Genomic DNA, 60,948 nt, shown 5'->3' on the forward strand with positions numbered 1-60,948 from the left:
CTCTGAAGTAAAAACACTTCAATTAAATGAGTACACAGGCTCTGATACCAATTGAAAGTGCTAGTATTAACACCTAGAAGGGGGGTGAATAGGTATAAAAAAAAAATCTGCAAAATGCAATGAAAACCTTTACTTTTAACCAGAGTCTAAAAAGCAGCAGACTTTGAATGAGATTAAACTTTAGTAGTTAAATAGAACTACGAACATAATAAAAGAGTTCAGGGAAGAGAATAAGAACACAAGGTTTATAGTGGTTCGGCTTAGACCAAGCCTACGTCCATTCTCTTGCGCTGACAGCCCACCGGCTGGATTTCACTATGAATCAAAAGAGTTGTTACAGTCTCACGTCATTGATTCCATAGTGTAGAGACTTTGCTACACTTTCACAAGGCCTCACAAATATCTAAACTCTCTTTTGAGTACAAATTTACGCTCAACAATTGAATCGGCAAAGAACAAGGAGCTTCAGACTTTGGAATTTATCTATCGCGTACACACTCGAATAACTAGAGCGTCTTCCTTATATACTCCTCCATGCCTTCATAACCGTTGGCACCTTCCAAAGGAGTTCTTCCAATCTACCCGTTGGACATAATCAATTAGGGAGATCTCGAGTTACTTAAGGAATGTGATGATAGCCCACCAATCCTGCTCGCCCATACAATCAGGATCTAGGTTTCCATAAGTAGAACCTTCCAAGTATACTTCGCCAATCAACGGATCCAAATTACTCGAATTAATTTCAAAACGAATAATAGATCTTGAGATGCTATCTCCAGCCGTGAGAACTTCTTTAGCCGCTCGAATCAAAACCTCAAAGAAATACTTGCATCTGGATAAGTCTTCTTCGTCGGTCTAGAAACTGTCAATGAGGGCAGACTTTAAATCTTGAGTCTGGCGGTCTTCAGACTTTGATGATAGAGTTTGTAAGTCTTCGACTAGACTGATGGATGGAAACGTTTTGTTAGCTTCAAAACAAATAAGAAGTTTTCTCCAACATTTCAAGAAAGAAATTATCGGAAGAAAATTTGAAGCCCGAAAAGAAATAGAAAAGGAAAGAGAAAAGAAAAGAAAATTAAGGCTATTGTTTTATTTATTTTCTCTCTCTCCCTCTCTTTTCCTTTCTTTTCTTTCTTTTTCTTTCTTTTCTCTCTCTTCTCTTTCCTCTCCCCTCCCCATCGTGCGGACAGCTTTCTTTTCCCCACCGACCGCCTACCCCTTGCCAAATTCAATTTGGCTTCTTCTTCTCTCCCCATTTGACCAGTCAAACTTTCATCTTCTCTCTCTCTCATCTCTCTCTTTCGCACCTTCTCTCCCTCGGCTCTTTTTGCTGTGCGAACAGAACCGAACCAGAAGCGGACAAAAGCGGAGGAGCTCGCGGAAGCCGTCGCCGCCCGCACCGCCGCCCGGACGCCCAGCGATCGCCGCCGTTCCGCCGTCCGCGCGCCCCGCATCCGCCGTGCGCCTCAGCCCATTTCCTCGCGCCAGGCGTTTCCCCGAGCGAATCCGCCTCTGCCAGCCCCCGTTCCGCCCTCGTCCAGCCGCCTCTAGCCGCCGCTCGCCGCCGTCCCGACTCCCCGGCATCCCTCTCGCCCTCCGCCGGCCTCCCCTCGCCGTTTTGGCCGCCGGATCTGCTCCGACCAGCCAAGGGCAGAAACCCACGAAATGGGTTTCCAGCTGCTTCGGGCCCGCTTTTGGAGCGTTTCCCGGCCCCGAACCCGAGCCGTGCTTTGGGAACAATCGTTCCTCGCGCCGCCGCCGTCGGATTGATCCGATTTGCGCGCGATTTGGTGAGTAATCTCACTAATCTTGGATTAGTTGGCTAATTATGCTTTAGGTTGGTTTAGTTTTAATTAATTATGTTTAGGTTGTTAGATTAGAATAAATTAGCGATTATTAGTCAATTGTGATGCGATTTAGATAAATTGATTGCGTAATTAGCAAGTAGACGTGGTCTACTAATTATTGGAAGTGCCTCGGGTTTTTCCCGACCCTTAGTGGGCTCCAATTAGGCTTTTCGGGCCTAAGTGGAATTTTTAGTATTTAAATATTAATTTTCGGAATTAAATTAAATAATTATTTATTTTCGGAAATTCAACTGAGATGGCTTTAACCGGAAAATTATGTTGATGACCGTGGTGAAGTCCGTTTATTTAATTGGGCTTTATTTTGTGCTAAATTGGATTTTTAATAATTATTAATTAATTTTCGAAAATAATTAATTATTTATTTATTTTTCGAAAATTAAGATTTTGATGGCCGGCGACCGAAATCTCGTGCTGATTGTCGTGGCGCAGTCCGTTTATTTATTTGAGCTCTACGTTGTATGAAATTAAATAAATTGTGATATTTTAGGGATTTACCCTAAATTGATTGAATTTGAGTGAAATTGAATTATTGATTGGTAGATGGCCGAGTATGGCTAGTTAGCTATTGTAATGCCTTGTTGAGCTGTAAGTGGAGAGAGCGATGAGAGCTAACTGAGAAATCTATTGGCTGAGATCGATCAAGTACGAAGTATAGACAGGCGTGGTTCGGTGATGGGGAATATCACTGTGCGAAAACGGCGCCTTAAAGAACGCACGTAGACTACCTATGAATCGTGACAGGCGTGGTTCGGTGATGAAGGACATCACTGTGCGAAAACGGCGCCTTAAAGAACGCACGTAGACCGTCTGTTACTTATGTCACCTTGGCGTAAACGACGCCCGAGAGCATTCATCCGACTCTGTGACTAAGTGTACTACTGGAGATTATCGTGGTCGGTAATTGGTACGTCACCTTGGCGAGAAAGACGCCCGAGAGCATTCATCCGGCTCTGTGACTGAGTACCCGAATGCAGATTATAAAGTATGGTGTTGATGTGACCGAGAGGTGGTTCGAATGACATGTAATCGACTAGGTCGATTGATCATTCTTTTGATCTGATGTTGTGAATTGATTGATTGAATGGGAATGACCGTGAGTGGTCTTGTTGGCGTGTAATCGACTAGGTCGATTCGATCGATGCTTTGATCGGTGATATGATTGCTTGGGTGCCTATTATGAATTGTGCGACTTGCGGGTGGGATCGATGCCCGGTACGTCTTATGCCCTGTGCGTGTATAGGCAGCCTATAGTATAGTGGTTTACTAATCGGGCTTAGTGGGGTAGAACTCGCTGAGACGTAGTCTCATCCCAGTTTGGGGAAAAACATTTCAGGACCCCGATGAGGAGCTGATGAGGAGGAGTCTGAGAAGGAGAACTCGGAGGTGAAACTTGAGGAGAAGGATTTTGGAAGAAGAAGATAATCCCGAGAGGGGCCTTGAGTACGACCCGGAGGATTGAGACTCTACCTTCTTTTGAGATCTCCATTTTGATGTGAATAGTTATGAAGTGAATTGTGTTTTGTATAAAAGTTTGGTTATAAATTTCAATATGAAAAATATGGCCCTGCTTTTCTATCCCATCGTTTTATTGTCTGGGGATTTTAACTGTTTCCGCATGTGCTCAATAAATGAAAGGGTCGGCGATACATTGTCCTGGGATATCGCATTATAAAAATCGACCAAGCCAGAAGGATGTGTGCGTGCCCGAGGATCGGGGCGTGACATCCCCTTTTTGTGGTATCAGAGCGAGGTTGAAGATTGGAGTGATAAGGAGCGTTGACCATGGGATAGTTAGTAGGAAAGGCCTTTAAATTCATGCTGGTGCATGTCTGTGTTAGCTGAATGCTAAAATTGTTTGTTGTGTGTGGATCGCTCATCTTCTAATCCAGTGTGGATTTGGAAGACGGGTTGCAGTGTAAGACTGAACCATGAGCGAGTAGGAGTTGAGAACTCCTGGTGAGAGGACAATGCCCTTTGTGACTCGGGATGATGCACTGACAAAGGTCAGTACACGAGGTGGTTGTGGCAGAGTGTTGGCTCTGGCTAGCTCGAGTGTAAGAGTACCACCGCAAGTTGGTACTAGTGTAGCAGCGTCGAATGATCCTAAGTTCGATAGGATCGTTCTGATGCTAGTGTTCATTGGGAACTGGATGAATCAGCAAGCTCAGGATCAAGCCGTCGTTGTCGCCTCACCTGCTGAGATCCAGAGTGGAGATGTGATCCAGGAGCGAGTCATTGCATCCGAGTCGAGGTATAGATCCAGTTCAGGCAAAAATGGAAATCGGGTCAAGGAAAAGACCGAGGTTGAGAGAAAAGCATTCTATTCCACTCATGAGGAAGGATGGAGTAGTCAAGTCGGCACCGAGTCAAATAGATCAGGTTGTTTTCGGAAGTGATGATGGAGATCGGCATTATGTCCTTCCTAGGACGCGAATTTGTTTGGAGTATATCCAACAGGGATATCTGGTCAGGAGTGGTCCTAGCAGAATGATGGGGCAACCAGAAAGAGTGCATGCTTTCGCCTAATAGAAGATAGAAGATGCACTAGATAGGTGTCAGAATTGTAGAAGGAAGTATGGATAAATCCAGTGTCTAAGTATGACTAGAACATGTTGTGATGATGACTAGCATGGCCATCAGGTGAAGGATTGTCAGTGGAAGTCCAAGGTAGTATAGGCATCGCTACTGCGGCAGAACGCCACTAGGATGGCGAAAGGAATGGGAGTAGAATTGATCTTGCACCGATTAGAGAAAGAATGTATTGGAGGTGATTTTATCAGAGTAACGTAGCAGAGTTTTGTACTGAGTTGGTAGAACTTAAATTGTTGAAGTAAAAGTGAAAGAGAAGGGAATCACTAGCAATAGTTGTGCTTGACTAGTTGCTGAGGTGTGAGTTTGACGCCACATAAATAGTGTGGGCTCAAGGAGCATCTAGTGATAATGAATCACGACTTGGAGTAATCCAGTTTAGTCCATTAGCATGTGAAAATGTCGAGGTTATTGGGAGTCGAAAAGAATTTTGATTTCATTAATCTCGTTGGCTAAAGACAATCCGTTTGTTAGACGGAGGTTGCCAAGATTGATTTGACAACTGTAGTGGATGTGTCAGTTGAGAAATAGAATGAGAAGAAGGTGGCCGTGATACAGAAAATTTCTAAGATGGTTCCAAATGAATCGCTTGGGTTACCGCCAGAAAGAAAGATTGAAATTGCAATTGAGATAGCACCAGGATAGAGCCACTCTCGAAGGCTTCTTACCAGTTGTTGTTGTCTGAATTGGTAGAATTGAAGATGTAGATGTGAAGATTAATGAATGAGGAATTTGTGCATATCAGTGCATCACTTTGGGGAAACATTAGTTTTGTTTGTGAGAAGAAGAAAGATGGTTTGTTGTGAGTGTGCACCGACCATCGTCAACTCAATTAGGTGAAGATCAAGGACAAGTGTTCTTTGCCAAAGATCAATGAATGGTGTGACTAGTTATAAAGAGTATCGATGTTTTAAAGGTCGACTTGAGATTATGAAGTCATTAGTTACGAACCAGGAAGGAGGTTGTACGAAAGACAGTTGTTTGTACTTGATATGGTCTTTATGAGAGTATTGTAAGATCGTTTGGCTTGGTGAACACTCCAGTTGCCGTCATGGATTTGACAAACAGAATGTTCAAGGAATATCTGGATCAGTTTGTGATTGTGTTCATTGATGATATCTTAGTCTATTCGAGAAGTAACGAAGAGCATGAGAATCATCTGAGATTAGTGCTTCAGACCTTAAGAACTCATCAGCTGTATGCTAAGTTTAGCAAATGCGAGTTTTGGTTGACTCGTGTTGCGTTCTTAGGTCATGTGATTTTCGGAGAAGGAATCTCCGTCGACCCGAGCAAGATAGAAGCCGTGATCAAGTGGCCGAGATCATCGATAGTGACAGAGATCGAAGTTTTCTGGGGTTAGCAGGTTATTACAGATGGTTTGTGGAAGGGTTCTCATCGATAGCGTCGCCTCTGACAAAGCTCCTGAAGAAAGAAGAGAAATTTGTATGGTCAGACAAGTGCGAGCGTAGTTTCCAAGAGCTAAAGGAAAAGCTGACTACCGCACCTGTGCTGACGATTCCATCTGGTCTTGGAGGATTCGAGATCTATAGTGATGCGTTATTCAAGGAATTGGGTTGCGTGCTGATGCAACATGGCAGAGTTGTTGCATACGCTTCTCGGCAGTTGAAACCTCATGAATTGAATTATCCGATGTATGACTTAGAACTCGTAGCCATCATATTTGCGTTGAAGATTTGGAGGCACTACTTGTGCGGAGAAAAGCTTCAGATCTTTACGGACCACCAGAGTCTCAAGTATTTATTCTCTCAAAAAGAGTTGAACATGAGACAACGACGATGGATGGAATTGCTTACAGACTACGACTGTGATATTCTATATCACCCGAGAAAGGCGAACAAGGTCGCCGATGCATTGAGTCGGAAGTCTTCAATAGCACAAATCTTGGTTAAATAGTGGAACTTGATTGAGAGAGCTCGGGATTCGGAATTCAAATTCGAGGTAGGCCACCTCTCGAGTCTTATGGCCACCCTCAGAATTGAACCGGATGTTCAGGTCAGAATCAAAGAACTTCAACTGACAGATCCAGACGTACAGAAAATTCTTCAAGAGGATACTGACAAAAGAAAAGCTGATTTTCAAGTTTCTGATGATGGGGTGCGAGGCTCCGTGGACGTTTGGTTGTACCTGACGATGTAGAGCTTAGAGAAGAAATTTTATCTGAAGCACATCGTAGCAATTACAATGTTCATCCTGGAAGCACTAAGATGTATCAGAATTTGCGTCAACACTACTAGTGGTCAGGTATGAAGGCGGACATCGCCAAGCATGTGGCCAAGTGTTTGACTTGTTAGCAAGTAAAAGCCCATCATTGCAAGCCGGGAGGATTTCTGCAACCTCTCGCGATCCCAGGGTGGAAATGGGAGCATATCACGATGGACTTCGTGACTGGACTACCCAGGAGTCAGAAGGGGAATGATTCGATTTGGGTAGTAGTCGACGGGCTGACAAAGTCGGCTCACTTCATTGCGGTTCGAAAGGACTGAGTCTAGATAGACACGCGGGACTGTATGTACGTCGGGTGGTTCGTATGCATGGAGTGCCGGTTACGATAACATCGATAGAGACCCGAGATTTACTGCTGCTTTTTGGAAGAGCTTGTAGAGTGCTTTAGGTACAAAGCTTGAGTAGTACATCGTACCATCCTCGGACGGATGGCCGGTCGAAAGGGCAATTCGAGACTCTTGAAGACATGCGAGAGCGTGTGTAATAGACTTCAAAGGAAGTTGGGAAGATCGGTTTCATCGGTGGAATTCGCTTACAACAACGGTTATCAGCGAGTATCAAGATGGCTCCATTTGAAGCGTTGTATGGCGGGCGTGCGAACTCCGGTGTGTTGGGATGAAGTCGGAGAAAGGAAGATAACGGGCCCGAGTTGGTTCAGCAATCAGTAGATGCCGTGGCAGTGATCAGAGATAGATTGAAGACAGCGCAGAGCAGGCAGAAAAGTTATGCAGATAAGCGTCGAAGGTCTTTGGAATTCCAAGTTGGTGATCACGTTTTTCTAAAAGTGTCACCAATGAGGGGAACTTCGCGCTTTGGTAAGAAAGGCAAGCTGAGTCCGAGGTACGTAGGTCCGTTTGAGATTCTTGAAAGAATCGGAAACCTAACGTATCGTCTTGCGTTGCAGCCAAGATTGGCGCAAGTGCATGACGTCTTTCACGTGTCGAGGTTAAGGAAGTACGAGCCTGACCCGACCCACGTGCTCAATTTTGAGGAATTAGACGTGGATGACCGTGTGTCATACGTGGAAAGCCCGGTTCAAATTGTCGATCGTAAAGAGCAAGTTCTGCGTACAAAGACCATCCCGTTGGTCAAAGTGGTCTGGCAACACCACGGTACGGAAGGAGTGACTTGGGAGACGGAAGAATCGATGAGATAGTTGTACCCCCGCCTTTTTGATCAAAGTGTGTAATGGTTTAAATTTCGAGGACGGAATTTTTATAAGAGGAAGAGTTGTGACATCCTGAAATTCGACCCCGTTTCGATAAAGTGAAATGGGCATTTCGTCAATGTGTTTACGGCCCTTTTTCTCTGAGTTGATCACTCACGAGTTAACTAACCTATTGGGTGAAGCCGTTAAGGGATGTATCGGCCGTAAAATCCCTAAAAGCTACCTAATTGGTTAGATTGAGCTAAAATCACGTCTGATCGATTTTTAACCACGAAATTGAACTCGATTTCGGGAATCGAATTTTAAGCTCGTCACAATTCTTATTTTTAGGATTTTGTCTCATCGCTCGTCAATTTATTGACGAGTCCGAAATTTCAAGAAAGAAATTATCGGAAGAAAATTTGAAGCCCGAAAAGAAATAGAAAAGGAAAGAAAAAGAAAAGAAAATTAAGGCTATTGTTTTATTTCTTTTCTCTCTCTCCCTCTCTTTTCCTTTCTTTTCTTTCTTTTTCTTTCTTTTCTCTCTCTTCTCTTTCCTCTCCCCTCCCCATCGTGCGGACAGCTTTCTTTTTCCCCACCGACCGCCTACCCCTTGCCAAATTCAATTTGGCTTCTTCTTCTCTCCCCATTTGACCAGTCAAACTTTCATCTTCTCTCTCTCTCATCTCTCTCTTTCGCACCTTCTCTCCCTCGGCTCTTTTTCTGTGCGAACAGAACCGAACCAGAAGCGGACAAAAGCGGAGGAGCTCGCGGAAGCCGTCGCCGCCCGCACCGCCGCCCGGACGCCCAGCGATCGCCGCCGTTCCGCCGTCCGCGCGCCCCCGCATCCGCCGTGCGCCGCCAGCCCATTTCCTCGCGCCAGGCGTTTCCCCCGCGCGAATCCGCCTCTGCCAGCCCCCGTTCCGCCCCCGTTCAGCCGCCTCAAGCCGCCGCTCGCCGCCGTCCCGACTCTCCGGCATCCCTCTCGCCCTTCGCCGGCCTCCCCTCGCCGTTTTGGCCGCCGGATCTGCTCCGACCAGCCAAGGGCAGAAACCCACGAAATGGGTTTCCAGCTGCTTCGGAGCCCGCTTTTGGAGCGTTTCCCGGCCCCGAACCCGAGCCGTGCTTTGGGAACAATCGTTCCTCGCGCCGCCGCCGTCGGATTGATCCGATTTGCGCGCGATTTGGTGAGTAATCTCACTAATCTTGGATTAGTTGGCTAATTATGCTTTAGGTTGGTTTAGTTTTAATTAATTATGTTTAGGTTGTTAGATTAGAATAAATTAGCGATTATTAGTCAATTGTGATGCGATTTAGATAAATTGATTGCGTAATTAGCAAGTAGACGTGGTCTACTAATTATTGGAAGTGCCTCGGGATTTTCCCGACCCTTAGTGGGCTCAATTAGGCTTTTCGGGCCTAAGTGGAATTTTTAGTATTTAAATATTAATTTTCGGAATTAAATTAAATAATTATTTATTTTTCGGAAATTCAACTGAGATGGCCCGGAACCGGAAAATTATGTTGATGACCGTGGTGAAGTCCGTTTATTTAATTGGGCTTTATTTTGTGCTAAATTGGATTTTTAATAATTATTAATTAATTTTCGAAATTAATTAATTATTTATTTATTTTTCGGAAATTAAGATTTTGATGGCCGACGACCGAAATCTCGTGCTGATTGTCGTGGCGCAGTCCGTTTATTTATTTGAGCTCTACGTTGTATGAAATTAAATAAATTGTGATATTTTAGGGATTTACCCTAAATTGATTGAATTTGAGTGAAATTGAATTATTGATTGGTAGATGGCCGAGTATGGCAAGTTAGCTATTGTAATGCCTTGTTGAGCTGTAAGTGGAGAGAGCGATGAGAGCTAACGAGAAATCTATTGGCTGAGATCGATCAAGTACGAGTATAGACGGGCGTGGTTCGGTGATGGGGAATATCACTTGTGCGAAACGGCGCCTTAAAAACGCACGTAGACTACCTATGAATCGTGACAGGCGTGGTTCGGTGATGAAGGACATCACTGTGCAGCAAAACGGCGCCTTAAAGAACGCACGTAGACTGTCGATCGTGATTTGTGACCTATGACGGGCGTGGTTCGGTGATGGGGAATATCACTTTGTGCGAAAACGGCGCCTTAAAGAACGCACGTAGACCGTACATTACTTATGTCACCTTGGCGAAAACGACGCCCGAGAGCATTCATCCGGCTCGTGACTAAGTGTACTAATGAGATTATCGTGGTCGGTAGTGGTCGTCACCTTGGCGAAAAGACGCCCGAGAGCATTCATCCGGCTCGTGGCTGAGTACCCGAATGCAGATTATAAAGTATGGTGTTGATGTGACCGAGAGGTGGTTCGAATGACATGTAATCGACTAGGTCGATTGATCATTCTTTGATCTGATGTTGTGAATTGATTGATTGAATGGGAATGACCGTGAGTGGTCTTGTTGGCGTGTAATCGACTAGGTCGATTCGATCGATGCTTTGATCGGTGATATGATTGCTTGGGTGCCTATTATGAATTGTACTGACTTGCAGGTGGGATCTGATGCCAAGGTACGTCTTCTGCCCTGTGCGTGTATAGGCAGCTTATAGTATAATGGTTTACTAATCGGACTTAATGGGGTAGAACTCGTTGAGACGTAGTCTCATCCCGGTTTGGGGAAAAACATTTTAGGACCCCGATGAGGAGCTGATGAGGAGGAGTCTGAGAAGGAGAACTCGGAGGTGAAACTTGAGGAGAATGATTTTTGGAAGAAGAAGATAATCCCGAGAGGGGCCTTGAGTACGGCCCAGAGGGATTGAGACTCTACCTTCTTTTGAGATCTCCATTTTGATGTGAATAGTTATGAAGTGAATTGTGTTTTGTATAAAAGTTTGGTTATAAATTTCAATATGAAAAATATGGCCCTGCTTTTCTATCCCATCGTTTTATTGTCTGGGGATTTTAACGCTCGCATGTGGTCAATAAATGAAAGGGTCGGCGATACATTGTCCTGGGATATCGCATTATAAAAATCGACCAAGCCAGGGAAGGATGTGTGTGCGTGCCCGAGGATCGGGGCGTGACATTAATTGCAAACAAAATAAATCTGATGATCTCTTGCCCAAAGAGATTATTCAAAGTAATTCGCAATACGAAATTAGAGCGCAAAACTCTAATATTTCATTTCAACTAAAACATTACCTCAAATCAACTCCCATGAAATCTCACAGCTCCACTACACCATAATCCATAATTTACATTAAATTCACAACTGAACAACTCTGAAATTAGACTTTGCGGTCTAAATTTCCCACAATTTTGAATTTGAAGCTATTCTGATTTCAAGAACGAAGAGCTTGAATCCTTCCTTGACATGGTGAGATGGTATTAATCCGACTTAGGGTATGTACGCACAAAAAGAAATGATTGGGTGATAATTTTTAATTTACTGTAAGGATAAATAATAAATAATTATAAATTATTGTTGAGCCACTTTTTCAAAAATTTATAGCTTACAACAAGTTAAGTGGCTTAAAGACCGTTGTTCTAGCAAAACCCAAGCACAAAAGCCTCACACTTTTTCCTTTCTCTTTCCCTTCCTTTTTCTTTTTCTTTCCCATTCTTTCTTCTCTTCTTCTTTCCCCCTATTTGCGATCACTCTCTTTTTCTTCTTCCCCTTTTCTCTCTGTCACATGTCTTCGCTTTAAATAAAGTGGTCTTCTTTTTCTTTCTTTTTAGTCACTTCATTTGACCAAGTCAACAAACCCAAATATTACAGAATGCCTCTAACGCACGTGACAGGGAGAGGTTATGGATTAATAGTGTGACATAAAATAAGGACCTTTGTGTTGTGTCGTGTATGAACACTCCAACTTTTCACATTTTACCTCCTTAAATTTTGGCTACATTTTTCTTTTCCATTTGCCATTTATTACACTACATTAAAAGAAAAAACCATTGTTATACGGCATTAAAAGTTGAAGACTTTCGTCCCAAGAACGAAATTAAATTGCTTCGTTTGAGATCCCTTGGAGAATGTAAAACACTTAAAAGAGTAGAGCTTGGGCTTGGGCTCGAAAAAAATACAAGACCCAACACACATTTAAATAAAGAACGCAATCTAGCAGCCCGCCACGCTAGTGGACAGGCGTAGGTGGCCCTATTGTTTGGAAACAATACCTACCTTGATGACGTTGTCATGTAACCAGCCGTCGAGATCCAAGGCAAGCCCACTGAAAAACCATTCTTACACAGTATTAAAAGTTGAGAAGACTTGTTAGTCAAAAAGGGAAGAGGCTGGAAAATTGCTCCATGACCCTTCCCATACGGTAAGTTAGAAATTTTAGAGCCAAACATCACCAATAAAAGTCCATAAAGACTATGACTTCCCATGAACCATTGTAACACGTACTGATCCAAAATCACCACACATGAAACCCCAAGAGACCTTGACTTCTTGAGGAGGCACATGTCTATTCTATTTCCCGAAGACCTTGACTTCTTGAGGGACATGTATGAGATCGATCCACACATGCATGCTAGTTTAAATTCTTTTTATTTCTTTTGGGCCTGTATGCTTATATTCTAATTGTATCATAAAACAGCGAAATTTAGAGATTTGCGTTAACAGAATATTCTTCTTGATGGATTGGTAATAAGGTTTCAAAGGTGCTCACTGCAGGGGACCATGCGCCGAGGGTGAGAAAAGGGGCACAGCCCTATTGTCAACTTACACTGCAGTGTAAAAGAAAGATTCAAAATGTTAAAATGGTTTTTCTTTTAATTTTCCCCGTAAGTTAACACGAAACTTTTGCCTTTCTTAAATGGCTAACTTTCTTTTTGAACATTTTCATAGATCTCTAGCCATTGCTCTATCCTTTTTGAGGAATGACGATGTTGCTTTGTAGCTATTAGTTGAATATAATTCCTCATTTTAATAATTTTGTCACCCTTTTTTAACTGTGTAATTGCTAGCTAGAAATACCCTTTTAGAAAATAGTAGGAGAAAATGTACCTCTATGAACCTTCAATTGTATTTTATTCAACGAAGAAACAAATTTTAGCATCCATTTCAGAGTTCGAATGCTACTGGTTATTTTTTTTCAAGTATTGACGACTATTACAAAAGGGCAATGTTTTATATATACAGTCTCATATATTTGGAAGCAAATGGTTGACTTGACTCAACCTTACTAAACTGAGTTTTTTTCCAATGACAGCATTGTTTTTGCTTGCTAAATTACTGATATTCCACAATAGGATCATAGACATTAATTAGTGAAGAAAGTAGCGTTATCTCTTCTTTTCGACTTTGAGATTGTATCACCGATACTTTGACCAAGAACATAGGTTTCTTCATGACCTGGGAATTCCTCCCATCCTCCTTGATGAATTTCTTAACACCATTATGAAGCTACTTTAGATGTTGTAAGTGGCGCAATGCTTCGTTTCTAGAGCCAAGCCTAACAAAAGACCTTCCTAGCATTTGATAGCAGAGGTCGAACAGTTCAATGCCTTCTATGCATGTGTGTGAACACCTTTTAGCTTTTTACACCTATCTTCTCCAGGACGTGCTTAAAAGATTGGGATAGGATGCATTAGTATTCACAGGCTATTCTAGAGAGCTGAGCAAGCAATTATGAAATTAATGATTTTCCTAATGTGATTAGTATAGTTTAAATCCTGTTGGTCAGACACATTGATGATAATTTACCAACAATGTTAGTAACTTATGGACGTCCAATTTAATAGTAGATTATCAACTTTTCCGTATATTCACCATTCAAAAAAAAAAAAAGTGGTGAACATAGTATTTTACCAATAACTTACCAACAGAGCTCTACTTTCATGGTAGTATGTGATCACCGAGAGAAAGGAATTTTCCAACTTCAAGTGGCATGTAAGTTACTCACGTAGAATTTTACTACTCATAACAAAATTTTAGCGTTGAAATTAGTCACTTACCGTTGTAGGTTGTAAATCCGTGGCCATTTTTTCTCTTTTGATCTGGATGTTGATTTTTCTCAAGCCCCAAAAGACGCATAAAACTTTCCCTCTAACTCATTTCCTGTGTTTCTCCTATTTGACAATGGAAATGCATCATCAAGCATTAACTCGCGGAACACATGTCTGCAGATGCTAGCTGGCATAATGAAAAAGTTGATTTGTAGCCACCAGATGGTTCTTTCTTTGACGTTGCATATTGCCTGTTGTCTTTCTTCCAAGACATGCAGCACATTCAATTGGGATTGAATTAACCCAACAACATGATAAGCTGGCATGTCGTCGACAGAGAAACATCATTTATCAGACATCTTCTACAAATAGATCCAGTGAACGGCTTGAAGCTTTTACATCACTTCTAGGATCAGTGGCTGTCCGTGAAAATTGAACATTATGGAAAATGATTGAACGAAATCATTTCCATACTGAGTTGGGGATCAGCAGATACACAAGCAGCCGCTAGCGGTTGAGAGTGATAGTATGATCACCCTGAGGGGGGTGAATAGGTGTTTAAACTAAACCTTGGCAAATATATGCGGAATAAAATAAACTTCGAGTAAAACAAAGGAGTTAAGGAAGAGAATAAGAACACAAGGTTTATAGTGGTTCGGCTTAATCCAAGCCTACATCCACTCTCCCACGCTAACAGCCTTCTTGGCTGGATTCCACTATGCAATCAACAAGAGATTACAACTTCGAGTGCAAACACTTAGTAGATCATACTATCTCACTAAGTCACTCTTTTGGTATTTCTCTCACGATCACAAACGTTTAAGCTCTCCAAAGACAAGTGTATGATTGAAGGTCGCTCAGACTTTGGAATTATAAATTCTACGCTCTATCTCTTACTTGCTCATCGGTCATTCATCTCCTTAAATACTCCTCCACTTCCAAACTACCCGTTGGACAGTATCTTGAGGATCGTCTTCCAATATACCTATTGGACAGCTCTGTATCTAGAAGATTTGGTAGCCGTTGAGTGACAAAGGTAGAATCCCAAATTGATTCCGATCGCCCATACAAACGAAATCTTGGTTTCCATAAGTAAAGCTTCTTCGTATAGAAAGATCCTTTCTTCAAGATCCAATCGTCAATCAAATAGATTGAGTCAATCAAATCAATCTTGATGTGGAATCCAAACCAGATCACTAGCCGTTGTATGATTGGGCTTGAGTTACGTTCTGTCGAGTCCTGGATGTAAAGTCTGAGGGTCTTTAGACTTTACAATCTGAGTCTGAGTGCGATAGACTTTACAATCTGAGTCTGAACATATTCTGCTTCTGAACAGATTTAGCTTTAAGGTCTGAACACCGTCTGAATAAGTTCAGCTCCAACATAGAGTCTGTCTTCTGGTTCAGCTTCAGCATAGAGTCTGTCTTCTGGTTCATCATTCACGTTCAGTCTGGAATTTGTCAGAATGAGCGGAGACTTACGATGTAGAATAGACTTTGACACTAAAGTCGGCGGTCTTCAGACTTTGACACGAAGTCTGCGGTCTTCGAGACTTTGACAATATCATTTACATGTTCTATCATCTGCATGATCTATTACTTAACCATTAAACATGTTAGTAGCCTTTGATTTATTTTGTCATCTTCAAAACATCATAAGGGATTTCCCTAACAATCTCCCCCTTTTTTATGATGACAAAACAATATCTGAATATGCAGATTTGTAAACATACTTTTAAAGATATTAATTTAAATCAAAGGATATCAGAAGATAGCAAATAAATTGAGCATAACAATATATAGAAAAATAATCTCAGCTCAATATTATGACATAGATAATATCAACCAATTAACACATATGCATATTCATATCTTCTCCCCCTTTTTGTCATAATCAAAAAGCGATAATAATGGAAAAAGTATCACGTAGAGAATGATAACAATTATCTTGCATGAATCACAATTTCCAAAAATCAGCTTTTATCGAATATTAAAGATATGCAATATAGCTCACTTCGATCATATATATCAGCAAATATCCAATAAAAATCACGGATGCATCATAAAATGCACGTACCTTTTTTGTCATAATAATATCAATAAGAGATTTGTTAATGACAAAAGGTAATAAAAAATGCACTAACCGGATTTTTTAGAACAAATTCTGATACATTTACCTTTCCTTCTATTCATAATAAGATCACGATCAATCCAAAAAGATTTTTCCATAATTGGTCAACACTCCCCCTCAATTTGTTGCCTTTTTGAGATGATCACGATTCTTTTCCTTTTCTTTTGGATTTGCTTTCTCCCCCTGTGATCATGACAACATTTGCGAATAGAAACAATTGTTGCTTGTGCACGTTGAACGGAATATATTTCCAGTATTTCCTTTGTAGCAACAACATCTGCAACGATCACTTGCATTTTGAAATTCGAGGCAAAAATTTATTTTCTTCAATCAAGCTCTTCTCGAATTCAACCTGCATAAACTTAACAAACTTTTTGCACAAATAAGCTGTAATAATATCCACGTAATATATAATGCCATTTTTTCAAATAAATAATTGAATAGCATATATGAAATTATCAAATATTAAAATTCAGAACTATTCAACCTTTTGTATGACGCATAAGGGATTTCCTCAATAAGCAAAAATTTTGCACAAGGAATAGAATTTTTGAACTTCCAAAAGATAGTATAGAATCTTCATAAAATTTCTGATCAACCTTTCCAAAATTCATATGGAAGATTCTATTGTCACCTGCAAAATCTTGTATAACAGATAATAATCTTTGCAAAAATGTCACGTAATATCTTCCTTTGATTTGCGAATCAAACTTGCTAGATATAATATATCTTCTAAGAATATAACAAGAATATCTATGAATATGCAGTAATATCTTTCGAGATCAAAGAGATTTCCTTGAGCATAAATTTCAGATATGCATTTTGCAAAAGGAAAATAGATATTTCTGTCACGTGCCAAAATTGCAATATCTTATATTTATGACAAAAGATATTCGCAATATAACAAACAATCATCCAAAATCATGATAAATACACGTAGAAATTTTCAAGGCGGGATGATAAAAATATTCTCTTACCCATTTGTAAATGTTTGAAATATACCGTTAAAAGAAATCATTACCAATCTTCGAAGGAGATATTTTTCTGATTGCACCAAAATTTGCATAAATTCGCAATCATTCTTGCCTTATTGAATTTCCTGCAATCAACTCATTTCCCTTTTTGGTATCCATTTAATTTGGATCCTTCCATTTCGTTAGAGTAAAATAGAAAATCTCCATAATCAAATATTCTTTCTTAATTCATCATAACAAAGTATTCAAAGAAAGAATATTATGCACAATGATATTTTGAAAAATAAATTCTCACTTAGTCAAAGAACAATAAAATCAGAGAGAATAAAATCAAACCAAATAAATTCATTTGTCTTTAAGCATGATATCAAAAATGATCACACGTATTAAATCTCGAATCACAAAAACATATCATGCGATTCTTTCTTCAATAAAACAAATCAAGGAATATGATCATTATAAAATCTCAATCGAATATCAAGCCTAATGAGAAATTTTAAATTGTGTACTCAAATCAAATTGAGAATATATACATTCCTTACCAAACTCTCATTTTCTTTCTTCTTTATATCTTGCAAAAACAACTCATCTTTTCTTTGGAACCCATTTTTTCTTGGGTCCATGAGAGTTAGTAGAGTATGCTGTTTTTATCCAATTTTTCTTGATAGGTCTCCAGACTTTAGGACAATCTTTTTCAAAGTGTTCAGAATCTCCACAATTTGAACACTTGAGGGCATTTCGACCAACAGGTTTTACAAACACTTTTTGAAAATGATTTTTGTAAAATGTCTTTGGAGGTCTTTGATTAAGTCTCTCATTGACTTTAGGAAAATCAATTAGAGAATTATTTTCCTTATTGAAACCAAGTCCCGACTTATTATAGTAAGGAACTTGTATAGAAAGGATATGCTCTAATGTTTTTGATCCATTTGAAAATCTTGTCGAAATATTTGAAAATTCTTTCTTCAAAGAATCATTTTCCTTGACAAGTAAATCTCGACTTTCTTTTGTTTGTAGAAAATATTTTTGCAAAATTTCAAACTTTTCTTTTTGAGAAATATCCTGTTGCCTAAGCCCAACATTTTCCTTTTTAAGTTCGAAGATTCTTTTAAGAGAAGATTTGAGATTTGAACAAAGCTCATTTATATATTTTGAAACTTTGAAAGGAATTGCTGAATGACTTACCTTGACTTCCTCATTGGATTCTGAGTCTGTTCGAATCGACTTTGATTACGAGTCGTAATGCAGTCGGACTACGATTCTGAGTTTGTGTACGAGTCGGACTCAGGATTACGAATGTGCCGTCAAGCATATATTTCCTTGCTCATCACCTTCTTTCATTATTCTTTTCTGGCCATTCTGCTTGTATTGTCTTCTTTCACTAAACTTCCTTCCTTTTCTACTCAGCTTTTTGAATTTCTCGATCATAAAAGCAAATTCTTCGTTGTCCATGTCATTTTCTGAGTCTGTTTCATCAAAAACAGCGTTAGATACTAAAGCGATGGACTTCTTACCTTCAGGATCTTCATCGTTGAGTTGTTCCACTTCATAGGATTGAAGAGTGCCAATCAATTCATCAACGGAGAGTGGCATAATCCTCTGAGTTTCCCGGATTGAGGTTTTGACATGGTTCCAATCTTTTGAGAGACCTCGCAAGAGTTTGTTGACCTTCATTGGAGAAGAAATAGGCTGACCTTGATATGCTAAACCATTTACAATTTCTGTAAAACGGCTAAACATATCTCCAATTGACTCTCCTTGCTTCATCTTGAAGGATTCATATTTGCCGAGCAGAAAGTTTACTTTTGTCTCTTTTACACGATCGGTCCCTTCATATGTAACATGAAGTCTATCCCAAACTTCTTTTGCTATTTCACATGAAGAGATTCTGTTATATTCAGCAGGAGACAATGCGCAATATAAAGAATAAATGGCTTTTGCATTAAGCGCTTCTCTTTTGGACATCTCCATCCAAGACATAGGAGCGGGGGGTTTGGTTTATTTGTCTTTGCCATTCTTATTTGATGTGGACGCAGCAATGGGATTGATTCCTCTTTCCACAACATCCCATTGCAAGGGATCTCTGGATCTTAGGAATGCTTTCATTTTGTTCTTCCATACGTCGTATTCCTTTCCATCAAAATATGGTGGCCTTGTGTTGCTTTGCCCTTCCATAAGTCCTGGTGCCAAGATACTAGCCATAAAAGATCTTTAGCTCAAAAGTAAAAACACTTTTATAAACCGAGCACTTGGCTCTGATACCAATTGAGAGTGATAGTATGAACACCTAGAGGGGGGTGAATAGGTGTTTAAACTAAACCTTGGCAAATATATGCGGAATAAAATAAACTTCGAGTAAAACAAAGGAGTTAAGGAAGAGAATAAGAACACAAGGTTTATAGTGGTTCGGCTTAATCCAAGCCTACATCCACTCTCCCACGCTAACAGACCTTCTTGGCTGGATTCCACTATGCAATCAACAAGAGATTACAACTTCGAGTGCAAACACTTAGTAGATCACACTATCTCACTAAGTCACTCTTTTTTGGTATTTCTCTCACGATCACAAACGTTTAAGCTCTCCAAAGACAAGTGTATGATTGAAGGTCGCTCAGACTTTGGAATTACAAATTCTACGCTCTATCTCTTACTTGCTCATCGGTCATTCATCTCCTTAAATACTCCTCCACTTCCAAACTACCCGTTGGACAGTATCTTGAGGATCGTCTTCCAATATACCTAGTGGACAGCTCTGTATCTAGAAGATTTGGTAGCCGTTGAGTGACAAAGGTAGAATCCCAAATTAATTCCGATCGCCCATACAAACGAAATCTTGGTTTCCATAAGTAAAGCTTCTTCGTATAGAAAGATATTGTCTTCAAGATCCAATCGTCAATCAAATAGATTGAGTCAATCAAATCAATCTTGATGTGGAATCCAAACCAGATCACTAGCCGTTATATGATTGGGCTTGAGTTACGTTACGTCGAGTTACGGATGTAAAGTCGAGAGCAATAGACTTTACAATCTGAGTCTGAGTGTGATAGACTTTACAATCTGAGTCTGAACATATTACGCTTCGAACAGATTTAGCTTTAAGGTCGAACACCACCTGAATAAGTTCAGCTCCAACATAGAGTCTCGTCTTCTCGGTTCAGCTTCAGCATAGAGTCTGTCTTACGGTTCATCATTCACGTTCGGTCTAGAATTTGTCGGAATGAACAGGACTTCGATGTAGAATAGACTTTGACACTAAAGTTCGCGTCTTCGGACTTTGACACGGAAGTCGCAGTCTTGACTTTGACAATATCCTTTACATGTTCTATCATCTGCATGGTCTATTACTTAACCATTAAACATGTTAGTAGCCTTTGATTTATTTTGTCATCTTCAAAACATCATAAGGGATTTCCCTAACAGCGGTCAGAAGTTCATCCCCGATGCCAGTGATGTTATTTCCAGCAATTCTTAGATCACTAAAACGCATGCAACTTCCCCAGTTTATTGAGATATCTCCATAGAACTTGTTGAGACTCATGTCCATAAAGTCCAAAGTGCGCTAGACAAGAAAGATCCCAGATACGTTTCCAGTGAATCGATTTAAATGCTGGTGTGATAAGCTGAATGTAAAGCCAAGAAATGGAACCCATTTTCAAGGAATTGTCAAGACCCAGAAAAGTCGCCGAAAGAGGGGATGCCAAATTGGAACACCCATCGCCGTGAGAATATAAAAACCATACTAAAGTCAGAAGCATGATTTCGTGAAGAATAAAAAACCATATGGCACTCATAGCGGACCACCTTTGGAGATGGCTAGTGGATTATGACCAAAAAATGGCGAAGGAAAGTGCAGGATCACACCAGCACAATTAAGTCTCATCGTCCATGTGCAGTTCGTATGATTAAACTGACACACCACAAATGCATCACAAGAAAGGCACTTCATGAATGCACATTATAGCACAAGAATAAGATCAGAGTATCATAATAACCACCAAAGTCATAATAGACATACTAGCTGCCTCATGCAATGAAGTATCTGTACACATATCAAGAGCAACTCAGGAGGAAGTAAATTGTTTGTCGAGCAAAAATGACTCCCACGACCTTGGGCACTCATCTTTCCTAAGAAGGCAACATAAAAAAACAGAGACGTAAGGATCAAATAGTTGCAATAGAGTGAGACAGAAGCAACAAATCCACTCATGTGACTTTACCACTCGATCGATGGACTACGTGGATATGCTGTTGGAGAAATCTTTCCAGAATATTTTGAAGCTGACAAAACATTTCTATCAGTCTAGTCTGGATATCGACAGTTTAAAGTCTCAAGACTTTGTAATCTCAAGACTCAAGACTCAAGACTCAAGACTCAAGACTATTCTCACTGACAGTCTTTCTAATCCAGTGTCGAAGGAAATCCGAAGCCGAAGTATATGGTTGAGGATTCGATCCTATCTTCTGGAAAAGATCCCTTGGTTGGATAATCATTTCGGATTCTTTGATTCTTATCTAAGAACAATTGAAGATCCGATGGTCGACGAAACATTCTTGGAATGTTCTATTCTTGGAAACCAAAATCCTGATTGTATGGGCGAACATGATTGATGGGCTATCATCAGATTCCTTAAATAGCTCGGATGATCTTCTTAATTGATTCCGTCCAACGGGTAGATTGGAGGAATTCCTTTGGTAAGTGCCAACGGCTATGATGGCATAAAGGAGTATAAAAGGAAGACGTTCTAGTTGTTTTAAGTGTGTGATTGATAGAAAAATTCCAGTCCGAAGAACCTTGATTGTTAGTCGATACGGTTTGAGCGAAATTGTATACACAGAGTGTTTATACTTGGTGACACCTTGAGCGAGTGTAGTAGATCATCTACACCTAGAAATCAAGAAAGATCAACACTGTAACATCTCTTTGTTCATAGTGGAATCCAGCCAATCGGCTGTCAGTGCAGAAGAGTGGACGTAGGCTTGAATCAAGCCGAACCACTATAAACCGCGTGTTCAATTCTCTCTTTCCTTTACACAGTCTTACGATTGATTTTTTAATTCTTCATCTATCCAAGTATTGTGCAATCTTCAAGAAAATTTTTATAAACCTATTCACCCCCCTCTAGGTACTCGTACTAGCATTATCATATGCACCACGCGAATCGGCAAGACGTCCACTGGGCACATCTTTAAGGAGCTAAGAATCTCTTTCACCATTTCGTACGTCAGGACTTTCAAGTGCTGAAGGTCTCTGATTTGGAGAGCGACTCCTCTCATATTTGGCTTTCCGAGGACCCTAGGATTAACTGAAAATTAGGGAACTCCAATCAGATAAAATTCTCAACAAGAGGTGACCAAAAGAAGCATTAAAGGGAAATAAGGAGGGTCCTCACCTTTTGCCTCATCATCATACTTGGATGCCCTTCGGTCTCTGCGACGGTCAGGACTTGCGCTAGAGCTCCTACTTTGGTGACTAGGGGTGATCGGTTCCCGGTTCGGTCCAGTTCCAAGGTGAAACCGGGAACCGGACCGGGAGAACCGGTTCCCAATTTTGGGAACCGTAGACCGGACCATTTGGTCCTAGGACCGGGAACCGGACCGGACCATCAGTTCCGGTCCGGTCCGGTCCAACAGAACCGACACTTTCTTTTTTCACTAAAGAATGACCATGCTCCGGATCGATCAATCCAATTCGGTTCCCGGTTCCCGAGCAATATAATAAAACTACTCACACATGTTTCCACATGCAAAATATTCAAACTTCACTTGCGTGAATATCAATTACAGTTTATGTGTTTCACGCTTAATTTTAAGCATAAAAGCCATGAACAATTTGATTAAAAATCGTTCTTGGCTTAGGTTTTATAGACAATCTCTCTTCTATGCTTTGAATGTTTAGTCGATGTGCGAGTCTTTGAGCCTTGAAGTAACAACAAGAACTTTGGTGGTCTCTTGGCCACATAAGAGGTTGTTACCTCAATTGTAATTCCAATTGGTATAAGTTTTATATATAATATTCATATATTATATGTGTTTATATATTATATGTATATAAATTATATATAAAAAAATTTGGTCCGGTCCGGTCGGTCCAGTCAGTCCAGTTCTCACCTTGGAACCGGGAACCGGACCAACTAGCCGCCGGTTCCAAGATTAGGAACCGGGAACCAGACTGCCAACCGTGGGAACTGCCCAAAACCGGCCAGTCCGGTCCAGTCCGGTCCAGTCCAGTCCCGATTTGGGCGATTTCGGTTGCACACCCCTATCGGTGACGGTAACTCCTTTCCCTGTCTTTGTAACTGTCGCAATCATATCGTGCCCTCCTTCTACTGCGACTTCTCCTCCTGTAATCACGGTCTCTATATTCATCTGTACCTGAAAATCCATTTTTATATCAGTTGCAGTAGAGAATGAGAGGGAATTACTTGCAACTCTGCAAGACGCAAGTACTCATTAAGATGGTTAAGGGTTAACTGGTACTTGCTGTCACGTCAATGGATATTTTATTTTATTTATTTCACTACGCACAAAAGAACAAGGTGCAACAAGCTTAAACGTCACCTAATATCTGAACCGTTGTTTCAAAGCTTAAATGGCAAAAAAGGCGAAATCTAGAAACCAACAACTCAATGGCATAATGGTAACTAGCCGAAAGAAATTAGCAACACCACATCGACAACTTATTTACTTGTTACAAGGATGCCACAGGAGTTCACAATTTCATGTGTGAACATCTTAGTTAAAGGCGACACGGTCACAATCCTGCTAGGATGTATCATCAAGTGCTGATGGAGTAAGTCCAAGTTCATAAGCTCTTCATCCAGCACAAATTTATAAATATAGATTTTGGGAAAGTGCAAAACAAGTCCTCAACGTTTAACCCATTGTCCAGCTGATCGATTGAGCTCTGAATCTTTTGGCAAGTGTTCAATCAATCCTAGTCTTGCAACCGACACCATCTTTTCACTGGAAAATGGAACCCACTCAATTTTACATGAAATTAACTATGATGTTTTACTATAACACTGGATTTTGTAATTACGAGACTCGGAACCTAAATTTCATTTAAATTGAGGAAACATTGGACTTCAACTCAAACCCTAAAAATTTGGCCCTTCAATCATCAAATTGTTTTATTAGTCTGTTGATTCTCCTGACCAATTCTGTCACTATTGATTAGACTGATGTGTTGTATCCCTTGGTTATGGCCCAAATTATCTAGTTCCTCTTTCTCCAAAGTTATAAAAATAAGGACTGGTTGCTTAGCTGGCTTGAGCAACCATAATGTAACTGCACTTCCATCATTTTTCTGGAAATTGCATTTCCAAACTTAGTTGCTTAGATCTAAAGAAAAGGCAGGAAATTCCTATCCACTAACTGAAGACCAATGAGTCAAATTTACTATGTGCGTGAGTGACTCTGGTTTTAGCATTCAGATTCAGCTGCAGAATTTCAGCTTTTGGGTTGTAACTCTATCTCTTGACATTGGTTTATTGTGAACAAATGTAATATACAACAACCCAATTCTTTAAAAGTAAATGCCTCTAATGTCATTTAAATGTTAATATATATTATGATTTGTATCTTTGAAATATATAGATATTTTCCATAAGCCATAAGATGCGTAATCACATCATTGTTAACAGCATTATGATTTCAATGGTAAATTGACCCTGCCGATTTTCTCATTCAATCAGGATCCCCATCAAAGTTTCAGCTACCTCTATAAATCCCAATCAAAGTTAAAGCAACCATTATTAACTCTTGAATTGTAGAGATAAATGAATTGTGCAGCTTATTAACAGGCTTATGTAAGTATTAGAGGACCAAATATCTTAACCAATCCACAAAAATTACTTTGGAATTTCACCTCAAACCCAAATCAACAACTATAGCGATAGGGAGTTACAGACAGTTGTCAACACATTAAACCCGAATTTATAATCAAGTGTAGAATTCTTCTCATTTTAGTATACATAGACACAATTTGCATAACTTTACTAACTGAACAAACTCAAACCAATTTGCATATACACAGTTTGTGTAACTTTACTAACTTAACAAACTTAAACCATACCTTGGATGAGGACTTTGACTTCTCGACCGCCTTCTTATCTTTGAAACTGGTTCAGCAATCCTCCCCTTATCACTATTGCGAAATAAGGACCGAGCTCATCTGAAGAATTGGTAATAAGAATGACAGCTAAATTATTCAAGAAATCTGCTTTTTCCTTTTCTTTAGGCCATCTTTTGCAGGTTATTTTGCAAAACGAATGCTCCACTGACAGAATCGTGCCAACAAGGTCATAGCAACTTGCACCATTCAAAGGTTTATTCCAAAAAAACCAAATTCCCTCCAGGGAACTCGTACCAGATTAGCATTGCATTGTATTTTGACCCGAAAGAAGCACAATCTATTTGCACAATTCGAAAACTAAAACGTGAGATAATAATCAAACAGCTTACATTCTCTCGGCATTGGGACAGTACTTGGCGAACTAAACCCCAATCTCTCTCCCATCCACGACTCTCCCTTTCAACAAGAAAACCGAACCAGAAATCAAACGCCAATCCAAGCGTTCCCCGCACAACGCGAACAGAAACCCAGGCAATATAACCGCATGGATTCTATCTGGTATTTTATCTCAATGACAAACGCGTAGTCATTAAGAGGAATTACCTCTAGACTCTCCTTACTTTTCCATTGTTCTCCCGATTTGAAGCTCTACATCCCTTGCAACACCAACGGTAGGGACCTCCTTGGAGTTCACAGTTTTGAGCCACCCGGCTCCTTTCTCAACCCTCAAATTGAGTTTATTTGCGGCTTCTTCCAATATAAAGAGATCAGATGCTCCAGTTTTCACGAGCACACTCATCGTGGTCTCTCCGATTCTTAAGTCCACGAACATCAGTCCCTTAGGCTCCTTTGCCTTCTTAGACTTGATCTTGCTAAGGATCCACAATGAACCCAATTACGACTCCTCTTTTGGTTCATCTTCTTTGTAAAGGGTGGCCAATTTGGCCTTGTTCGGGTAGTCTCGTACCATGTACGGACCATCACAAAATATGTACCTTCCTTTATCGTCCATCGCTTGACTTCGCATGAACCTTGGGAGACCGGCCGGTGGTCTACCTCCAGTTGGGCGATTGAATCTTCCTCGATCTCCCCCACCATTGGCTTTATCCTTCAGACAAGGTCTAACCTGAATGTGGAAGGCGCCTTGTACTCCACAAGAGATTCGGCCACGATTATGGCAATGTGACATCAAATTTGTACCCCGTCCCAAATATATGAAATGGACATCTCGTCGACGCCGATGGTCTTTTTCTACAGCTGATCACTCACGAAAGTTAACCAATCTATTGGGTGAAGCCGTTAAGGGATATAACCGCGGTAAAATCCCTAAAAGCTACTCAATAGGTCGGATCGGACTAAAATCGCGTTCGGCCAATTTTAACCATGAAATTGAATTCGGAGTCGGGAATCGGACATTCGAGCATGTCACTTTCATTTATAGGACGTCATCTTGTCTTTCGGAGTAATTTCGTTGAGTTCGAGATTTTGCGGAAAACCGGTTCGGACATTGCGGAAAAATAGCATAAATTCGGATGGGCTCAATTAAAGAAAATTTGGACTTGGCCAAGCTTTTGAGTGTCGGGGCACTTGCAGAAAATGGAATGAGATTTTCTTCATCGAAATGAACCGGTTTGGAGAATTCGTGAATAAATTGAAAGAAAGTGAAATTCGGGTAGGCGTGGGGTCTGGCATTTGTCATCAAATTGGAGTTTTTGTGGATTAATTTACAAGATTAAATTATAGGAGGAAAGAGATAATTATGTGGACTTGTGGGCCAAGCTATAATGATTTTGGATAAATATCTTGATCTTTCTTCCCCTCACCCACGGCTTCTCGAGCAAGCCTCACGCGTCCCTCTCCCTTATCCGTTCGTTCTCTCTCCAAGTCGGTCTCCCTCTCTCTCTTTTCTTTCGTTCGAAGACCGTCTGCAGCGTTTGTTTTCATTTTCCTTTCTCTCTGGACGCCACAGCCTCTCTCTCTCTCTCTCTCTCTTGCTGCCCTTCTCCTCCACCATTCGAACTCCAGCGCTCATCTCACGCCAGCTGCTCCACCATTTTTTGGTTTCCCTCGGTCAACTCCAGCAGAATTCTCCAAGTGAAGCCAATTTGTTGACCTCCGAAGCTCCACCGAAGACCCTCATCTCACGCCAGCAAGTAACTCGAAGCCGCTCCAGTGTACGTGGCCGTCTTCAGCTTCTTCAGTCCACGGTTCCACCGGTTTGTTGACCTTGCACCGCCTTCTCCATCCAGCTGCACGAAGACCAGTGGCCGAAACAACTCCATCGCCCTGCCCCATCTTGGACCGCCAGCAGAACCCACCGAAGCAGCCCCCATCGTTGACTGCACGCCTTAAATTCAGTCTTGCCGCGCGTCTCCCAGTTCCGCTTCTGTTTCAGTCTTGTTGCGCCAACGCCCATCGAAGACCCCTGCGCACGCCAGCTGCTTCTCCAGTCAACGTTCATCTTCAAGCGGCCACCGAAGTCCAGCTTCCTCAACTCCTTCGCTGTCTCTGTTGACCGGACTTGCTGCCCCGCACGAAGCCGATGGATTTCGGCCCAGCAACCTTCAATTTCACGGGCCCAGGAGCCCCGTGATTTTCAACCTTCATCAGCCAGTCTTGAAGCCCATCAAATTCAGATTCAGCAAGCCCAAGCCTGCGAGTTTAGTCCAAGCCCAGATATTTCTGTGGGCTTGCAAAGTTTCTTGGCCCGGCCCGAGTGATCGTTGACGTCACCGAAAAATTCGGACTTCGGCCGTTGTCACGCCAGAAGGCGTCGCCATTGCGGTGTCCGGTCCCGCTTTTAATCAAGTGAGTAATCTCACTAATCCTGATTAGTTGGCTAATTATACTTAAGGTTGGTTTAGATTTAATTAATTATGTTTAGGTTGTTAGATTAGAATAAATTAGCAATTATTAGTCAATTGTGATGCGATTTAGATAAATTGATTGCGCAATTAGCAAGTAGACGTGGTCTACTAATTATTAGGAGTGCCTCGGGATTTTTCCCGACCCTTAGTGGGCTTCAATTAGGCTTTTCGGGCCTAAGTGGAATTTTTAGTATTTAAATATTAATTTTCGGAATTTAATTAAATAATTATTTATTTTCCGAAAATTCAACTGAATGGTAAATGACCAGAATATTATGCTGAGGACCGTTGTGAAGTCAGTTTATTTAATTGGGCTTTATTTTGTGATAAATTGGATTTTTAATAATTATTAATTAATTTTCGAAATTAATTAATTATTTATTTATTTTTCGAAAATTAAGATTTTGATGGCCGACGACCGAAATCTCGTACTGATTGTTGTGGCACAGTCCGTTTATTTATTTGAGCTCTACGTTGTATGAAATTAGATAAATTGTGATATTTTAGGGATTTACCCTAAATTGATTGAATTTGAGTGAAATTGAATTATTGATTGGTAGATGGCCGAGTATGGCTAGTTAGCTATTGTAATGCCTTGTTGAGCTGTAAGTGGAGAGAGCGATGAGAGCTAACTGAGAAATCTATTGGCTGAGATCGATCAAGTACGAAGTATAGACGGCGTGGTTCGGTGATGGGGAATATCGCGAAACGGCGCCTTAAAGAACGCACATAGACTGTCTATGATCTGTGGCAAGCGTGGTTCGGTGATTAAGGATATCACTGTGCGAAAACAGCGCCTTAAAGAACGCACGTAGACTACCTATGAATCGTGACAGGCGTGGTTCGGTGATGAAGGACATCACTATGCGAAAACGGCGCCTTAAAGAACGTACGTAGGCTGTCGGTGATTTGTGACCTATGACGGGTGTGGTTCGGTGATGGGGAATATCAGCTTGTGCGAAACGGCGCCTTAAAAACGCACGTAGACCATCTGTTACTTATGTCACCTTGGTGAAAACGACGCCCAAGAGCATTAATGAGGCTGTGACTAAGTGTACTGCTGGAGATTATCGTGATCGGTAATGGTACGTCACCTTGGCGAAAAGACGCCCGAGCATTCATCCCGGCTCGTGGAGTACCCGAATGGAGATTATAAAGTATGGTGTTGATGTGACCGAGAGGTGGTCCGAATGACATGTAATCGACTAGGTCGATTGATCATTCTTTTGATCGATGTTGTGAATTGATTGATTTAATGGGAATGACCGTGAGTGGTCTTGTTGGCGTGTAATCGACTAGGTCGATTCGATCGATGCTTTGATCGGTGATATGATTGCTTGGTGCCTATTATGAATTATGCCGACTTGCAGGTGGGATCGATGCCAAAGTACGTCTTCGCCCTGTGCGTGTATAGGCAGCCGGTAGTATTATGGTTTACTAATCGGGCTTAGTGGGGTAGAACTCGCTGAGACGTAGTCTCATCCCAGTTTAAGGAAAAACATTTCAGGACCCGATAAGGAGGCGAGGAGGAGAGTCTGGAAGGAGATCTTGGAGGTGGAACTTGAAGGGAAGGATTTTGAAAGAAGAAGATAATACCGAGATGGGCCTTGAGTATGGCCTGGATGGATTGAGATCCTATCTTCTTTTGAGATCTCCATTTTGATGTGAATAGTTATGAAGTGATTTGTGTTTTGTATAAAAGTTTGGTTATAAATTTCAATATGAAAAATATGGCCCTGCTTTTCTATCCCATCGTTTTATTATCTGGGGATTTTAAGCTTTCCGCATGGACCATAAATGAAAGGGTCGGCGATACATTGTCTGGATATCACATTATAAAATCGACCAAGTGAGAAGGATGTGTGCGTGCCCGAGGATCGGGGCGTGACAATGGCCGTTGTGAGGTCTCCTACATTGAATCACTTCAGCTCTTGTATGGTCCATGACTTGAGACCACTCATAAATTGATAGTATGTTCCATCTCGTTCATTGAAGGGATTTGGAATAGCAACTTTGAAAACCGCTTGATGTAATTGTGCACTGCGCCCTTTTGCTCAAGACACTTTATCGTTGCGAGCTTCTTACTCTGCATAAGCGGGAAAGTAGTTTTGTTGAAATTCCTCGACAAATCTACCTAGTCATACTAGGATCCCATACCTATTATCCGACTGATGACGCTACCAGTGCATTATTAGCTAAGTACATGGATGCGGTGTTTACTTGTGATTGGTCATCATTAATCCCCATGGCTTGGAAGTACCGTTCCATGTACCATAAGAGTTGTTCATGTCTTTTGCCACCCGTGAGCCCTTGAACTCCTTCGACTTGGGTGCATCGTTCGTGGACCTTGCACGGTGAACGTTCACGCATGCTGCTTCTGATTCAGCAAGATTCCCCTTTAGCTTCGCTATTTCCACGTTCATGGCCTCCAAAGACTCGTCCCGTTGCGTGAGTTCTTCCCTTAAGGTCCCTAGCAACTCGTGTCGGAGTTCTCCCATGCCAGCCTTGAGCTTTTATAGTTTGGCCACAAGCTCCTCCTTCTTGGTGTCCACTCCATCCACGATTTGGGTTAGGTCATCGACTGATCCTTGGACTTCGGCGACAAACAACTCCAGCTTCATCATCTGATGCTCCAGATCCCCCAATCCTTCGAACTTGAAACACCACGGTTCTTCCTTCCCTTGGTAGTGCCTTTTTCGGGGTTCCTTCCACGATCATCACAGCCACCACCCATTATGAGCGCCTCATCGGATCATTGATCAACTATCGCGCTTGGAATGAACTGCTTTGATACCACTTGTCATGGTCAATCGATGTAGCATTCCCTAACCCGTGCAGCTTTATAATTTCCAACCTTTCTCACACTCGACTCACAAGGATTTTTAGAGAGAGACTCTAGAGAGAGAAGCTCTAAAATTATATTTCACTTGTGAATAAGTTAATACCATGAGGGGATGAGACATATATATATATAAGTACATGACAAATCATACCCGTAGATTTCTCTTCGATCTAATGGTGAAGTTCGTATCTCCCTAATTACTATTTACCCGCATTTATTACATAACTGTACATTTACTGTATTGCCAGCACCCAGTAATAATCAGAACACTCAAGAAAACCCTAGGACTCAAGAACACCGATCGAGGGTCGCCCGTTCTAAGGATGGGTCACAACCGTTGTTCAGAATTCTCTTGGATCATCTCTTCCTTCAACCATGACAAATGGGTGTCACTAGGCAATTGCCCTCTTAAACTTGATGGTATGTTTTTTTGATAGGCTTACCTTGTTTAAATCTTCATCCGTACCCTTTCATATAATGTCTTCTATCAAAATGTTATTGTACTCTTTGGCTGATATACTAGTGATCACAACTTAATGTGGACATTTAAACGTTAATGAAATTAATTGAATGTGGGAATAATTAACTAAATGTAGGATCACATCTTCAATATTATATCATCTTCAGCTTGCAGAATAGCTCTATCAAAGCACTGGGCTGCGATAAATTTTTTCTTTCAATCAAGCTGGACGATGACTTTAGTATGGTTTTGTTCGCGATTCCCTCTGTAACGTCGTCCCATGTTTCTCCTCGTACAGCCACGATCGGATTCGGTCCTAATAATTAGGTGGGATCGAGCCACAATCAAACCCGCAAGATCCGCAAGATCCGGCCGATCCCGGTCCACTAACCCGTTCTCGCGTTCTCTCTCTTCTGCTCTCGAAGTCGAACCCCCTTGGAAGCTGGACCAGCTGGAGCCCCACCGAAGCATCTCTGTCTCTCTCGCCGGAGAAGAAGGAGAAGGAGAAGAGGTAGCAGCATCTTCTCGCTCCTCATCCTCAACATCTCCTTCCGTAGCTCTCTCCTTCCCCCTGCTTCGACTCCCTTCGGCTCCGCCGCTATCAATGCCTCACGCGGTTGTTTCGCAAGGACCACCGCCGACGACCTCTTCCCTCTCTTCGACAAGTACGGCAAGGTCGTCGACTTGTTCATTCCCAGGGACTGGAGGTACGTGTTTTTCCTCTTCTCCGTTGAATTTCTTTGTTGCCGTGTTCTGATGTGGCCACGCGGGACTGGGGAGTCGAGAGGATTCGCATTCGTGAGGTACAAGTACGCGGATGAGGCGCAGAAGGCGGTGGACAAGCTCGATGGTGTCGCTCTTGTCTCTGATTTTTAGGGAGTGTTTGTTTCATGAAAAACGTAATGTTTTTAGAAAATATTTTCCGGGAAACCATTTTCCAGGAAAATGGTTAGTTTTCCTTTGTTTGATGATACGTGATTGAAAATATTTTCTGGTGTTTGGATTGCATTTGAAAAATGATTGAAGGTGTAGAAAATGTCGACAAAGAGGAAGAGGAGGGAGCGAAGCCAACAGGAGCATGGGAGGGGCTAGGGTTGGAGGAGGCAGCGGTGACGAAAGGGAGGGGGTGAAGGAGAAGGAGAGAGGAGGAGGAGTTAGGGTTTACGGTTCATAGGCAAAGAAAGAAAAGAGAAAACAAGAAAAGAAAAAAAAAGAAGAAAGAAAAAAAAAGATAAGATATAATAATAACAAATTCAAAATTTTTAATTAGAAATTCTTTTAATAATAAATTTTTTATTAAGCAAGGACCTTAAAACATTTTGGAAAAAGCGTTTTCCAGTTCTTTCAAAGGGGAAATCGTTTTCCTGAATTTAAGTTTTGGAAGGAAAACATTTTCTGTTGATTAGAAAGCATTTTCCGTTGACTCATTTTTCTAAATGAACCAAACGCTGGAAAATAAGGAAAACGTTTTCTCGGAAATTGTTTTCTCAAACAAACACACCCTTAGTTCCTTCGATCACGAGGGTTTCTGTTCGCGTTGTGCGGGGAACGCTTGGATTGGCGTTTGATTTCTTGTTCGGTTTTCTTGTGGAAAGGGAGAGTCGTGGACGGGAGAGAGATTGGGGTTCAGTTCGCCAAGTACGGTCCCAATGTGGAGAGAATGTAAGCTGTTCGATTATCTCACCTTTTAGTTTTGGAATTGTTCAAGATTGTGCCTCTTTCCGGTCAAAATACAGTGCAATGCCAATCTGGTACGAGCTCACTGGAGGGAATTTGGTTTTCTTGGAATAAACCTTGAAATGGTACAAGTTACTATGACCTTGTTAGCATGATTCTGTCACTGGAGGATTCGTTTTGCAAAATAACCTGCAAAAGATGGCCTAAAGAAAAGGAAAAAGTAGATTTCTTGAATAACTTTGCTGTCAGTTTCTTGTTATTAATTCTTTCAACGAGCTTGGCATCTATTTTGCAATAGCAATAAGGGGAGGATTGCCGAACTGGTTTCAAAGATAAGAAGGCAGTCAAGAAGTCGTAGTCCTCGTCCAAGGTATGGTTTAAGTTTGTTGAGTTAGTAAAGTTGTGCAAACTGTGTCTACGCAAATTGGTTTAAGTTGGTAAAGTCATGCAAATTGTGTCTATGTATACTAAGATAAGAAAATTTCTACACTTAATTATGAATTTGGGTTGAATGTGTCGACAACTGTCCGTAACTCCTTATTGCTATAGTTGTTGATTTGTGTTTGAGATGAAATTCCAAAATCATTTTAATGGATTGGTTAAGATATTTGGTCCTCTAATACTTATGTAAGCCTGTTTATTAGCCGCGCAATTCATTTGTCTCCACTTTTCAAGAGTTAATAAAGGTTGCTGTAACTTTGATTGAGATTTAATAAAGATAGTTGAAACTTTGATGGGGATCCTGATTGAATGAGAAAATTGGCAGGGTCAATTTACCATTGAAATCATGATGCTACAGTGGATAGAGGACCCATGCCTAGAGCTCTTTGATGGATGAAGGTTTAAGCCATCTAGTTTCTTTCAATGACCTGTGAAGATGTTTGAAGAGGAACGGGAGGGAAATTCTCTCAGTTTGCCTCTATATGAGAGGACACCTGTCCCTTTGGGTTAACAATGTCACTGCCAATTTATTTTATAGGTTCCCTCCTGGCCTTATTAAAATCAAATTGCAAACTTTGTGAGTAATCCTTACCATCCCTTGTTGGTTGTTCGCAAGTAATCAAAGCAATCGATCAAGTTCATGGAGAGAACTGATTCTACAGAGGAGTTAATGCTGATAACAATGATGTGAGAAGCCTGTTTACGCATCTTATGGCTTATGGAAAATAACTATACATTTTTAAAGATACAAATCATAATATATATTAACATTTAAATGACATTAGAGGCAATTACTTTTAATGAATTGGGGTGTTATATATTAAAGTTGTTCACTGTAATCCAATGTCAAGAAAAGAGTTGCATCCCAAAAGCTGAAATTCTGCAGCTGAATTTGAATGCTAAAACCACAGTCACTCATGCACATGGTAAATTTGACTCATTAGTCTTCAGTCAGTGGATAGGAATTTCCTACCTTCTCTTTAGATCTAAGCAACTAAGTTTGGAGGTGCAATTTCCAGAAAAATGATGGAAGTGCAGTTACATTATGGTTGCTTAAGCCAGCTAAGCAACCGGTCCTTATTTTTATTACTTTGGAGAAGGAGTAACTGGATAATTTGGACCATAATTAAGGGATGCAACACATCAGTCTAATCAATCATTGAGTGACAGAATTGATCAGGAGAATCAGCCGACTAATAAAACAATTTGATGATTGAAGGGCCAAATTTAGGGTTTTGAGTTGAAGTCCAGTGTTTCCTCAATTTAACTGAATTTAGGTTCCAAGTCTTGTAATTACAAAATCCAGTGTTATAGTAAAACATCATAGTTAATTTCATGTAAAATTGAGTGAGTTCCATTCTCCAGTGAAAAGATGGTGTCAGCTGGAAGATTAGGATTGATTGAACATTTGCCAAAAGATTCAGAACTCAGTCGATCAGCTGGGCGACGGTTTAAACGTTGAGGACTTGTTTTGCACTTTTCAAAAATCAATTTTTATAAATTTGTGCTGGATGAAGAGCTTATGAATTTGGACGTACTCCATCAGCACCTGATGATACATCCTAGCAGGATTGTGACCGCATCACCTTTAACTAAGATGTTCGCACACGAAATTGTAAACTCCTGTGACATCCTTTTAACAAGTAAGTTGTCAATGTGGTGCTGCTAATTTCTTTCGGCTAGTTCCCATAATGCCATTGAGTTGTTGGTTTCTAGATTCCGCTTTTTTGTCATTTAAGCTTTGAAACAACATTTCAGATATTAGGTGACATTTGGGCTTGTTGCACCTTGTTCTTTTGTGTGTAGGGAACGAAAAAAATAAAATATCCGTTGATGTGACAGCAAGTAGTGGTTAACCCTTAACCATCTTAATGGGTACTTGCGTCTTGCAGAGTTGCAAGTAATTCCCTCTCATTCTCCACTGCAACTGATAGTAAAATGGATTTTCAGGTACAGAGATGAATATAGAGACCGTGATTGCAGGAGAAATTGCAGTAGAAGCAGGGAACAATATGATCACGACAGGTACAGAGACAGGTAAAGGAGTTATCGCCACCGAAGTACGAGCTATAGCGCAAGTCCTGATCATCGCAGAGACCGAAGGGCATCCAAGTATGATGGTGAGGACTGAAGTCGGAGTAGATCATACACAAGGTGAGGGCCCTCCTTATTTCCCTTTAACGCTTCTTTTGGTCACCTCTTCTTGAGAATTTTATCTGATTGGAGTTCCCCAATTTTCAGTTCATCCTGGAGTCCTTGGAAAGCCGAATATGAGAGGAGTCACTCTCCAAATTAGAGACCTTCTGCACTTGAAAGTCCTGATGTACAAAATGGTGAAATAGATTCTCAGCTCCACAAAGATGTGCCCAGTGGATGTCCTGCCGATTCCCCTAGTGCTTCTCCACATAGTCCATAGATCGAGTGGTAAAGTGATGTGAGTGGATTTGTTGCTTCTGTCTTACTCTATTGCAACTATTTGATCCTTATGTCTCTGCTTTTTCATGTTGCATTTTTAGGAAGGATGAGTGCCCAAGGTCGCGGGAGTCATTTTTGCTCGACAAACTATTTTACTTTCTCCTGAGGTGCTCTTGCTTGGGTGGACATACTTTGTTGCATGTGGTGATTTGGATATTAATCCTAGGTTTAGTCAGGCATGATGTTTTCCTTCTTGAAGGCAAGCTAGTCCGTCTATTCCGACTTCAGTGGTTATCATGATACTCTGATCTTACTCTTGTGCTATATTGTGCATTCATGGAGTTCATTTAAAGCCTTTCTTGGTTTTAAGTATTGTTGATGAAGTGTGTCAGTTTAATCATATGTACTGCACATGGACAACGAGAGACTTAATTGTTCTGGTGTGATCCTGCACTTTCGTTTGCCAGTCTTTGGTCATAATCCACTAGCCATCTCCAAGGGTGGTCGCTCGCTAAGAGTGCCATATGATTTTTCATTCTTCATGAAATCACGCTTCTGAATTTAGTATGGTTTTTATATTGTCGCAGCGGTGGGTGCACCAAGTTTGCATCCCTTTGGGCAATTTTTCTGGGTCTTGACAAATTTGCTTGAAAATGGGTTCCATTTCTTGGCTTTACGTTCAGCTGATCGCACCAGCATTTGAATCAATTCACTGGAATCATATCTGGGACCTTTGGTGTCCAACCCAACTTGGACTTTATGGACACGAGTCTCAATAAACTGCGGAAGTTGCATGCGTTTAAGTGATCTAAGAATTGCTGGAAATGACATCACAGGCATCGAGGATGAACTTCCGACCATCTTAAAGCTTGCGGTCGCTTGTGTATCTGCTAATCCCCAACTCAGGCCGTGTGTGGAAATGATTTCGTTCCATCATTTTCCATGGTGTTCAAAATTCACGGACGGCCACTGAGATCCTAGAAGAGATGCAAAAGCTTCAAGACGTTTACTGGATCAAATGTCTGATAAATGGGTTGCTCTGTCAACCAGATGCAATTTCTTTAATGAAAATTAGAGTTCTTTCAACTGTTTGATAGTCTCTACATTTTTTCATGATAACGCTACTTTCTTCACTAATTAATGTCTGTGATCCTATTGTCGAATATGAGTAAATTAGCAAGCAACACAATGCTGACATTGGAAAAAAAACTCAGTTTAGAAAGGTTGAGTCAAGACAACCATTTGCTTCCGAATATATGAGACTATAAAAAAAAAAAAAAAAAGCATTACTTTTTTGTAACAGTTGTCATTACCTGAAACATCATAATTAGAAGCATTCAAACTCTAAAATGGATGCTAAAGTTTTTTTTTTTTCGTTAAACAAAGTACAGTTAAAGGTTCATATAGGTGCATTTTATCCTGCTTTTTTCTGGAGTATTTCCAGTTGACGATTACATAGTAAAAAAAGGGCGACAAAATCGTTAAACAAAGTAGAGCTAGTAGCTACAAAGCAACATCCTCATTCCTAAAAAGACAGAGCAATGGCTTGAAATCCATAAAAATGTTCAAAAAGAAAGTTACCCATGTAAGAATGGCAATAGTTTCATATCAATGCCAGGAGAAAGTTAAAAAGAAAAACCATTTTAACATTCTGAATCTCTCTCTTAGACTGCAGTATAAGAGGACAATCGGGTTGTGCCCCTTTCTTCACCCTCTGTGCATGGTGCATGGTCCCCTGCAGTGAGAACCTTTGAAACCTTATTACCATATCCATCAAGAAAAATATTCTGCTAACGCAAAATTTTCTAAATTTTGCGGTTTTATGATACAATTAGAATATAAACAAGCATACCAGCCCAAAGGAAAAAGAGAGAATGTGGATCGATCTATTACATATACCTCAAGAAGTCAAGGTCTTTGGGCGATGGAATAGGCACGTGCCTACTCAACAAGTCAAGGTCTCTTGGAGTTTCATGTGATGATTTTTGGATCATTACGCGTTACAGTGGTTCATGGGAAGTCTTGGTCTTTATGGACTTTTAATGGTGATGTTTGGCTTTGAAATTTCTAACTTATCGTAAGGGAAGGGTCATGGAGCAATTTTCCATCCTTGTCCTTTTTTGAGTAACAAGTCTTCAACTTTTAATGATGTGTAAGAATGGTTTTTCGGGGGCTTATCTTGGATCCTTGGTACAAGATAGGGATTGTTCCAACCAACAGGGGCCACTTGCGCCTATCCACTAGCGTGGTGGGCTGTGTAAGAATGGTTTTTCTTTTGATGCAGTGCAAGAAATGGCAAATGGGAAAGAAAAATGTAGCCAACTTTATGGAGGTAAATTGTGAAAAATTGGACAGTGTTCATACTCGAAAACAACATAAAGCTCCTTATCTACGTTACACTCTTCATCCCTGACCTCTCCCTGTCAGTGCTACGAAGGCATTCTGTAATATTTGGCTGTGTTGACTTGGTCTAATGAAGCGGCTTAAAAAAAAAAAAAGAGAAAGAAGGCCACTTTATTTAAAGAGAAGAGACATGACTAGGGGTGAGCATGGTTTGAGTTAGGCCGGTCCACGCCTTAACCTAGGACTAACCCACACAATGCTAATCCTCAATTTTTGGGACTGAGAACCAACCCTATTAAGCTTGAGATCGAGGACTTGACCGACCTAGTGGGTTCAGTCTGGTTCTAGGGTCAACTCGAGATCAACCAATAATTTTTTTATTTCATTTTTTTGTACTCATTGAAAATGCGATCGAGCACCGGACTGGCCCAATGGGATCGGTTCAGTTCCAGGATCAACCAATAATTTTTTATTTCATTTTTTATACTCCTTGAAAATGCAATCGAGAACCGGACGGATCCAATAAGTTCGGTGATGAGCGAGATCAGCTAATAGAGGCGAGCGACAAGCCTCTAGTGGGGTGAGCATTGAGCGTCGAGCAGGGAGCAACAAGCCAGGTGAGCATCGAGCGACAAGTGGCACGAGTGACCCAAAGCTAGCGAGGTGAGTGTCAAGTGACAAGCGAAGAAGTTTCTTTCGATTTTGGTGAATTAAAGACTAAGAGGACAAATAAGATAGAAGAGAACGAATACTAGAGGAGGATGCCATGAAGAGCTATTTATGCCCTTTTGGACACCATGAGGACTCCTCAAAAAATATTTTCCTCCTTTGTAAATTATAGCTATAAACGCTGTAAAAGACATTTAAAATCTAAGTTATTAAAGAACAGTGTAAAATTACTTGAACTCCTCACTAAAGAATTGTTTAATGTTATTGACGCCATATATTTTAGGGTTTTTCTCTATATAAAAAAATTACAAATAATATATTAGATAGATAATATATATAGAGTCAAGGTTGGTTTGGATTTGACCGATCACTAAAAATTCCTAGGACCGAGGACCAACTCGTGCAAATCTAGTTTAGGAATCCTAGGACCAAAGATCGACCTAGTCTCCTTGGGAACTGGACCACGACCGGCAAGGTAGGGCCAGTCTAGGGTTGGTCCAAGGTTGACCTTAGACCGATGCTCACCCCCAGACACGACGAGAGAAAAAGGGGAGAAGAAAAGGAGAGTGATCGCAAACAGAGAGGAAAGGAATAAGAGAAGAAAGAAAGGGAAAGAAAAAGAAAGAGAAAAATAAAGGAAAAAAAGGAAAAGGCTTTTGTGTGTGGACTTTGCTAGCATAACATTTTTTAGACTATTATGATAATAATAGCTTGTTGTGAGCCATGAACTCTTGAAAGAGTATAATCCCACAATAATTTATATTTACTTGTTATTTGTTTTTTTTTTTAAGATATACTGCTATTCTTATAGTAAATTGAAAATTGTTACCCAATCATTTCTCTTTGTGCAGACATGCCCCCAAGTTGGATTAACACCATTTCACCACATCAAGTAAGGATTTAGGCTTTCCGTTCTTCTAATCGGAGTAGCTTTCGGGATTATAGCTCAAATTCAAAATTATGTGAAAGTTGAACTACAAAATCTGATTTTGGAGTTGTTTAGTTGTAGAATTTCATGTAGATTATGAATTATGGTGTAGTGGAGTTGTGAAATTTCATAGGAATTGATTTGAAGTAATGGTTTAATCAAAGCAAAATATTAGAGTTTTGCGCTCCAGTTTGCATTGCAGATAACTTTGGATAATACCTTTGGGCGAGTGATTTATTGGTGCATCAGATTTATTTTGTTTGTGATTAAGCTTAGAAATCCAAAAAAATGTTCAAAAAGAAAGTTAGCCGTGTAAGAATGGCAATAGTTTCATATCACTGTTAGGAGAAAGTTAAAAAGAAAAACTATTTTAACATTCTGAATCTCTCTTTGACACTACGCAGTAGGGGTGAGCTTGGTCGGGTTAGGCCGGTCCACCCCTAACCCTAGGACCAACCCGCATAGTGCTAGTCCTCAATTTTTGGGACCGAGGACCGACCCTATTGAGCTTGGGACCAAGGACCGGACTGACCCAATGGGTTCGGTCCGGTTCTATGGTCAACTCGGGACCAACCGATAATTTTTTATTTCATTTTTTGTACTCCTTAAAAAAACGATTGAGGACCGGACTAACTCCAATGAGTTCAGTCCAATTTTAAGATCAACTTAGGACTAACCAATAATTTTTTATTTCATTTTTTGTACTCCTTAAAAGGGCAACCGAGGACCGTACCGACCCAATGGGTTCGATGATGAGCGAGGTTAGCTAAGAAAGGCAAGCGTTGAGGGTTAAGTGAGGTGAGTCGAACAGAATGAGCATCGAACGTTGAGCGAGGAGCAACAAGCCAAACGGGCATCAAGCGGCGAGCGGCACAAGTGACCCAAAGCGAGCGAGACGAGTGTTGAGTGGCGAGTGGAGAAGTTGCTTCTTTCGATTTTGACAAATTGAAAACTAAGATAACAAATAAGACAAAAGAGAATGAATACTAGAAGAGGATGACATAAGGAGTTATTCATACATTTTTGGACGCCATGAGTGCTCTTTACAAAAACATTTTTCTCCTTCGTAAATTATAACTATTGACTCCGTAAAAGACATTAAAAATCTAAATTATTAAAAAATAATATAAAATTACTTGAACTCCTCACTAAAGAGCTGTTTAATATCGTTGATGCCGTTTATTTTAAGGTTTTCTATATATAAAAATTATAAATAATATACTATATATATATATATTCAAGGTTGGTTCGGATTGGATCGACCCAGAACTTTCAAGACCGAGAACCGACCCGTATAGTGCTGGTCCAGGAATTCTATGACCAAAGACCGACCCGGTCTACCTGGGAACCAGACTAAAACCGACAGGGTTGGGCCGGTTCAGGGTCGGTCTAGGGTTGACCCTGAGTCGATGCTCACCCCTACACTGTAGTATAAGAGGACAATAGGGTTATGCCCCTTTCTTCACCCTCTATGCATGGTCCCCTGCAGTGAGAACCTTTGAAACCTTATTGTCATATCCATCAAGAAAAATATTCTGCTAACGCAAAATTTTCTAAATTTTGCAGTTTAATAATACAATTAGAATATAAACCAGCATATCGGCCCAAAGGAAAAGGAGAGAATTTAGATCGGCGTGCATGTGTGGATCGATCTTTTACATATCCTCGAGAAGTCAAGGTCTTTGGGCGATGGAATAGGCACGTGCCTACTCAACAAGTCAAAGTCTCTTGGGGTTTCATGTGATGATTTTTGGATCATTACACGTTATAGAGGTTCATGGGAAGTCTTGGTCTTTATGGACTATTATTGGTGATGTTTGGCTTTGATATTTCTAACTTATCATAAGGGAAAGGTCATGGAGCAATTTTCCATCCTTGTCCTTTTTTGAGTAACGAGTCTTCAACTTTTAATGACGTGTAAGAATGATTTTTCGGGGGCTTATCTTGGATCCTTGGTACAAGATAGGGATTGTTCCAACCAACCCTACTAGTTGTGGTCCAGTTCCTAAGGAGATTAGGTTGGTCCTTGATCCTGGAATTTCTAGACCAGCACTGTAGAGGTTGGTCCTCAATCTTAGAAGTTCAAAATCAGTCCAACTCGGACCAACCATATCTAATATAATATTTATAATTTTTATATAAAGAAAACCCTAAAATAAACGATATCGACAACATTAAACAGCTCCTTAATGAAGAGTTCAAGTAATTTTACACTGTTATTTAATAACTTAGATTTATAATGTCTTTTACTACGTTAACAGCTATAATATACAAAGGAGAAAAATGTTTTTGTGAGAAGTTCTCACGGTGTCCAAAAGGTCATAACTAGCTCATCACAACATCTTCCTCTAGTACTCGTTCTCTTTTGTCTTATTTGTCCTCTTAATTTTTAATTTGCCAAAATCGAAAGAAACCTCTCTGCTCACCATTTGACACTCACCTCGCTAGCTCATGCTACTCGCCGCTCGATGCTCGCCTGTCTTGTTGCTCCCTGCTCGATGCTCGACGCTCGTCGCTCGCCTCTTTTAGCTGACCTCGCTCATCATCGAACCCATTGGATCCGTCTGGTCCTCGGTCGCCTTTTCAGGGAGTACAAAAAATAATATAAAAAATTATCGATTGATCCTAGATTGACCTTAGAACTGAACCAAACCCGCTGGGTCGGTTTGGTCCTTGATCTTCTTTTCGGGAGCACAAAAATGAAATAAATAAATTATCGGTTAGTCTTGGGTCGACCTTGGAACTGGTCCAATCCTCGATTCCAAGCTCAAAAGGTTCAGTCCTTTGTTCCAAAAATTGAGAACCAGCAATATGCGGGTTGGTCCTAGGGCTAGGGGGTGGACCAGCCCAACCCGAACCATGCTTACCCCTAGGAAGGAGTAATTCGTTGGAGTCCTTGTAGCCCCATAAAAGAGGAAATAAAAGAAAAGAAAAGCAAGGGTTTCTTTTTCTTTTATACGTGCAAAAGCCAAATCCCTATTGAAGAACATAGGGTAGGCCCAAGTCAAATTGCTGACTCTGGGCACACAAAAAAAGGAAAACGTGGGTTCTTTCTTTCGGAAGAGCCATAAAAGCTGAGGAGCCGCACGAGAACACAACCAAAAGAAGCCACAAGCACATGAGAAGAGAAAGACAGACATGCAAAGGCATTCTTGATTTCATCGGTCGTTCAAGTGAAGCTTTTGCTTGGGTTTGAATGTGAAGTGATTTTGTGCCGTGAGTTTTACATCTAAATTGAGTTGTTTATTTGTAAATACTTTACATTGGGCATAAATCTAAATGCGGAAAATATTCAAGCATGTGAGCGATTGTAAACTCTTATCATTTCCGCATTTTTTATTTCAACAAGTACCCCATTCACTATTGCAGACAAGTATGATAGGTGCAAGAACAAGTCAACGATCTAATACCAGCCTCCAACTTCAATAGTAATGTGTAGTGGGATAGTGACAAAATTAGAAATCCTTAAGGACATATTTCAATGGCGAATTCAATCACGCAACCCCGGGTTAGATGGGCTTTGACAGCTTTTTCGTCATTCTTTCTTTTCTATGGAGAGATAAGAATGTCGTACACTAAACAAGAAAAGGACACAAAGGGTGTAAATGATGCAAGTGATTTTTCCAATGATCCCTTTCATGTTCATCCATTCAATTGACCCGATTCAAAAATCACACTTAAAGAAGAAGATGATAGCATAATAAAATAAAATAAAAAGCATCCATATGTGAAACTGCATTTCAATCCGACAAAAAGTGTATTCCTTGAGCTACTTTGCACATAGCTCAAAGGGAACCCTTCCCAACAATTTCATCGGTCTCCATGAAATTTGATGGCCTTCCGCTTTGACTTCTTCATCAATTTGGCTCTTCTCTCCGTACTTCTCACTTTTCCCATAAGCCATTTAGGTCTTCCAGTTTCCCATAAAATGTGTGCTATGGAAATTCCAATCACGATTCCGGATGCGTAGCCTATCCCGACTGCTTTTCCATCAAACCCACTACCATGTTCTCTTGTACTATCATCTTGGAAGAACAACCGTGGTGGTGGAGCATCATCAGGGCACCATTTTTGTAATGGAGTTCCACATAAGCCTACGTTTCCCCAAAATGAGTTGCTCATGAATGTGCTCAGTTGTTTGTCTTGAGGTATGCGGCCTGTGAGTTGGTTCTTTGAGAGGTTCAAACACCCTAGGAATGACAAATCTCCGAGTTCTCTAGGAACCCTCCCACTAAACTTGTTTGAAGATAAATCTAGCCATTCAAGGTGAGTCAAATTTCCAAGGGTTGATGGAATAGAACCCGTAAGGTGGTTGTGGGAAAGGTTGAGCCCTTTGAGATAATAAAGATTTCCAATAATACTTGGGATGTCCCCATGAAAAGAGTTGAGTGATAAGTCAATGGCTATGAAAATGGTCAAAATCTTCACTAGCAGAACCTTGTTTCCTTTCATGGTCACATTCACGGAATCTTCATAGAACCCCCTTGCAACTGGTTGCCTCATGTACAATTCGCCTTTCAGCCCTTGCCCATTTTGTCCATTCATCATCCCTTGAAGTTTCTCTATCAAATTGACTGGTAAAGGACCAGTGAAGCCGTTGTTCGAGAGGTCCAAAATGTGCAACTTAGGAAAGAGATGAGCTACCTTTGGAAAATCTAAAAAACCCTTAAAATTGTTGGACCTCAAAATAAGAATTTTTAGCTTAGGTAGTGTTCCTAGCCATGTTGGGAACTTATCATCTATTTTATTGTTGCTGAAATCCAGAACTTCCAGGTTTTTACAATTGGCCAGGGTTTGGGGCAATGTCCCTTCGAATTGATTTTGACTCAAGTCAAGACTTCTCAATATACTACTCAATAAAAATGTTTGAGGGATTGTGCCTGAAAGACTATTCATTTTCAAGTTCAAAATCGATAAATTAAAGTGTGACAAGCACTCAGGTAGGCTACCAGCTATGCTATTATTAGACATGATGAGGACTGAGAGAGAGGTGGCATTGCATATTGATAAAGGGATCTTCCCCGCTATTTTATTATTCGCAATTGAGTAGAAAGTTGTGAAGGGTGATGGAAGTGGAAGTGGACCATCAAATTTGTTTTTGGACAAATTAATATGCTCCAATGATGTGTTTGAGAAACCCTCTATTGGCCACCGTCCCGAAAGTTGATTGTCGTTGAGAAGTAAATATTCTAGGAAAGTCAATTTCCCAAGTTCTTTTGGAATCTTGCCAACTAATCCATTGGAAGAAAGATCGAGTTCCCGTAGTTGACTCATATTTCCAATCTCAGGAGGCAAGTTACCAGTGATTTTATTTCCAGCAATCTTCGATAATGTAAACGCGTGCAACTTCCCCAGTTTGTTGAGATTTCTCCATAGAATTTGTTGGAACTCATATTGAGATAGTACAAGTTGGGGTAGACACCAAAGGTCTCGGATATGTTTCCAGTGAATTGGTTTTGGTTGAGGGTTACCATGACTAAGCTTGTGCAATTTCTCAAGCTTCTAGGGATAGAACCGGTTAAGTTGTTGCCACCCAACGTGAGGTTTTGGAGCAATCCACCTTGGCACAAGTTCTCTGGTAAGGAACCAGTGAACTGGTTGTCATGCAATCGCAGCACCGTAAGCTCTGTCAAATTGCCTAATGGCAGTAGGATGGAACTAGTAAGCTTATTATCATATATGCTCGTGATCTGTTAATTTGGTCAAATTGTTCCAGAGCAACTGGAGCACTCTCAAATTTGCCATATTTCCCATTTCTTGAGGAATAGAACCTGAGAGGCTATTGTCATAGACATACAATCGAACTAATTTGCTCAAATTACCGATCTCCGATGGTATTTTCCCCGAGAACCAATTCTTAGAGAGGTCGAGATCGGTGAGATTGCTCAAGAGACCGATTTGAGGCGGAATGTAGCCGGAGAGATTATTTTCACTCAGCTCCATACGCATGAGATGAGGCAAAGACGAGAATGGGAATTCGTTGAACGTACCTTCGACATTGGCCCCAGTGAGATCTATTGTGATCACATTCCCCACTTGATTGCAAAAGATGCCATTCCATGCACACGGACTCATTGTCGAATTGGAATCGGCGGCGTTACGAGGAGAGGGCGTCCAAGAAGAGAGGGAAGAAACTGAATGGTTGCCAAGACTGGACTTCCAATTGAGGAGGGCTTGTGCTTCTGCAGGGGAAGCATGACCAGGAAGTGGAATGACAAAGATAGTGAAAAGGCAAGGGCAGCCACAAGGCTCATGACCCTCTTGAATTCTGATGAAGAATCCATGGATTCTTCTTCTCCTTCTTCTCTTTTGGTTCTGGTAAGTTGTTTTTTCTTTTCCTGAGGCAATGAGCGATGCTTAAAAGCTTGTGAAAACTCACCTTCCTATCATCTTCCATTACAACGACAACTAACCAGCGAAGACTAAGAAAAGGTACCTTCATATTGCTTTGTAGGTAGTCATCGTAGAGCTGGAAAAAATTTTATTCCTTGAAGACTTTGGAATTTTTTCTTTTTAAGTCTTCGTACGTGACTTTTCTAACTGAGTCAGTCCCTATTTTGGAATTGAGTCGCTATTCATAAAATTCTAAACGCAAGTGAACGTGTCGAATAAGTAATATAATGATAAGAAAAAGTATTATTCCACGGAGATCGATGATTAATAAACTAATTAAATACTAAAATAGATTAATTCTAAAATTTATCTAACAGATCAAAATATAATTCAGAATAAATTAAAAACAAAATTGGAGACTAAATGTAGTAAATCAATCAGATAAATATGTTAGAATATCCGATTTCACCATAACCACTAGATATGAATTTCGTATTGTTGTGGATACAAAAACGATATCAAATATGTGATAGCAGAATTTCCTAATCTATTTACTATCCTATCTCTAGGTATAGTAAACCTACTTAGCTTATTAATCCACTATATCTCTATGTAAATTAAAATAAACATGAGTGCATTGAAAACTATGGATATTCCCGGTTTACAATGAGTCTTTTGAATCACCTTATTACCGAAAGCTATACAAATAACGCGGTATATCTCTATCTACGTTTAATTCATGGTTATATATATATTATAATGAGCAATTGCATATTATCACTTCTCAATCTCAAACATGCACATCAGATCATTCAAGTGGTGGCTAGTCACTCAAAAGCATTATGCACAATAATATATAACTCATATGAATGAAATCTATTGCAAAACACAAAAATCATGAAATTCATCATCATGGTTAGGCTACATCGTAGCCCTAACAAAAGAAAATTAAAACATGGTAGAATAAGAAATAAAAATATAAATCAAATCCAGCATCTTGAATCAAAGAACAAGAATTATGTTACCACTTTTGTCTTCTCTTCAAAATACTTAAAAAAACTCTCAGAATAATGAAAACGATCTAACAAAAACTTAACATCTCTCTCTCAATGTTCTCTTATTTATAGAACATATCCAAGATATCCCCATCTCCCAACGCTTGCAGATAACATTAAAGAATAAAATCAAGGATTTCCTGATTTGATATCCATCTTCCATTGTTTTTTTTATTTGAATTCCTGAATTTTGCCATTATTTTCCTAATCTTCTCCATATCTCATTATTTTGCATAAATAAAGAAAATTCAAATAATCAAAAGAAAATCAAATATTTTCTCATAGATATTGTATTAATTATTGCCTAAAATAAGTAAAATAACTCTATTTTTATAGAGTTATCAGTCGCACCCATAATATGAAATCTGGAGACTTTGACAAAGAAGCCTTCGAGGAAATCCTTCACTTTCATATACGAGGAGACCCTCGTAAAGAATCAAGAGAAAAGGAAGTAGCGTGCGGTCATGGAGTCTGAACAATTCGGAAGACCGATAGCGCCATATCTCTGGACAAGATTGCTATGCTGTGTCTTTTCATCACTGTCGCATGCTAGAAATGCATCAGCTGATTGTGTAAGGCCAACAAATCGAAACCATCTTCAAGCAACTTCATCAAGATCCAAAAAAATTGCCAAAAGTAAAAGGATGCCAACGTAAAAAAGCAACTCACGTTAGCACTCTTCTAATGGACTAGGTGATGAAATAGGGGAATCGGCAGGGCGTCCCCTAGGCACATCTTTGTGGAGCTGAGAAGCTCTTTCACCATTTCGTACATCAAGACTCTCGAGTTTAGAAGGTCTCTGATTTGGAGATGTAATTCTTCTCGTATTCAGCTTCGCGCGGGCTACGAGATGAACTGAAACTGAGGGTAAAAAGTCTCCAATCATATAAAAATTCTCAAACAATCAAAAGAAGCACCAAGGGGGAATAAGGGGCGTCCTCACCTTGTGTATGATCCACACCGACTTCGGTCTTTGTGACGATCGGGACTTGTGCTATAGCTACTGCTTCGGTGACGGTAACTCCTTTCCCTGTCTCTGTACCTGTCGCGATCATATTGTCGTCCCCTGCTTCTGCTGCGACTTCTCCTGTGATGACGGTCTCTATAGTCGTCTCTGTACCTAAAAATCGATCTTACAATCAGTTGCAGCAGAGAATGAGAGGGAATCACATGCAACTCTGCAAGATAAAATGAATCATGAAGATGGTTAAGGGACAACCGCTACTTAATGGCACGTCAGTGGATATTTTTTTCATTTTACTTCGAATGAAAGAACAAGGTGCAACAAGCTTGGATGTCACCTAATAAACTGGTTTAGAACTTAAATGACAAAAAAGCAGAATCTAGCAACCAACAACCATGGCATAATGGAAACTAGCTAAAAGAAATTAGCAATACCACATTGATAACCCATTTGTTAAGTCTACAATGTCATGCACAAACATCTTAGTTATGGCAACACGGACACATCCTTCAGCTGACTAGGTCATCAAAGTGCTGACGGAGTAAGTACAAGTTCATGAGCTCTTCACTCAACATAAATTAACAAATGTATTTTTCGGGACAAGGGTATAACAAGTGTTAAACGTTTTACTCATTGTCCCTTGATCATTTGAATTCTAAATCTTTTCATAAATATTCACTCTGCCCTGATCTTGCTGCCAATGCCCTTTTTTCCCTGGAAAATGGAATCCACTCAATATACACGAAATTAACCATACTTTTGTATAAGACTCACATGAAGACCAAAGCTCAGATATTTATTTACTCTGAGGAAAAATTAGAGAGCGACTCAAAACCCTAAAATTGGCCCTTCAATCTTTAAATTGTTTTATTTGTCAGTTAAATTGTCATAATCGATTCTTTCACTCGGTGAAAGGTGAAATAGATGTGTTTTATGCCTTAGTTATGGTCCAAACTATCCAAATAATCTTTTTCATAAGTAATACAAATAAATGACAAATGGGATAGAAGAAGGAACATGATTGAATGCACTGTGAGTGAAGTTGCACAGCCGCAGTATGCTGGACGAGTCTAGGACCACCGCGGAAAAAGCTGAAAATATTTTCCGTGGATGGTAGATTTCTAAACTTTTGGTTAATTTCATATATCGGCAACAAAAAGTATGATCGGTCACCATATTCTTTTAAATTTAGGACTATAGTTAGTTAATATTGACATTGTGATGAATTTACTGACATCCAGATAATTAGTAAGTTACCATTTAATTGTAAATTTTATCTGTATAGGTAATAAACAACTAACACTATATTGATTTTATCAACATCTAAATAAATTTGTAAATTACCAATTTCTTGTACATTTGACAAGTGCAGTTAGTAAACTAGTTACATTACGATGGATTTATGAACGTTCCAATAAATTGGTAATGATCCACTTCTTTCAAGTTTTACGAAAGTGTTAGAAGAGTACTGACCCTATAAAAAATTTACCAACACCCCAATAAATTAGAAACTTACTAATTTTTTTTCAAATTTGACAGTGTACTTAGTAAACTACCACTAACATAATGAATTCACAGATATCTCAATACAGTAAATAAGTGACTAATTACTTTCAATTAATAACTTTATATAAAATAAAATATTCTAATTTTTTTATATATATTCTTAATATATTTGTCCAAAAGCTAGAATTGCCCAAAAAAATTATTCATAAACATTTTTTTGTCAATTTAATTCTAAATATTTTACAATTATGTCAATTTAGTACATTCAGTCAATTTTAGCTGAAATTGTCAACATGGATGCTAGCTATTTTACGATGACATAACTGTTTGGTTAGGTCTCCACCTAGATTGCTAGTGGCTCGCCTACAAGAATATCTTGCTAGTATGTATGCCCATAGACCTCTCAATGAACTTACAAATACACTAATCACTAGCACCAATCCATGACAGCATCCTCTAAAATCCAATAAACCGATCCAAAATTAATATCATAAATCGATTTCACAAAACAAAACACATAATCTTTCTCTATTCGTGTCATCAAACAGAGTATATTTCACAAGACATTTCTCATATCATTTCGAAATACATTTCATAAACCAATAACCCATAAAGCATTTCTCAAACCATTCACAAATAATCGAAAAGTAATAAATGTTAGATCTAGACTTTTATGCAACAAAAATGCCATTTCATAATCCATACTATATATAATTTATATTACTTTGGAAATATGAGTTTACTAACTCAAAGAAGAGATATCGCCACTCATATGGAAATGCCCAAAACCAAACAACGTAGCTAAACGAGCAAACACTCTCGTAATCCTATCAATTAAATGAAAATTGAGATAAAAACCAAGTAAAACACTACATTAACTACAAATTCACTAAAATAAGCTTAATTGCTAACAAAATGAATTTGACACGCCAACAAATCGCTCGCCTAAACCTATTATTCAAAGTTATTCACAATAAAAAACTTGAGTGCGAAATTCTAATATTTTGCTTCAACTAAATCATTACTTCAAATTGACTCTTGTCAAATCTCACAACTCCACACCATAATCCATAATTTACATGAAATGTCATAGCTAAACAACTTTAAAATTAAATTTTATAGCTCAAATTTCACACAATTTCGAATTTGCACCATAATCTTGAAAGCTATTCCGATTAGAATAACGAAGAGCTTGAATCCTTGGCATTGCAAGACGGTGTTAATCCGACTTTGGGCATGTAGGCACTAAAGCCTTTTCCTTTTTCCTTCTTATTTCTTTTTCTTTCCCTTTCTTTCTTCTCTTCTTCTTTTCCTCTCTATTTGTGATCACTCTCTCTTTTTCTTCTTCCCCTTTTTCTCTCGGTCATGTCTCTTTGCTTTAAATAAAGTGCTCTCCTTTTTTTCCCTTTTTTTATTAGTGACTTCATTTGACCAAGTCAACAAATCCAAATATTACAGAATGCCTTCGAAGCACTTGATAGGGAGAGGTTATTGATGAAGAGTTTGACATAAAATAAAGAGCTTTATGATGTGTTTGGGTACGAACACTCTCTAATCTTTCACACTTCACTTTCTTAAAGCCTGGCTACATTTTCCTTTTCCATTTGCAGTTTCTTACACTGCATCGAAAGAAAAGCCATTCTTACACAGCATTAAAAGACAAAGACTTGTTAGTCAAAAAAGGAGAAGGCTGGAAAATTGCTCCATGACCCTTCCCATACGATAAGTTGGAAATTTTAGACCCAAACGTAACTGGTAAAAGTCCATTAAGACCATGACTTCCCATGAATCATTGTAACGCGCATTGATCGAAAACTCAACACACGTGAAACCCCAATAGACCTTGACTTCTTGAGTAGGCACGTGTCTATTCTATCGCCCAAAGACCTTGACTTCTTTAGGGATATTTACAAGATGCATCTACACATGCATGTCGGTTTAAATTCTTTCTTTTCCTTTGGGCCGGTATGCTGGTTTATATTCTAATCGTATCATAAAAGCACAAAATTTATAAAATTTTGCATTAGCAGAATATCTTTATTGATGGATATGGTAATAAGTTTCAATGGTGCTCCTTGCAAGGGACCATGCACAGGGTGGAAAAAGGGGCACAACCATTCTTACACGGCATTAAAAGACAAAGACTTGTTAGTCAAAAAAGGAGAAGGCTGGAAAATTGCTCCATGACCCTTCCCATACGATAAGTTGGAAATTTTAGACCCAAACATCACTGGTAAAAGTCCATTAAGACCATGACTTCCCATAAATCATTGTAACGTGCACTGATCGAAAACTCAACACACGTGAAATCCCAAGAGACCTTGACTTCTTGAGTAGGCACATGTTTATTTTATCGCCCGAAAACCTTGACTTCTTTAGGGATATTTACAAGATGGATCTACACATGCATGTCGGTTTAAATTCTTTCTTTTCCTTTGGGCCGGTATGCTGGTTTATATTCTAATTGTATCATAAAACCACAAATTTTATAAAATTTTGCATTAGCAAAATATCTTTATTGATGGATATGGTAATAAGTTTCAATGGTGCTCCCTGCAAGGGACCATGCACAGGGTGAAAAAGGGGCACAACCCTATTGTCAACTTATACTACAGTGTAAGAGAGAGATTCAGAATGTTAAAATGGCTTTTATTGTAACTTTCTCCTTATGTTAACATGAAACTGTTGCCATTCTTACATGGCTAACTTTCTTTTTGAACAATTTTATGGATTTCTAGCCATTGCTCTGTCCTTTTCGAGGAATGAGTATGTTGCTTGGTAGTTACTAGCTGAAAATAATTTAATATTTTAATGATTTTGCGACCCTTTTCTTACTATGTTATCGTTAACTAGAAATACTCTTTTAGAAAAGAGCAGGATAAAATGTACCTGTATGAACCTTTAACTGTACTTTGTTTAACGAAGTAATAAATTTTAGCATCGCTTTTAGAGTTTGAATGCTTCTAATTATATGATGTTTCGGGTATTGACAACTGTTACAAAAGAGTAATGTTTTATATATACGGAGTCTAATATTTTTTGAAGTAAATGGTAAACTTGACTCAACTTTCTAAACTGAGATTTTTCCAATGTCAGCATTGTTTTGCTTGTTAAATTACTGATTTTTGAAAATAGGATCACAAACATTAATTAGTGAAGAAAGTAGCGTTATCTATTTTTTATGACTATGAGATTGTAGCACCAAAACTTCGACCAAGAACATAGGTTTCTTCATGACCTGGGAATTCCTCCTATCCTCCTTGATGAATTTCTTAACACCATTGTGAAGCTACTTTACATGTTGTAAATAGGGTAATGCTTCCTAGCATTTGATAGCAGAGGTCGAACAGTTCAATGCCTTTTATGCATGTGTGTGAACATTTTCTAGCTTTTTACACGTATCTTCTCCAAGACGTGCTTAAAAGATTGGGATAGGATGCATTAGTATTCATAGGCTAATCTAGTCAGCTGAGCAAGCAATTATGAAATTAATGATTTTCCTAATGTGGTTAGTATAGTTTAAATCTTGTTGGTTAGGCACGTTAGGGATAATTTATCAAAATTGTTAGCAAATTATGGACGTCCAATGCAATAGCAGGATGTGACATCCAGATTTTCGGGTCCTAATTTCGACTGGATAAATAGGGTCGCTTTGGTTCAGTTAAAGCTAAGGATTGTGGAATTGGGATACAAGTGGGCTAAACTGATAAGAAAAAGTACCAATTTGATCGATGAAATATTAAATGAAATTATAGGGGTCAAATTGATTTGATTCAAGTGGGATTAAGGTCAATTTGGAAAGAAACCCTAGCAAAATTCGTATGCCACACTTACCCCCACATTTTGGCCTATCTAAAGGCTTCTAGAAGGGGTAGTTTTGGGCTAGAAATGTGGGTGGATGACAGCCATGGTGGCCCACGTATGGCTGACCTAAGAGAGAGAGAGAGAGTGAGAGAAAAGAAAGAAAAATTGGTTTTCTCTTCTTCCCTTCTCTCTCCCGTCGCTGTCTCTCTCTTCCCCATCTTGTTCTTCGGTTGTGCGATTCCATGGAAGCTGAAGATCAGCGAACCAGCAGGCCGAAGCAGCGATTCCTCTCGGCGTCGATGCAGCAAGCAACCGGAGCTGGAGTCGCCGCCGCTGCTCAGCAACCACCTGCGCGCCCTTCGCCCTTCCTTCTTCCCCATCCCCTTTCGCTGTTCAAAGCCTGCAAGTTGAAGATCGAACGAAGGCAGCCGCCCTTTGGGTTTGGAGCAGCAACCGACGTCGCCGGAGCCGCCGCACACCGCCGCCGTCCGTCCGTCTCGCTCGCCGGAACGCCGCCCACCCCCTCGTCTTCCCCTCCGTTCGCTGCTCGGGGTTCCCGATCCGGGAGGACACCGGAGTTGGGGCAGCAGCTGGCGTTGCTCGATCGGAGCTGCTGTTGTCGCCGGTCGCTCGTCCTTGCGCGAGCGTACGTGCAGCCGTGCTTGGCCGCGCCTCTCACCGCCTCGCCATGTGACCTCAGCACCCAATCGCCTCTGTTCAGCTCCATTTTGGCCAGCACAAGCCACGATTCAGCCACCTCCGGCCACCATGCGCCGCCACTTCAACCCGCCGGACCACCATCTGCCTTCCCCCGAGCCTAGCCGCCCTTGCCTCGCCCTCTTGGCCCCGGATCCGCCCCAACCAGCAGCGAGCAGAGAGGTTCGAAAATGGGTATTGCAGCAACTGTTTGGCCCGTTTTGGCCGCCTTCCCGAGCCCGGATGCTCGGCCCGCTTTGAGGAAAGTCGATCCTCGCGTCGAGCCCGTCGTTTTGAGTGAGTTTTACTCACTAATGCGTTCTTAGTTCGCTAATTATACTTAAAGGTTGATTAGTGTTAATTAAGTGTAATTAGGTTGTTAGATTAGAATTGATTAGTGATTATTAGTTAATTACTTTGCATATTAGTTGTGTGATTAGTGTAATTAGATAGAGAATTGCCTGTAGTGTCACGCCCCGAACCCCGAGCGCGAGCACATCCCACTACGATCGATCAAATGCGACATTCCCAAGTAGTGTCGCCGACCCCATTCATTTAATATTGCGCAAGCGGAACGTATTATAAAACCCCTGACAATAAAATATGGGATAGAAAGGAAGCAAAATCACCACATAACACTTTCACAAATCAACAACGTAATTACAAACAAGGGTCTACGGCCAACATGCCTACAAAAGACCGCTCTTAAAATGAACTGTCCCTACGACCTACAAGTCGAACACGTTCTCCAATCTTACGACTTCACATCTGCAACTCCTCAATGCCAACCAAAGCTATCTGGCCGCTCCGTCCACCAGGGACCTGAAATTTTAATCCCACAACCGGGATGAGACGATGTCTCAGCAAGTTCAACCCCCTAAACTCCTATTAGAAAGAAAATACGCCCGGTGGCCTAGCCACATCACACGTAAGACTTACCTCGCCTCAGCCTTCATCTCGGAGTTAGCACAATTTATATAATTCAACCACGTACAATTATGATAACCAAACAACCATGGCACAATCACATTATCAAAACAATTCAACCACTTGGATCGTCTCAGTGATCAATCGACTCGGCCGATTACATGTCATTCTAGCAAATCAATCATTGCTCTCAATCCCGACCCTATAGGAAGGTTTAACAATCAGTGGCAATCACGGCCCCACTCGGCACGACCATTAATTAGGTGGTCCATCACGGCCTCACTGGGCACGACCTCTAATAGGTGGTTAATCACGGCCTCACTGGGCACGACCTCTCATAGGTGGTTCATCACGGCCTCACTGGGCACGACCTCTCCTAGGTGGTTCATCACGGCCTTATTAGGCACGACCTCTAATAGGTGGTTAATCATGGCCTCACTGGGCACGACCTTTCCTAGGTGGTACATCACGGCCTCACTGGGCACGACCTCTAATAGGTGGTCAATCACAGCCAATCTCCCATCAATTTCTATACTCAGGATTTTATAAAGAATCCCTATTTATCACAATCACACTCCATTTGCCACAATCAATCATCAAATTCAAATTCTAAATACACAAAGAAGCGATCAAAGACGAAATTCGAGAGAATAAGGTTCCCAAATAATTTTCAGAATTTATTAAATAATTAAATTTATTCCGAAAATTAATTAAATAATAATATCCATATATTTCACGATCCACGCTCAATTTATAACATCCAATCATCAATTTCAAAATCCGACTACACAACAACGACCGACACGAAATTCTGAGAATTTAAGCTCGACAAAATTTTCGGAATTTAATAATTAATTTAATTTAATTTATTCCGAAAATAATTAAATAATAATATTTTAATAATTTCGAATATTAAAATATTATTTAATTATTCAATAATTTCGAGATATTTAAATAAATCAAAAGTAAATTCCTTTATGTCAAATCAAGGCTTATTTTAAATAAACCTACTTACCCTTAATTAAGCACACTTTAAATTAAACCACAACCTTAATCAAATCTACTCTTAATTAACCTAAACTAACAACCTAATAATACTTAACATAAACTAAACCTCCCTAAGCATAATTAACCCTCTAAGCGAGGTTTAGTGAGTTAAACTCACCGGATTAGCGAGCCGAGCGAACCAAAACGACGAGGACAACGCAAGGATCGACTTTCCTCAAGGCGGGCCGAGCATCCGGGCTCGGGAAGGCGGCCAAAACGGGCCAAACATGGGCTGCCATACCCATTTTTCCAGTCACTGATTTGGGGCTGGAGGAGGCGGATCCGGCGCCGGAATGGGCGGAGGAACGGCAGAGAAGCGCGGCGGCTGCGGCGGGCGGGCGGCAGCGCTCCGGCGGGACTCACGGTGGCCGGAGGTGACCGACCGCAGCCTGAGCTGGCCGAACAGCCCCGGGACGCACGAGCGAGGCCCACGGAGACGGCTGGCGTCGGCCAAGCGGGCGAGCGCGGGCGGACGGGCAGCGACGGCGAGCTCCGGCGAACGGGCGACGAGCGACGGCCATGGCTGCAGCTTCTTCGACAAGCCCAGATCTGATGGGTCTTCGAGCATGAACCCGAGATGGAGGAGAGAGGGCGACGGTGAGCGGACGTGCGGCGGTGCGCGCGAACGGCGGCGACAACGACGGCACCGGCGGCGAGCGACGAGCGGCGAAGGAGGCGGACGGCGAGGGACTGCTTCGGCTTCTTCCTCTGCAAATTTTCTGGTCTTTCGCACAAAGAAGATGGAGGAGAAACCAACGGAAGGGAGAGAGGAAGGAGAGAGAAGGAGGAGAGAGAGAGATGGGACCATTCCATTTTCTTTTTCTTTTTCTTTAATCCTGACAAATGGCCCACCATGACATCATCCATGATGTCATACTCCACTCACTCAAAACTCCCACAACCTTATTCCAATGGGTTCAATTCCATTTTCCGCCGTCCAATTCTTGTACATCCACTTTCTTCAATTCTCATCAATTCTCTTCCAATTGAATCAAATTGAAGTCCATAAAATTAATCCAATGTCATCACACTTCAATTCACATCTTCACTTGTCCATAGAACCAACTTACGTCCTAAAAGCAAGACCAAAGGCGGGCCTACTAATTTCTCAAGCCAAAATAGCTATTTCTTGATTATTTTGCTGAAAAGCTCAGCTTGCATGAAAAATCTTCCCAAAGATGATTCAATGATCTTGAAATGATTTGTGACACACCTGACTTCCAATTTCTGAATCGATCTCAATTCCACGGTTAATTTTACTTTGGCACGATACTAGCGCGGCTAACCTACCTAGCCTTTAGAAATTTTCATGCATTTGACCTGTGGTTGATCATCTCAAGCCACAATGTATATCTTTGAAACATTGGCGACTTTCGGTTGTCGGGGTAATCTCAAGATTTCAAATACGAACACAGGGTACCCAATCGATAGAAAAGTCGGTCTAGTGCCGATCGACAAGAATTGTGCGATCCGGTGGAATCACCCACACCTGATCATATGCCTCTGTCGAGTCGACCTATCTTCGATCTCTAATGATTTTTAATTGTGCCGTAATGACCCTTGCAGATTAGCTCGGTCGAAAGATCGCTTCTGGTCAAATTCTCGAGTCGATGCATTAGAATTTCTTAACGGCTTCACCGATAGACTAGTTTTCACATGAGTGGCCAACTCAAGAAAAAGAACTATATGCGTGCCAACGAAATGCCCGTCTCAATTTATTGAAAATAGAATTGGAAAATCGGGATGTCACATGTAGTATTTATTGGATGCTTCTTGGGATTTTTCCCGTCCCTTATCGGGTGTTAATTAAGTGATTCGGGCCTAAGTGGTATTTTTAGGAATTAAATATTAATTTCCGAAATTAATTATTTAATTATTTATTTCCCGGAAATTCAACTGGGATGGCTAGTGACCGAGATTTTATGCGATGATCATGGCGCATCCGTTTATTTAATTGAGCTTTATATTGTGCTAAATTGAATTTATTGTATTTATTTATTTAATTTTCGAAATTAATTATTTAATTATTTATTTTCCGGAAATTCAACTGGGATGGCCACCGGAATTTCGTGCTTGATTGAAATTAATTTCAAAATTAATTATTTAATTATTTATTTCCCGGAAATTCAACCGGATGGCCAGTGACCGGGATTTTATGCTGATGATCATGGCGCAGTCCGTTTATTTAATTGAGCTTTATATTGTGCTAAATTGAATTTATTGTATTTATTTATTTAATTTTCGAAATTAATTATTTAATTATTTATTTTCCGGAAATTCAACTGGGATGGCCAAAGGCCGGAATTTCGTGCTGATTGTCGTGGAGCAGTCTGTTTATTTATTTGAGCTTTAATTCGTGTCGAATTGATTTAATGGTGCATTTTTAAGTATGTTATTAAATAATGCAATTTTGGCCTTGTGATTGAGAATTGGTCGGATATCGGTTGTTAGTATCGAAAGTGAGTTGGTAAATCACCTTGAGGATGCACGTGGCCTAGTGAATTGGAATATTACTTGGGAAAGACACGTGGCTCGGTGATTAGATATGTCATCTTGGCGAAAAGGTAGCCTTAGAGAATGCACGTGGCTCGGAGACTCGGTATGTCTTCCTGGAGAATGCACGTGGCTCGGTGACATAGTATGGCATCTTGAGAGGGTCGGGTGGGACCGTAAAGCCACTATTTCTCGAGAGGGTCGGGTGGGACCGTAAAGCCACTAGTTCTCGAGAGGGTCGGGTGGGACCGTAAAGCCACTAGTTCTCGAGAGGGTCGGGTGGGACCGTAAAACCACTAAATCTAAGGAATTGCTTGGTGTTGGATGAATGACCTAGAAATGGTCCGTCTGGCTTGTAATCGACTAGGTCAATTGATCGATGATTCGATCTGAGGGTAATTTGATGTGATTCATTGCCTTGATCTGATGTGTGAATTGAATGATTGAAGGGAGATGATCGTGAGTGGTCTTCCTGATGTGAAATCGACTAAGTCGATTAGATCGATGCTTCGATCTATAATGTGATTGCTTGTGTGCCTATTTGATCTGTACTAATATGCAGGTGGAATCTGAGGCTAAGGTAAGTCATTTGACTCATGTTGTGCATAGGCAGCCCTAAGGTGTATTAGTTTACTAATCGGGTCTTAGGAAGTAGAACTTGCTGAGACGTGGTCTCAGTGGTTATTGAATAACCATTTCAGGACCTGGATGAGGAGCCTAAGGGGCATGAATCTGATGAGGAGATCCTTGTTGAGGAACCCGAAGAGGAGTACGTGGAGGAGGACCCCGAGTATGACATCGAGTACGACCCGGATGAGGACCGAAATCCTATCCTGTCTTGTCAGACCTTGTTTGCATGTAAAAAGATGTAGTTGTGAATTTTCAGTAAGAAAAATGTATGGCATGCTTTTCTATCCCATTGCTTTATTGTCTGGGGAATTATAACCGCTTCCGCATGTGCATATATAAATGAAAGGGTCGGCGATACATAGTCCTGTGATATCGCATTTTTAAATCGACCAAAAGTAAGGGATGTGTGCGTGCCTGAGGGTCGGGGCGTGACATCCCCCGTGCCTGAGGGTCGGGGCGTGACACAGGATATCCACTTTTCGATATAGTCACCAATCAAAATAAAAATTGAGCAGTGAACATAGTATTTTACTAATAAATTACCAACTGAGCTCCACTTTCGTGGTAGTATGTGATAACCAAAGTAAGGAATTTTCCAAGTTCAAGTAAAATGTAAGTTACTCTTATAGAATTTTACTACTCTCAACAAAAATTTGGCAGTAAAATTAGTGACTTACCATTGTAGGGTGTGAATCCATGGCCACTTTTTCTATTTTGATCTTGATGTTGGTTTTTCTCAAGCCCTGAAAGATGCGTAAAACTTTCCCTCAAAATTATTTTCCCGTGGTTTTCCTATTTGACAATGCAAATGCATCAAGCATTAACTCGTGGAACACATGTATGTGGATGCTCTCTGGCATAATGAAAAAGTCGGCTATTGCCACGAGATGGTTCTTTCTTTGATGTTGCATATTGCCTATTGCCTTTCTTCCAAGACATGCAGCACATTCAAGAATTGAGATTGAATTAACCCAACCACTTGATACGATTGGGAAAATATAACTCTTTGTCGTGCTAGTTCTCGATTGAATAGTTTTAACTCCGTCTTTCTCCCCTATTCTCTACATTCACAAAGTTATTTGAAACTTTGATTTTACAGTGTTGGTTTTTACTTGGATTGATCAAGGGTGGGGTCAAACGTTGGTCTATTGTGGTTTTCTATGTCAAATTCACAAAACTCTGAGCTCTCAGCAACTATGTTTACTATGTTCCAGATAAAGTACCCGAGGGAAAATTATTCTGACATGTTTTGCGCAAGGCAACATCACTGTCCTGAAAAACAGAGAAGATGATTTATAGTGAGCTAAGCCATAATTGAGTTTTACTTGTATTTGAAAATGGAGCTAGGCCGAGCGAAACATGACGATCATGATGTAAATGCCTCAACATTTTGGAGGGCAGCATATCGTCTTCCTTCACACTCTTGAAATATAAGGTAGCATCAGAACATAACTTGCATTCTTTCTAAGACAAAGCATTGTATTGCATAATCTTTTCTCGAGATAAATTGATGACTAGTGATACTCCTAATTTAAGCACTTTTGAGTTCTAAGCTTAATTGCAAACAAAATAAATCTGATGATCTCTTGCCCAAAGAGATTATTCAAAGTTATTCGCAATACGAAATTTGAGCGCAAAACTCTAATATTTCATTTCAACTAAACCATTACCTCAAATCAACTCCCATGAAATCTCATAGCTCCACTACACCATAATCCATAATTTACATTAAATTCACAACTAAACAACTCTGAAATTAGACTTTGCGGTCTAAATTTCCCACAAATTTGAATTTGAAGCTATTCTGATTTCAAGAACAAAGAGCTTGAATCCTTCCTTGACGTGGTGAGACGGTATTAATCCGATTTAGGTA

At 40.3% G+C, this 60,948-nt stretch overlaps 2 protein-coding genes across 2 annotated transcripts; one reads left to right on the forward strand and one right to left on the reverse strand.

The window, feature by feature from the left end:
* Positions 1 to 31,540: 31,540 nt before the first annotated feature.
* LOC104430940 (serine/arginine-rich splicing factor SC35-like) lies at positions 31,541 to 36,144 on the forward strand (the record flags this gene model as incomplete). The annotated part of the gene is made up of 6 exons (XM_039314228.1): positions 31,541 to 31,997; positions 32,743 to 32,809; positions 33,123 to 33,194; positions 35,216 to 35,419; positions 35,507 to 35,699; positions 35,782 to 36,144. Coding segments are annotated over 4 exons (687 nt in total), but the record flags the coding sequence as incomplete, so codon positions are not given.
* Positions 36,145 to 43,430: 7,286 nt separating this feature from the next.
* Positions 43,431 to 45,695, reverse strand: LOC120294242 (putative receptor like protein 25). Its single transcript, XM_039314229.1, has 2 exons — positions 45,443 to 45,695; positions 43,431 to 44,275 (listed from the first exon to the last, which is right to left on the reverse strand). The coding sequence occupies exons 1-2, from the start codon at positions 45,693 to 45,695 to the stop codon at positions 43,431 to 43,433; spliced, it is 1,098 nt and encodes a 365-aa protein (XP_039170163.1).
* Positions 45,696 to 60,948: the final 15,253 nt, after the last annotated feature.

Source organism: Eucalyptus grandis, chromosome 6 (assembly GCF_016545825.1).
Source record: "Eucalyptus grandis isolate ANBG69807.140 chromosome 6, ASM1654582v1, whole genome shotgun sequence".
NCBI lineage: Eukaryota > Viridiplantae > Streptophyta > Magnoliopsida > Myrtales > Myrtaceae > Eucalyptus > Eucalyptus grandis.

What these genes read in the sequence shown, in the direction of transcription:
- LOC120294242 (XM_039314229.1), bottom strand. Translation starts at nt 45,695, where the DNA reads ATGAGTCCGTGTGCATGGAATGGCATCTTTTGCAATCAAGTGGGGAAT. An exon ending in GAAAATACCATCGGAGATCG is followed by an intron (nt 44,276 to 45,442) that starts GTAATTTGAGCA and finishes AGGGTTTTTTAG; the next exon opens with ATTTTCCAAAGGTAGCTCAT.